Source organism: Neolamprologus brichardi, chromosome 12, assembly GCF_056152115.1.
Source record: "Neolamprologus brichardi isolate AB-2024 chromosome 12, ASM5615211v1, whole genome shotgun sequence".
Lineage (NCBI taxonomy): Eukaryota > Metazoa > Chordata > Actinopteri > Cichliformes > Cichlidae > Neolamprologus > Neolamprologus brichardi.
Window position 1 is genome coordinate 32,147,214 of NC_142115.1, and position 55,177 is coordinate 32,202,390.

Below are 55,177 nucleotides of genomic sequence, written 5' to 3' on the forward strand. Positions count from 1 at the left end.
TCAAACCAGAATTTAAAAAGCGACGCATATTAATGTTGGTTTAGTCACATTTCTCTCTGAAGCATAGAGACTGTCAGCGGTAGTCTGGTGGTGTATTCAACATCTATATCACAGACACAGCGCCATCTAGTGGGAATATAATAAAATAGCAAGTCCATTACTATCAGCTCCGCCCCTAAAAGAGTTAAACTCATTGTCGACCACGTTGGAGACGCCGTCACATTAAAACCTGCGCTTTGTACCGAAGAACACAATTTGGCGGCATTATCAAGCAAAGAGGTCGTATTTCGGTGAGTCATTGAAACCAAACCCTGGAAAATGGCGGAGAAAGTCGCACTTTTTGAAAACTATCTGAGCTGCCATGTGTGTTCAGAGACTTTCAGAGATCCTGTGTCTCTGAGCTGCAGCCACAACTTCTGTTCAAGCTGCCTGCAGAAATTCTGGGAACAAACTAAAAACAAAAACTGTCCCATTTGTAAAAGAAAATCTTCAAAGGATGAAACATCTATAAACGTTTCTCTCAAAGAACTTGCTGACTCCTTTGCTAAGAGACAGAGTGAGAGCTCACCTGAACAAAAGGAGGAAGAGAAGGAGGAAGAGAAGGAGGAGGAGGTGTGTGATAAACATCCAGACGTCCCTTACTGGTACTGTGAGGATGAAGACAGAGCTGTGTGTCCTGTGTGTGAGTTTTCTCTCCACCAGAGTCACAAAGTGGTTCCTGTAGAAGAAGCAGTCAGTGACCTGAAGGAGCAGCTGAAATCTGACTTAAAGTCTCTGCAGGACAAGAGGAACGAATACAAACAAGTGGAGGAAACATACAATGAAATGAGTGAACACATGAAGAAGCAGCTGTTGTCCACAGAGAGGCAGATCAGAGCAGAGTTCAAGAAGCTCCAGCAGTTCCTGAAAGAGGAAGAGGAGTCCAGACTGGCAGCTCTGAGGGAGGAAGAGGAGCAGAAGGGGAGGACTATCAGCAGAGAGATGAAGATGATTGAGGAGCAGATCTCCTCTCTGTCAGACAGCATCTCTGCTGTTGAAGAAGAGCTGCAGAAACACAGCGTGCCATTCCTCAGCAGTTATAAAGACACTCAGAGCAGAGCCAGAGCCCAGAGCTCAGTGTCAGATCCACAGCTGGTCTCAGGAGCACTGATAGATGTGGCCAAACACCTGGGCAACCTGTCCTTCAGAGTGTGGGAGAAGATGAAGGAGAAGGTCCACTTCAGTCCTGTCATTCTGGACCCAAACACTGCAAGTCGCCATCTCTATCTGTCTGATGATCTGACCAGTGTGAGGAATGGAGACACAGTGCAGCAGCTTCCTGATAATCCAGAGAGAAACACTTATGGTTCCACTGTTTTTGGCTCTGAGGGCTTCAGCTCAGGGAAACACAGCTGGGAGGTGGAAGTGGGAGACCATCCTGGCTGGGTTATAGGTTTAAGTAAAGAGTCAGTTGACAGGAAGGGAGAGTGTTTTGCTTCACCAAAACATGGACTCTGGTGTTTATTGCATCGCAGTGGAAAATACACTAAAGGTGGTGGTCAGACTGTGACAGTGAAGAAGAGTCTCCAGAGGATCAGAGTCCAGCTGGACTATGACAGGGGGGAGGTGTCCTTCTATGACCCTGAAGACATGACTCTGATCTACACTCACAGAGACACTTTCACTGAGAAACTCTTCCCATATTTCAATGTTGGAAAGGCAGGAGACGCCAAAACCTCTGATATCAAAATATGTCAGACTCAGATTTCTCTGAAAACTGCAACGAGGTCTCTGTGAACTTTTCTTCTCTTGTCTCATCCTTTTAGTTACAGCTTGTTTTGTGGTTGTTTGTTTTTCAATTTAGGCAACTCCTGTTTTTATTTTTTATGTGAGAAATTGCAGAAAGAAAGATTAGTATCTGAAGCATTTTATACAATGTGATAAAAATCATTTTCAAATCACAGTAAAATTAAATGATAAAAGTAATTTTTGCTTTGTATTCTTGCCATCTCTGTTTGAAGGTCCTTAAAACTTTATATTTATTTGTTCTTTTTTTGGTTGATTTTTTTCCTTTTTTGACAAATATATAGCAGTTTCAAGTCATTGGGTGTTCATGAAACAGTTTTTAAACATTTAAACAGTGCGAAGTTGAACATACTTCCATGTGTCAGACATTGATGAACAAGCACTGATAAATTTCACTTTCCTTTCCTTCATCAGTTATTTAGATCCATATCAGCTAATAACAGCATCGTGACAATTTGTGTTTTAATGGTTTCAAAATGATAAATAGACTTGACTCATAAATAATCCAAATGTCTGCTTTTAATACTTAACTGTCAGTGATTCATTTAAGTGATTTGCTTCTTTTAAATGTGTTTCTTATAGCATGTTCTCCATTACGTTGCAAAATAAGCCAAACTGTGTAGGTTGTCATAATAATTCAGCCATGTTTTTCTTTAAAATGTGTCATTGCAGAATAATGTTGACTGTCTGACATTTATTCAGTCGTATTCATACAAACTAAAGCTCATTCTTTGTTTTTAGATTGTTCCTAAGTTCTGTGTAAATTGCTTTGTCAGATACAGACACTGTTTTCTTTGCTACTGACTGACATTTATTTCATAATTGTTGAACATTTGTACAGTTGGAGCTGCTGTTTGTTCCAGTGTGTTTCTGTGAACTCTCACTTCATATTCCAGATCACATCAGCACATTCAGGATTTAATCTCGTTAACTGTGGATTTCCTGTTTTTCACCTCCAGAGCAAATATGATGAAAATGTCGGAAACATGAGTTCACTGATTTCCTGGATTATTTTCTGCCAATAAAAATATCAAAGTCTGGCTGCGTTTTGATTAGTGTATAAACATTGAAGGAAATTTGATCTCTTAATTTTTATTGTTTAATTCTTACTGTATTCAAACTGTCCTTTTATTGGTAACACATTAACACATCTTGTTGAAGTTAGAGAAACACGTGCATCACCTAAGAGAATAAAGCAAAAATCTGAAGAATCAGAGAATTTAAGGATTAATATTATTATACAGAAGAAATCTAAAGTGGCAATAAGAGACAAAGGGGAAAGTATAGGAGGAAACTTCATGTAGTTTATGTGTAGGGCTGCACAAAAAAACCTGATTATTATTTAATCGTTGATAATTCAAACAGAATGATGATTTATTAGAGGCATCAGTGACATTTTAGTCCCCACTGTGCAGCCCTGATGTTGTTGGTCAGACTGTGACAGTGAAGAAGAGTCTCCAGAGGATCAGAGTCCAGCTGGACTATGACAGGGGGGAGGTGTCCTTCTATGACCCTGAAGACATGACTCTGATCTGCACTCACAGAGACACTTTCACTGAGACACGTTTAATATTTGAAAAGCAGGAGATGCCAAAAGAGTCTAAGGGAGTTTTCATCATAGTTCAGTGAGATCTCAGTAATTTTCTGTTTTTTGGTTTATTTTTAATTTTTGTGTAAATGGGTATCATATTCTATCAACCTGTCCGTCAGAGTGTGGGAGAAGATGAAGGAGAAGGTCCACTTCAGTCCTGTCATTCTGGACCCAAACTCTGTTGTCTCTATCTGTCTGATGATCTGACCAGTGTGAGACTTGGATTTAAAAAACAGCAGATTTCTGACAATCCACAGAAAAACATGAAGTATCCCGACATTTTTGGCTCTGAGGGCTTCAGCTCAGGGAAACACAGCTGGGAGGTGGGAGACCATCCTGAGTGGAGTGTGGGTTTAATAAAAGTGTCAGCTGACAAGAATGAATCATTCATTTCACCAGAAACTGGAACCTGGTGTTTAAATTATGAGAGTGGAAAATACACTGATGTCGTTTATCAGACTCTGAGAGTGACGAAGAGTCTCCAGATAATCAATGACCGTCACCAAGAGACGCATTTATTAATGACAGCTCAGTGCAGCCTAAGTTCAAACCAGAATTTAAAAAGCGACGCATATTAATGTTGGTTTAGTCACATTTCTCTCTGAAGCATAGAGACTGTCAGCGGTAGTCTGGTGGTGTATTCAACATCTATATCACAGACACAGCGCCATCTAGTGGGAATATAATAAAATAGCAAGTCCATTACTATCAGCTCCGCCCCTAACAGAGTTAAACTCATTGTCGACCACGTTGGAGACGCCGTCACATTAAAACCTGCGCTTTGTACCGAAGAACACAATTTGGCGGCATTATCAAGCAAAGAGGTCGTATTTCGGTGAGTCATTGAAACCAAACCCTGGAAAATGGCGGAGAAAGTCGCACTTTTTGAAAACTATCTGAGCTGCCATGTGTGTTCAGAGACTTTCAGAGATCCTGTGTCTCTGAGCTGCAGCCACAACTTCTGTTCAAGCTGCCTGCAGAAATTCTGGGAACAAACTAAAAACAAAAACTGTCCCATTTGTAAAAGAAAATCTTCAAAGGATGAAACATCTATAAACGTTTCTCTCAAAGAACTTGCTGACTCCTTTGCTAAGAGACAGAGTGAGAGCTCACCTGAACAAAAGGAGGAAGAGAAGGAGGAAGAGAAGGAGGAGGAGGTGTGTGATAAACATCCAGACGTCCCTTACTGGTACTGTGAGGATGAAGACAGAGCTGTGTGTCCTGTGTGTGAGTTTTCTCTCCACCAGAGTCACAAAGTGGTTCCTGTAGAAGAAGCAGTCAGTGACCTGAAGGAGCAGCTGAAATCTGACTTAAAGTCTCTGCAGGACAAGAGGAACAAATACAAACAAGTGGAGGAAACATACAATGAAATGAGGGAACACATGAAGAAGCAGCTGTTGTCCACAGAGAGGCAGATCAGAACAGAGTTCAAGAAGCTCCAGCAGTTCCTGAAAGAGGAAGAGGAGTCCAGACTGGCAGCTCTGAGGGAGGAAGAGGAGCAGAAGGGGAGGACTATCAGCAGAGAGATGAAGATGATTGAGGAGCAGATCTCCTCTCTGTCAGACAGCATCTCTGCTGTTGAAGAAGAGCTGCAGAAACACAGCGTGCCATTCCTCAACAGTTATAAAGACACTCAGAGCAGAGCCAGAGCCCAGAGCTCAGTGTCAGATCCACAGCTGGTCTCAGGAGCACTGATAGATGTGGCCAAACACCTGGGCAACCTGTCCTTCAGAGTGTGGGAGAAGATGAAGGAGAAGGTCCACTTCAGTCCTATCATTCTGGACCCGAACACTGCAAACCACTGGCTCTATCTGTCTGATGATCTGACCAGTGTGAGACGTGAAGACACAGAGCAGCAGCTTCCTGATAATCCAGAGAGAAACACAAAGTATACCAATGTGTTTGGCTCTGAGGGCTTCAGCTCAGGGAAACACAGCTGGGAGGTGGAGGTGGGAGACCATCCTGACTGGAATGTGGGTTTAATTAAAGAGTCAGTTGACAAAAATGAGTCATCCGTTTCACCAACATGTGGATTCTGGTGTTTAACACATCGCAGTGGAGAATACATTAATGTTGGTGGTCAGACTGTGACAGTGAAGAAGAGTCTCCAGAGGATCAGAGTCCAGCTGGACTATGACAGGGAGGAGGTGTCCTTCTATGACCCCGAAGACATGACTCTGATCTGCACTCACAGAGACACTTTCACTGAGAAACTCTTCCCATTTTTTTACATTGGAGAAGCAGGAGACGCCAAAACCTCTGATATCAAAATCTGTGAGACTGAGATTTCTTTGAAAACTGCAACGACGTCTCTGTGAATTCTTTTTTCTTTTCTCTTGTTTCAAGCTTTCTCGTTGTTTGTTACAGCTTGTTTTTTGATTGTTTGTTTTTCAATTTCGGCTACTCCTGTTGTTATTTTTTATGTGAGAAATTTCAGAAAGAAAAATTTAGCACCTGAAGCTTTTTATACAATAAGATACAAATTATTTTCAAAACACAGAGTAAAACAAAATCATAAATGTTATATTTTTTGTTTTGTTGCAAATTCAGTTTGAAGATGTTTAAAGTCATTAAGTGTTCATGAAACTGTTTTTAAACATTTAATCAGTATAAAATAGATGTGATATTGATAAACAAGCTCTGATAAATGTCACTTTCTTTACCTTCATCAGTTATTTAGATCAATATCAGCTAATAACAGCATCGTGACAATTTGTGCTTCTAATGTCTGCTTTTAATACTTAACTGTCAGTGATTAATTTAAGTGATTTGCTTCATTTAAATGTGTTTCTTATAGCATGTTCTCCATTATGTTGCAAAATAAACCAAACTGTGTAGGTTGTCATAATAATTCAGCCATGTTTTTCTTTAAAATGTGTCATTGCAGAATAATGTTGACTGTCTGACATTTATTCAGTTGTATTCATACAAACTAAAGTTCATTCTTTGTTTTTAGATTGTTCCTAAGTTCTGTGTAAATTGCTTTGTCAGATACAGACACTGTTTTCTTTGCTACTGACTGACCCGAAACATTTATTTCATAATTGTTGAACATTTGTACAGTTGGAGCTGCTGTTTGTTCCAGTGTGTTTCTGTGAACTCTCACTTCATATTCCAGATCACATCAGCACATTCAGGATTTGGTCTCATTGTCTTTTTCACCTGCAGAGCAAATATGATGAAAATGTCAGAAACCTGATTTCATTGATCTCCTGGATTTTTTCTGTCAATAAAAAAAAGATCAAAGTCTGGCTGCATTTTGATTTGTCTATAAACATCAAAGGAAATTTTATCTCTTAACTCTTATTATTTAACTCTTACTGTATTCAAACTGTCATTTTATTGATAACACCTTAACATTTTCTTGAGGTTAGAGAAACACTTGCATCACCCAAGAGAATAAAGCAATAATGTGAAAAATCAGGGAACTAGAGGATTAATATTATTGTACAGAAGAAATCCAAAGTAGCATAAGAGACAAAAGGGAAAGTAGAAAAAGCCACCTGAAGAGAAATGCTGGAGTGAGTTTGGAAAGACACCCTGTGAAGACTGGAGATAGAAGACAGCAGAAGTTCAGAGTTTAATGATGCTTTAACTAAAAGACAGAAAGGCAGCAGAGTTCATGTTCAAATCAAGAGGACAACACTGCATGTAGTTTATGTGTATTACTGCAGTTAGTTAGTTTAGGGGTTTTTCATTAGTTTCAGTCTTTTTAATTATTATTGTATGGAACGCATATGTCAGAGGCACGATTTATAAAACTCACTGTAGACTTAACTGTAAGCTTATTCTTACTGTTATAACAAACAGAACTTTTAACAAATGTGTTTTTTTTTATTGCAGGGAATAGGTAAGGTTAAAGTTTAAAAACAAACACTGAGCCTCACTTTTGATATTTTTAGACAACATGGAAAAACGTGGATCCGAACACTGTCTCACAGCCTTTTTGATTAAAATACCTCATATAGCACTAAATCTGGTACCTGAACACATCTTCATTTTTAACATATTTATGGCTGTGATGAACCAGCATCTCTCTCATGTGTTTTAATACCTGTGACATCAGAATCAATCAGAATCAGAATATTTTATTGATCCTTAGGGAAATGATGTGGGTTACAGTTGCTCTCGTACAGTGACAATAAGAAAAACAGAAACAAAAAAAAAAAACATAAAAAAAAAACAGAATAGATGATTAGACATACAATATATCAAGATATAAGGAATAGCACAATATATACAAATCACCAAATAATAAATATCCTGGGTTGACAGATGCGATTATAAATAAATATCCAGAAAATAGCAACATTACCAAGCAGGAAGGAGCATGTGCAAAAGGATGTAACTATTGCAGTGTTTACAGTGTGTTAGATGGAGGAGTTGTACAGGGAGATGGCCACAGGCAGGAATGATTTCCTGTGTCGTTCAGTGGCGCTTTTTGGTAATCTCAGTCTCCCACTGAACGTGCTTCCGTGGCTAGCCAGCATGTCATGGAGTGGGTGGAAGGTATTGTCCAACATTGTCTTTATCTTGGACAACATTCACCTCTCTGACACCGCCTTAAGAGAGTCAAGCTCCATACCGACAACATTACTGGCCTTACGGATCAATTTATTGAGTCTGTTGGCATCAGCAATGCTCAGCCTGCTGCCCCAGCATGCAACAGCATAGAGGATAGCTCTGGCCACAACAGACTCATAGAAATTTCTGAGCATTGTCCGACAGATGTTGAAGGACCTCAGCCGCCTCAGAAAATAGAGACGACACTGGCCCTTCCTGTAAAGTGCAGTGATGTTTTTGACCCAGTCAAATTTATTGTTTATGTGTACTCCGAGATATTTATAGTCCTTCACAATGTCCACGTTGACCCCCTTGAGTGTCAAAGGGGTCAAGGGTTTCCCGGTATTCCTAAAATCCACAATTAATTCCTTGGTCATGAGTCTGCACACAGACGTCGTGTTGAACAGATGGCGCTATGGTGAGGTCAGAATAACTAAGAGCTGATTACACTCAAAACTGAAACTTTTTTATCTGCCTTGAAAGTTAAATGTTGCTACGAGGGGCTTCATAGTGGAGGCAAAAGTGATGCTCAGATAAAGACAAACAAGGAGCCAAAGGAAGGAGGCAGCTGCAGGTCTCTCTCTTAAGGATGCAACACAAGATAAGCTCATACAGTGGCAATTAAACGTTATTAAAACAGCAAATAACTTTTATTGGTGTGGTTGGTTTTAAGGTTGATTTAAAAATTTGCATTATTTTCTAAACACAAGAGAGTTCAGCTTATTTCAATATATAACAAAGAAAATGAAGATATAATTTTTTCATTGTTAAAAATCGCGCAGTTAGAAGTAAACTGTGTGTCGAAAACATTAATAGATCAGGTCACCTGCTGGTTTGAAATACTCTCCTTCCTACCTTATTATGAGTAAGCAACAGGGGCACAGGCAATAATCTCGGAGTGGGCAAAAAGACGTGATAGAGGTGGATGGAAGTGAATTGAGCGTGGAAAATAAAGGTTTTCTACCACAGAGAAGGGCTTTTGAGTAAGTGGTGAAAATGGTTTTCGGGTAAATGAAGAGGGATGAATCATAATAAATTTAAATGAATATATTTTTAAATAATTTCTATTTTATTATTTCTAAATATGAATTTAATTGTAAAACATCTGGCAGCCTGTTCTTTGTGGGCGGGATCTATTTTCAATGAGCCAATATGGAACGTTGTGGAGGGCGGGGCCTGTTTCAAACATGAAAGCCAAGAGAATGGGGCCATGACGTCAGAAAATCTGACAGCCCGTTCTTTATGGGCGGGACCTATCGTCAATTAACCAATAGGGAACGTTATTGTGGGCGGGGCCTGTTTCAAACATGAAAGGCAAGAGAATCAGGCCATGACGTCACAGTCAACTCAAGTCCTTAAACAGCCAGCTGAAACTGCACACTAGACAAGCACGTTTCTTACCTACAGTCAGGAGCGATTCACTAGATGAACTTTTGTTCTGCTACCCTCAGTCAAATCTGAATATCTGATTTATTGTAACACAGCTTTGTTTTAAATGTCAAAAATGAGCAACCAGAAAGGAAAACCACAATTTATGTGCACTCTGCCAAAAAGTACACTGGATGACCTCATTAAGGTTAGGAAAGCCTTCCAAAACACTCTGTCTGAAAATCAGCTTTTAAAAGAGGATACAAAGGAAGCTAGACAGCAAATCAAAGAGCTGATGGCCCAAATTTCACTGATGCGTGCCAAGCTGGACCAATATGAGATCCAAGCTGGAGAACTCACTGATGAGTCAGTGTCACGCAAAGTGCAAATGAGGAGCACCACTAACGAAAAAGGGGATCAGGCTTGTTCAGATCAGGAAAAGACCAGCATCTTTGACCTTGAGATGAACCGTCTGGAAGAGCAGCTTCAGCAGAGGGACAGCGAAATCCTGATCCTGAAACAGGACAAGGACAGTCTGTCTGCAGAGCTCGCACAGCTTCAGAAAGGCAAGGAAGAAAAAATTATGTGCACTCTGCCAAAAAGTGTTCTGGACAAACTTACTCAGGTTAGGAAAGCCTTTCGAAACACTCTGTCTGAAAATCAACTTTTAAAAGAGGATTCAAAGACAGCCAGACAGCAAGTCAAACAGCTGTTGGCCCAAATTTCATTGATGTGTACCAAGCTGGAACAATATGGGATCCAAGCTGGAGAAGAAAAAGAGGAACAGACTTGTTCAGATCAGGAAAAGACCAGCATCTTTGACCTTGAGATGAACCGTCTGAAAGAGCGGCTCAGGCAGAGGGACAGTGAAATCCTGATCCTGAAACAGGAGAAGGACGGTCTGTCTGCCGAGCTCACAAAGCTTCAGAAACACGAGGCCCCTCTGAAAGAAACTCAGTGGAATCAGAAAACACAGACAGAAAATCTGGAGGAAGAAAAAGAGAAAGTTCTGGAAGATCAGAAACTGGTGAAGGACACAAAAGAAATGCAGAACAAACTGGACACGCAGAGGAAAGAATTAGCGGAGGCTAAGACGGAGATAGAAGACACGGCAACCCCAGAGTCCTCCTCATTAGAAATGCAGGAGGTGAATCAGAGCGCCGAGAAGAGCGGAGTCAACACGAAAACACAGACAGAAAATCTGGAGGAAGAAAAAGAGAAAGTCCTGGAAGATCAGAAACTGGTGAAGGACACAAAAGAAATGCAGAACAAACTGGACATGCAGAGAAAAGACTTAGCGGAGGCTAAGACGGAGATAGAAGACACGGCAACCCCAGAGTCCTCCTCATTAGAAATGCAGGAGGTGAATCAGAGCGCTGAGAAGGGCGGAGTCAACACGAAAACACTGAACATGGGGGAAAAGTTGTGTGTCCACAGAGTTATTCAGTTGGTCGTTTCACAGGCCATAGAAAAAGTCTCTTCTAAATACAAGCTCTTCACAGAGCACCTGACTCCTGACTGCATCAGCGATCGCCTGATTGAGAGAATCTGGCCTGAAATTGAGCTGAAACATTTGGACCTATCCCCAAAAAGGCTGAAAAAGATACACAAGGCCATTCTCAAGGATCTGTGCCAAACACACAACTGCAAGGAAAAGTATCTGATTTTTAATCTGAGGGAACAACTTGATAATATCACTGTCCCAACCTTCACCAAACACCTGTTGGCTTTACCAAGACGAGTACTCAGTGTCTCTAAAAACAGGGAAGAGTACAAAGAAGTGGTGAAAAATTTCACTAAAGATCTGGTAATGCACGCTATGAGCCGAGAAAATGAGACAGCGACATGGCATCCAGGAACATCAGATTTCATTATGCAGAGGCTTTCCAATAAGATCTGGAACAAAATCTTGTCCAAATCCTACAAAATGTCCTTAGAGAACATTGAACAGCTCAGCCTGACGGTGTACAACGAACTCCATGACAGGTGGCCTTCTCCAGTCTTCTTAATGAAGTCAAACAACCCAGTGGTTGACGAAGTAATCGTCAAAACCTTCAAAACACATGCCAAACTGAAGAGCAAAAATGTCATCCTTAGGGCTTTCTCATGTGCACGCTAAAATTCAACTGAAACGTGCATGTGACAAAACTCTGAAACTGACTTAAAATATGCATTTACATTGGGCAATCTAAATTTAATTTTAAAACCAGAGCGGTTAAAAAATAACCACTCTTCTCTTCCCAACTTCCTTCCCTCATCACCAACTGGCCGAGGCAGATGGCCACCCCATCCCAGAGCCTTGTTCTGCCGGAGGTTTCTCTCTTTTAAAAGTGAGTTTTTCCTTCCCACTGTCGCCAAAGTGCTTGCTCTAGGGGGTTGGAGTTTTGGTGCATTATTGTAGGGTCTTGACCTTACAATATAAAGCCCCATGAGGGAAGTGTTGTTGGGGTTTGGTGCTGTTTCTTAACGCAAAATGTCCAATTACAACAGGACATTTTGAGTTGAGAAACAGCACCAAACCACTAAACAAAAGAAAATAAAAATTAATAATAAAAAAGATCAAATTTAATATATTTGTGCTTTGTTCTATTTGCTTTAAATTTGCTAAGAATGTCATATCAGATCAGAGTTGTGTGTCTAAAAATATCATGTATCATAGCATCATTGTGTAGGCCAATTTGAAGTGGATGTCATAGTAATGTCTTTCTGTACGTGTGTACAAACCAGTGGTGAAAAACACAGAAGATACGCAAAAAAATCGAAAATCAACAAAAAATGAACAAGTAAATAAAAAGATTTTAACACATTTAAAGTGAATATTAAACAAAAGAAAACAAAGATAAATGACATAGAGCTGAATAGAACTGAATAATCTTTTAGAATGTGTCACTGCAGATTATTCTAAAGTGTTCTAAAATCAGGGTTCAGTATCTTGCAGGAGGAGGAGACAGGATTGAACTGCTCACTCTCTAATTAGTAGATGACTCACTGACACAAAGACTCACCATCCCTTTGAGTAACTGCACCCTTGCTGAAGCTCATTCACTTGTTGAAGTGCCTCTGATAAAGTAGGTCTTACAGACGGTGACCATCTGAAGCTGAAAAAAAGAGTAGAAGAACTCAGGTTAGTGATGTGAGAGTGAATGAATAGTGGCATTGTAAAGCGCTTTGGGTGCCTTGAAAAGCGCTATATAAATCCAATCCAGTATTAAACAGGTGGTGAATGCTGTGATTTACTAGGATTCTATGATGCTCATGCATTTTTTTTTCTTACACCACCAGTTATGATTCATTCCTGGGTCAGATTCATGTAAACTAAAGAAACATCAAAATAATTAAAAGATACAGGTTACACGGGGGAAAAAAAAAAAAAGGTTTTCTAACATACGATTGTGGCTCAAGAGTTGGGAGTTTGCCTTGTAATCGGAAGGTTGCCGGTTCTTGGTCATTGTGTCCTTGAGCAAGACACTTCACCCGTTGCCTACTGGTGGTGGTCAGAGTGGCGCCAGTGTCCGGCAGCCTCGCCTCTGTCAGTGCGCCCCAGGGTGGCTGTGGCTACAATGTAGCTGCCATCACCAGTGTGTGAATGTGTGGATGACTGGTTGTGTAAAGTGCTTTGGGGTCCTTAAGGAGTAGTAAAGCGCTATACAAATACAGGCCATTTACCATTACATTACACGATTAAATTCAATGCTATATTTTAAATATATTTTTACAACAGAGACACATTATGCATAGAAAAGAAAATGTAATTCATAGGATTTTTGTTAGTTGGTTTTTTTTTCCGGCTTTACAAGCAGTTAACAGAAAAACAATGGACCTCTGAGAATAGGAGCTAAAAATGATTGAATATATATATCAGTTTAGCCAAAATCGTAGCATAATTTATATAGTCACACTTAAAATTTCACCTCAATTTCACACGGTTCTTCTTTAGCATGGAATTTTCCTTTGACATCTATAACACAGAAATGGCGACATCTAGTGGGGACTGAGTCAAATGATAGGTTCATTACTATCAGTTCCACCCATTACAGAGAAAATAAAACTTACTTCTTTATCACAACACAGATACGTTTGTATGCTGGGATCTGAACTGACGAACTGACAGTGAGTGGATTATAACTGAAAAGGACTTTGTTTTGGTGAGTTCACCTATAAACTAAACTAAAATATCTGAAAATCAGTGGAAATGACTGAGAAACTTGCAATCATTGAAAATTTCCTGAGCTGCCATGTGTGTTCAGAGACGTTCAGAGATCCTGTGTCTCTGAGCTGCAGCCACAGCTTCTGTTCAAGCTGCCTGCAGAAATTCTGGGAACAAATTACAAACAAAAACTGTCCCATTTGTAAAAGAAAATCTTTAAAGGATGAACAATCGATAAACGTTTCTCTCAAAGAACTTGCTGACTCCTTTGCTAAGAGACAGAGTGAGAGCCCACTTGAGTCACTAAAAGAAAAGGAGGAAGAGAAGGATTATTATTATTTCATGCTGTGTTTAAAATAATTACATGCACTTTACAACATTCAGTTCAGGTCATGTTTGTTTAGCATTAGCATGCAGAAATGCCTTCAGGTAACCTTTTACCTCGCAGTATTAGAACAGGCTGCTCACCCTGAAAAAAGTAACTGCCACCTTAATGAAGCGGATGACACAAAGTACATACTAAGAGCTATAAGGTAACAAATGTTCTTTTCTTATTAATGATTTCTAATGAAAAGGGAAACCAAACACACTATAAACTGAGAAAAAGCGTTTAGGCGGAATAAATTCTCTAAAAATGATCTGATCAGTTTCAGTCTTGGTTGTTTGGTATATTCTCAGAACAGAGAATAAGATATTAAACTGGTAACTGGTGCATCTTTCACCTTTGTTTGGATAAAATGCTGGTTTGGGAAAAAAAAATCATGCCACCTCACACTTTACCAGTTTACCTACCACTGCATGTTGTTTAGAACATTCTCAGATTAATCCTAGTGAACAGTGATGCAGTGGTGAGTCCTGTCACCTGTTTGTGATTTTTTATTTAAATTATTTGATAAAGCTGTTTTAATTATTCTATTTATACACAATGCAAACGTGCTCATGAATGAGTTGGCTCTCTGTGTTTTGAGGGCCATAAGCTTTGTCCGGCACTATGCCTGTGCTGAAATATTGAAGAGTGGACGTAGAGCGCTTGAGGGTCCTTTTTTTGCTGATAATGGTTACAATATGGTTACAATAAGTCTCTCTGGGTCAGGAAGTCCAAACAGTCCAAACAAGATGTCCTGAACTGGGTCTTACAATCAGCTTAAAATCAGCTGAGGGACAATATTAGACAATATTAGATAATCAAGGCTACGTAGGGTTGTTTTTCTTCTGTCTTTCTCTTTCTTCTCTGTCTTTCTGATTCCAGGAGGAGCAGATACAAGGCAAGGGTGGACTGAACGGAGTGGATTGGAAGGGAGCCATCAAGAGGGGTGCTGGGAGAAGATAATAATCGTTTGTTATTGTCAAAGTATAAAAGCTGCACAGCCTGTTTCAGGGATAACCTTAGTGTGAGGCAGACTGTTGTTTCACACAACGGTCCAGCGCGGTAACTTGTGATTTCAACTGCCAAAGAAAATGAAATCTTTTAAACGATTGATGTTTCTGACAATTCTGAACATGACACACCTCACAGCAAGATGGTCCTGGGTTTAAATTCAGGGTGGGGATTTTCTCTGCAGAGGTTAGATGTTCTTCCTGTGTCTCTGCGGGTTCAATCTGAGGAAGCTGGCTTCCTCCCACAGTTCAAACACAAGCAAGTTAGGTTAGCTGATTATCCTAAATTATCTAATTGTCTCTATATGTTAGCCCTGCCACAGCTTGTTGACCTGCTCAGTGTGTACCTGCCTTTAAAACAGCAGCGTAAATGACCAGTATTTCTGCACAAATTCACAGACACAGCATGTCTATGCAGTATTTCTTTAACACTGTGAATAACTGCACCACCTAGTGGTGACAGAGTGAAATTGCGGAGTCATTGATATCAGCTCCACCCATAAGAGATTAAATGAAACCTAAAGATTCACTTTGTCGATCTGACGGGGACGCCATTACACTAAAGCTTAGGATCTGTACTGAAGAATACAAATTAGCTCAAAAGTCAAAGGAACTGTATTTCGGTGAGTCTTGTTCTTTAAGTTATCTGATATTATCACGGATGGCTGAAAGAGCTCTTTTTGAAAATATCCTGAGCTGCCATGTGTGTTCAGAGACTTTCAGAGATCCTGTGTCTCTGAGCTGCAACCACAGCTTCTGTTCAAGCTGCCTGCAGAAATTCTGGGAACAAACTAAAAACAAAAACTGTCCCATTTGTAAAAGAAAATCTTCAAGGGAGGAACCATCTATAAACGTTTCTCTCAAAGAACTTGCTGACTCCTTTGCTAAGAGGCAGAGTGAGAGCTCACCTGAACAAAAGGAGGAAGAAAAGGAGGAGGTGGTGTGTGATAAACATCCAGACGTCCCTTACTGGTACTGTGTGGATGAAGACAGAGTTGTGTGTCCTGTGTGTGAGTTTTCTCTCCACCAGAGTCACAAAGTGGTTCCTGTAGAAGAAGCAGTCAGTGACCTGAAGGAGCAGCTGAAATCTGACTTAAAGTCTCTGCAGGACAAGAGGAACAAATACAAACAAGTGGAGGAAACATACAATGAAATGAGGGAACACACGAAGAAGCAGCTGTTGTCCACAGAGAGGCAGATCAGAGCAGAGTTCAAGAAGCTCCAGCAGGTCCTGAAAGAGGAAGAGGAGTCCAGACTGGCAGCTCTGAGGGAGGAAGAGGAGCAGAAGGGGAGGACTATCAGCAGAGAGATGAAGATGATTGAGGAGCAGATCTCCTCTCTGTCAGACAGCATCTCTGCTGTTGAAGAAGAGCTGCAGAAACACAGCGTGCCATTCCTCAGCAGTTATAAAGACACTCAGAGCAGAGCCAGAGCCCAGAGCTCAGTGTCAGATCCACAGCTGGTCTCAGGAGCACTGATAGATGTGGCCAAACACCTGGGCAACCTGTCCTTCAGAGTGTGGGAGAAGATGAAGGAGAAGGTCCACTTCAGTCCTGTCATTCTGGACCCAAACACTGCAAACCCCATTCTCTATCTGTCTGATGATCTGACCAGTGTGAGATTTGGAGACACATGGCAGCAGCTTCCTGATAATCCAGAGAGAAACACTGAGTATCCTAATGTTTTTGGCTCTGAGAGCTTCAGCTCAGGGAAACACAGCTGGGAGGTGGAGGTGGGAGACCATCCTGTCTGGGTTATAGGTTTAGTTAAAGAGTCAGTTGAGAGGAAGGGAGAGCGTTTTGCTTCATCAAAAAATGCAATCTGGTGTTTAACACATCACAGTGGAAAATACACTAAAGGTGCTGGTCAGACTGTTAAAGTGAAGAAGAGTCTCCAGAGGATCAGAGTCCAGCTGGACTATGACAGGGGGGAGGTGTCCTTCTATGACCCTGAAGACATGACTCACATCTACACTCACAGACACACTTTCACTGAGAAACTCTTCCCATATTTCACTGTTGGAAAGGCAGGAGACACCAAAACCTCTGATATCAAAATCTGTCAGACTGAGATTTGACTGTAAAGCGAGTCTTTATTTTCACCTGTGAGATTATAATATTATCTTATGCCATGTTATGCCCCTAATTAAGGATTGTGAAGCTATTATGTAGTTTTAGTTTGCATTATTCTCCTGAATTAGAAGAAGGTGATAACGATTACACTTGTTAAACTAATTTGTATTACATTGGACTGCTGATTTATTGTGAATGAATGATATTGTTTTATGATGCATTATACTGCTGAGTTATAAGAAATACTGTTTTCAGAGAGTCAGGACCTTGCTTTTTCTGATAGTAGAGCAGACAGAGCACATTCCACGGGAGCTTCACTCCCGCCGTTGTTAAAGGCAGACAAAATAGGGAGCCAAGGCCATAAGTCAGGCTCGCTAGGAGTTAGGAAAATGTGAATGTTTAGGCTTTTATGACTAGGTGGGGGTCAACAGTGGCTATAAGAGTTTGAGTAATGCTCCACCATTTGGAGATCGATGCTGTCTGTGTGCAGTGTTCATCTCCCCACGCGTGTGTTCATTAAAATCATTGTTTGACCGAAGCTCTTCTGGACCATTATTGTTTTTGTGCTCACCCTCAATATCTGAACCCGTAACACACCGTTTTGTTTTTTAGTTGTCGTTGTTTGTTTCTATGTTTGTTTTTTAAGTCCAGCAGCAGCTTAATTTTAATGAAATTATTAATCAAATTGTTTAACTTCATTATCAGGTTTTATTTTATTTTGTTGAATTAATGAAACTATTAGCAATTCATTGAAAACCAAAGAAACTTTTTCAAGTGAAAATCTTGTGAGCCACTCGAGTTTCTGAAAAAAAACCTTTTGCTTTTTATATTCTTGTTTCTTTTAAATTAATATTTTCAGACTATTTCTGATGTTGTTCATGTAAATATTTTGATAATTTTAAAATCTGAATGATGATTTCTTTGTTTTTCAAAGTTGTTGAGTGTGAACAGTAAACTGTGACACTTCTTAAAAGAAGGATTAATGATTAAACTTGTGTCACATCAGCAAGAGTCAACTTTAAAACTACAAGATCTTAATTTTCCTGATTGTCAGCATCTTGTTTTCAGTTAAATAACATTTTATAGTAACACGTCTACTTTAAAGTTTTCCAAATTCAAAGAAATGACTTCTAAGTTCTGAAACTGTCTCATCAGTGTAACTAAGATTGATTGGATTAAAAATCGTCTTTCTTGTGTTATTTTTAACTTTAATCAGCAGCAGACGTCTCTTAACGTTTGAATGATTTCTGGATCTTCTGATGATTTATAATCAGGTTTTAAATTTGATTTTGAAACTTCAATGTTATTTTTTAACTGGTTTCTTTGATTATTGAAAATCACAAAATGTGTCTGTGAAGTGAAATAAATCAAATTCAGTGATTCTGTTGTTGTTGTGTTTGACTGAAAATCAGCTTTTTAGACACATTCAGTCATTAGTTTAGTTTTATTTAACATGGAAACTCACTTTCATTGTTCTTTTTATATTTAACTGACTCCTTAGAATAAAAGATTATTTGCTTCTGTTGGTTTGTAAATATTCTTGTTGTGCTGGAGCTGTTTTCTTGAAATAATCAGAATCAGATTTTATAAAATTCAGTTTATTTTAAGCAACTACATTTAAAATTGTTATTTTTATTTTCAGACCTGCATTCACATTTAACCTCAACTCTATTAAAATGCATATCAGAGAAAACTTGTGCAGTTTGTTTTGATGGAGTCACTGATTCTCACTTTGGTCTGATCCTCAGTGTGAAACATTACCAGGCAGAAATCAAATGTAATCATGGATAAAGTTTACATTCTCACACCTGATCTGCATCTTTATAAACTCTAACTTATGTTGTTTAACTGTAAATTTAAAGCTGCAGAGATGTTTGATGAAGGTCCAACTTTATAATATTGGTATTTATTTGTATATTATATTTACTCACAAGACAAAGTTCATATTTTCTTCTCTGGTAAAAATGTTTTTCCAACATTTTATTTCCACTTTCTCACATTTTTATTATATATGACTCATTACATATTAGTTATGCCGTTACTCAATAAGTAAAGCAAAAACACTTTTCTCAGTTCATCTCTAAAAACTGCAAATACACAAATAAAACTTTTTTTTTCTTTAGTATTTCCATAAACTTTGGCTCTAAATACATCATTTGTTATGCGTTTGGAAATTTAAAGTCAGTAAGATTATTAAGAGAGCAAGAAGGTAGATTATTAATTAAAATCTAATAAAACTTTATTTCTCCTCTTTGCAGACTGAATCTTGTTTTTCAGTCCTGAGCACAGACCTGCTGACATGTTGGAGAAGCAAACAAAGTATTTGTTTAGTCAGTCTGCCCTGAGCCGTAGTCTTTGTGACACTTTTTATACTTTATTCATATTTTTTTAATTTGTTTATGTAACCAGATAAGGGGCAGAAAAGTGATGATGGTACTAAGGGTCTGAACCATAGCTTCTTCCTTTGACTATAAACATCACAGCAGTTATTCTAACATTTTGCTGAGGTATAACAAGGCACAGCACTAAAATGAATGTGCATCAATACAAACTCACCAGAGCAGTTTGGTTCATGCTAAATGTCTGAACTCACCTCTGCTTCAAAGTTAGTGAATTCTCCCTCTAACAACACATTAGACTCATCAGTTTCAATTATGTACATTTTTATAAACGTATCTAGCATGACTCATTTCATCACAGCAGCACACAGAGGACAAAAGACACCGGCCCTGGTTCCTGTCACAGCTGGCATTTCATCCTGCTTTCATCCTGACGGGCCGTCGTAGTCTAATCACAACATAGCATAGCTGAATTCTTATATAATAAATCATCTTCAGTTCCTTCTCCTTATTGAAATATCTGTTTGTGAAGCACAACCTGGAAACTGTCTGAATTACTGTGACAGCGCCCTCTAGCGAATACAAATATTATATGCACATTTCAGTTTGCTACGTCACTGTGATTCGTGAAAATGAAAGTAAATTTCGACACTTTCAAACAGAGCTGAGACGCCATTACAGGGAGTCAGATCTCTGCTAATAACACACGTTTGGAGGATTTGAATCAGAAAGTTCAAGAGACACTAATTTGGTGAGTTAAAAATACTTAAAGATCAAATGGCTGAGAAAGTCAGACTTTTGGAAAATTTCCTGAGCTGCCATGTGTGTTCAGAGACTTTCAGAGATCCTGTGTCTCTGAGCTGCAGCCACAGCTTCTGTTCAAGCTGCCTGCAGAAATTCTGGGAACAAACTAAAAACAAAAACTGTCCCATTTGTAAAAGAAAATCTTCAAAGGATCATCTAGATGTGAACTTTGCTCTGAAAGAACTTGCTGATTCATTTGCTGGGAGACAGAAATCTGGATCATCTGAGATGGAAAAGGGAGAGAAGAAATTAACAGTGGTGTGCAGTAAACATGAGGAAGAGCCTAAACTGTTCTGTGTGGACGAGCAGAGAGCTGTGTGTACTGTGTGTGACTTTTCTCTCCACCAGAGTCACAAAGTGGTTCCTGTAGAAGAAGCAGTCAGTGACCTGAAGGAGCAGCTGAAATTTGACTTAAAGTCTCTGCAGGACAAGAGGAACAAATACAAACAAGTGGAGGAAAAATACAATGAAATGATTCAACACTCCAAGAAGCAACTGATGTCCACAGAGAGGCAGATCAGAGCAGAGTTCAAGAAGCTCCAGCAGATCCTGAAAGAGGAAGAGGAGTCCAGACTGGCAGCTCTGAGGGAGGAAGAGGAGCAGAAGGGGAGGACTATCAGCAGAGAGATGAAGATGATTGAGGAACAGATCTCCTCTCTGTCAGACAGCATCTGTGCTGTTGAAGAAGAGCTGCAGAAACACAGCGTGCCATTCCTCAGCAGTTATAAAGACACTCAGAGCAGAGCCAGAGCCCAGAGCTCAGTGTCAGATCCACAGCTGGTCTCAGGAGCACTGATAGATGTGGCCAAACACCTGGGCAACCTGTCCTTCAGAGTGTGGGAGAAGATGAAGGAGAAGGTCCACTTCAGTCCTGTCATTCTGGACCCAAACACTGCACACCCCCGTCTCTATCTGTCTGATGATCTGACCAGTGTGAGGATTGGAGACACAAAGCAGCAGCTTCCTGATAATCCAGAGAGAAACATAAAGTATGGTGCTGTTTTTGGCTCTGAGAGCTTCAGCTCAGGGAAACACAGCTGGGAGGTGGAGGTGGGAGACCATCCTGACTGGACTGTGGGTTTAGTTAAAGAGTCAGTTGAGAGGAAGGGAGAGCTTCTTGCTTTACCAAAATATGGAATCTGGTGTTTATTGCACCGTAGTGGAAAATACACTAATTATGTTGGTCAGACTGTGAGAGTGAAGAAGAGTCTCCAGAGGATCCGAGTCCAGCTGGACTATGACAGGGGGGAGGTGTCCTTCTATGACCCTGAAGACATGACTCTGATCTGCACTCACAGAGACACTTTCACTGAGAAACTCTTCCCATATTTCAGTTTTGGAAAGACAGGAGATGCCAAAACCTCTGATATCAAAATCTGTCAGACTGAGATTTCTTTGAAAACTTCAGTGAGGTTTAAGGAGCTTGGAATGAAAAGCATCTGGACTTCTTTAGCGAGTTCTTTTCAGTGAGGTCTTGGTGAATTTTTTCCCTTCTCTCGTGTTTTCTTTCTTTTGTTACAACTTGTTTTGTGGTTATTTGTTTTTTTGTTCTCAAGGCTTTTTTATGTGAGAAATGCAGGAATAAAATTTTAGCACTTTCAAAATGAAATTACAAATGTAGCTCAGATCCTTTTATTTTTCAAATTAAGTTTAACAATGGGGTGTCTGGCCCATTGCTACGGGCCATTCGATCCCTATACAACCGTTGCAAGAGCTTGGTTCGCATTGCCGGCAATAAGTCGGACTCGTTCCCGGTGGGTGATGGGCTCCGCCAGGGCTGCCCTTTGTCACCGGTTCTGTTCATAATTTTTATGGACAGGATTTCTAGGCGCAGCCAAGTGGCGGAGGGCTTTCGCTTTGGTGGCCTCAGGATCTCATCTCTGATCTTTGCGGATGATGTGGTTCTGTTGGCTTCATCGGGTGAGGGCCTCCAGCTCGCACTGGAGCGGTTCGCAGCCGAGTGTGAAGCAGCGGGAATGAGGATCAGCACCTCCAAATCTGAGGCCATGGTTCTCAGCCGGAAAAGGGTGGAGTGCCCACTCCGGGTCGGGGATGAGGTCCTGCCCCAAGTGGAGGAGTTCAAGTATCTCGGGGTCTTGTTCGCGAGTGATGGGAGAAGGGAGCCGGAGATCGACAGACGGATTGGGGCTGCAGCTGCAGTAATGCAGACGCTGCACCGGTCCGTCGTGGTGAAGAGGGAGCTGAGTGTAAAAGCGAAGCTCTCAATTTACCGGTCGATCTACGTCCCTACCCTCACCTATGGCCACGAGCTGTGGGTAGTGACCGAAAGGACGAGATCGCGGATACAAGCGGCGGAAATGAGCTTCCTCCGAAGGGTGGCTGGCATCTCCCTTAGAGATAGGGTGAGAAGTTCGGCCATCCGGGAGGGGCTCAGAGTAGAGCCGCTGCTGCTCCACATCGAAAGGAGCCAGCTGAGGTGGTTTGGGCATCTGGTAAGGATGCCCCCTGGGCGCCTCCTGGGTGAGGTGTTCCAGGCATGTCCCACCGGGAGGAGGCCCCGGGGCAGACCCAGGACACGCTGGAGAGATTATATCTCTCGGCTGGCCTGGGAACGCCTTGGTGTTCCCCCGGATGAGCTGGAGGAGGTGGCTGGGGAGAGGGAGGTCTGGGCCTCTTTGCTTAGGCTGCTGCCCCCGCGACCCGGCCCCGGATAAAGCGGATGAAGATGGATGGAATCCAATTTCAGAATTAATGCATCAAATGTTGGATGATATAAAACTGACAAGAGCCATCTTTTCCATTTGTTCATTTTTCTTAGATTCCGTTTTTGCTAAATTTATAACAGTTTTAAAGTTGTTTAACTGATCATAAAACTGTTTTTAACATTGAAACAGTGCAAAATTGGTGCTAGAGAGATAAATAGATGCTGAGAACTGTAGCTTTGATTCCCTTTACAAGTTATTGAGATCCATATCAGCAAAATATGTGTGTTTTACTGGTTTCAGAATGTGCTAAAACTGACTAATAAATAAACCCAGTGTCTTCTTTTCTTTTGATACTTCACAATCAGTGATGAATTTAAGTAAAAGATTGTCCTTAAATGTGATTCTTATGGTATGTTCTTCATCACGACAAAATAAACCAAACTGTGTGCGATGACATAATAAGAATACTGTCACTTTAGAATAATCTGCAATGACACATTCTAAAAGATTATTCAGTTCTATTCAGCTCTATGTCATTTATCTTTGTTTTCTTTTGTTTAATATTCACTTTAAATGTGTTAAAATCTTTTTATTTACTTTTTTCATTTTTTGTTGATTTTCTGCCTTTTTTGCCAATATAGTGACTTTCCTTTCCTTCATCAATTATTTAGACCCATATCGGCTAATAACAGCATTGTGACAATTTCGTTTTTAATGGTTTCAAAATGATAAATAGACTTGACTCATAAATAATCCTAATGTCATCTTTTGATATTTAACTGTCAGTGAATCATTTAAGTGATTTGTTTCATTTAAATGTGTTTCTTATGGCATGTTCTCCATTACGTTGCAAAATAAGCCAAACTGTGTACGTTCAGCCATGTTTTCTTTAAAATGTGTCATTGCAGAATAATGTTGACTTTCTGACATTTATTCAGCTGGTCTCAGGAGCACTGATAGATGTGGCCAAACACCTGGGCAACCTGTCCTTCAGAGTGTGGGAGAAGATGAAGGAGAAGGTCCACTTCAGTCCTGTCAGTCTGGACCCAAACACTGCAAGTCGCCGTCTCTATCTGTCTGATGATCTGACTAGTGTGAGATTTGGAGACACATTTCAGCAGCTTCCTGATAATCCAGAGAGAAACACTGAGTATTACACTGTTTTTGGCTCTGAGGGCTTCAGCTCAGGGAAACACAGCTGGGAGGTGGAGGTGGGAGACCATCCTGACTGGGTTGTGGGTTTAGTTAAAGAGTCAGTTGACAAAAATGAGCCATCTGTTTCACCAAAATATGGAATCTGGTGTTTAATACATCGTAGTGGAAAATACACTAATGGTGTTGGTCAGACTGTGACAGTGAAGAAGAGTCTCCAGAGGATCAGAGTCCAGCTGGACTATGACAGGGGGGAGGTGTCCTTCTATCACCCTGAAGACATGACTCACATCTGCACTCACAGAGACACTTTCACTGAGAAACTCTTCCCATTTTTCAGTATTGGAAAGGCAGGAGACGCCAAAACCTCTGATATCAAAATCTGTCAGACTGAGATTTCTCTGAAAACTGCAACGACGTCTCTGTGAACTTTTCTTCTCTTGTCTCATCCTTTTAGTTACAGCTTGTTTTGTGGTTGTTTGTTTTTCAATTTTGGCAACTCCTGTTTTTACTTATGTGAGAAATTGCAGAAAGAAAGATTAGTATCTGAAGCATTTTATACAATGTGATAAAAATCATTTTCAAAACACAGTAAAATTTAATGATAAAAGTAATTTTTTCTTTGTTTTCTTGCAAATTCAGTTTGAAGGTCCTTAAAACTTTATATTTATTTGTTCTTTTTTTGGTTGATTTTTTCCTTTTTTGACAAATATATAGCAGTTTCAAGTCATTGGGTGTTCATGAAACAGTTTTTAAACATTTAAACAGTGCGAAGTTGAACATACTTCCATGTGTCAGACATTGATGAACAAGCTCTGATAAATGTCACTTTCCTTTCCTTCATCAGTTATTTAGATCCATATCAGCTAATAACAGCATCGTGACAATTTGTGCTTCTAATGTCTGCTTTTAATACTTAACTGTCAGTGATTCATTTAAGTGATTTGCTTCATTTAAATGTGTTTCTTATAGCATGTTCTCCATTATGTTGCAAAATAAAACAAACTGTGTAGGTTGTCATAATAATTCAGCCATGTTTTTCTTTCAAATGTGTCATTGCAGAATAATGTTGACTGTCTGACATTTATTCAGTTGTATTCATACAAACTAAAGCTCATTCTTTGTTTTTTAGATTGTTCCTAAGTTCTGTGTAAATTGCTTTGTCAGATACAGACACTGTTTTCTTTGCTACTGACTGACCCGAAACATTTATTTCATAATTGTTGAACATATTTGTACAGTTGGAGCTGCTGTTTGTTCCAGTGTGTTTCTGTGAACTCTCACTTCATATTCCAGATCACATCAGCACATTCAGGATTTGGTCTTGTTAACTGTGGATTTCCTGTTTTTCACCTGCAGAGCAAATATGATGAAAATGTTGGAAACACAAGTTCACTGATTTCCTGGATTATTTTCTGTCAATAAAAATATCAAAGTCTGGCTGCGTTTTGATTTGTGTATAAACATCAAAGGAAATTTGATCTCTTAATTTTTATTGTTTAATTCTTACTGTATTCAAACTGTCCTTTTATTGGTAACACATTAACACATCTTGTTGAAGTTAGAGAAACACGTGCATCACCTAAGAGAATAAAGCAAAAATCTGAAGAATCAGAGAATTTAAGGATTAATATTATTATACAGAAGAAATCCAAAGTGGCAATAAGAGACAAAGTAAGAGGAGGAAACTTCATGTAGTTTATTTGTATGTTTATTTCAGTGTTGGAAAGGCAGGAGACGCCAAAACCTCTGATATCAAAATCTGAGAGACTGAGATTTGACTGTAAAGCGAGTCTTTATTTTCACCGTTTTGTTCTTTTGTTGTTGTTTGTTTCTATGTTTGTTTTTTAAGTCCAGCAGCAGCTTAATTTTAGTTAAATTATTAATCAAATTGTTTAACTTCATTATCAGGTTTTATTTTATTTTGTTGAATTAATGAAACTATTAGCAATTCATTGAAAACCAAAGAAACGTTTTCAAGTGAAAATCTTGTGAGCCACTCGAGTTTCTGTAAAAAAATCTTTTGCTTTTTCTATTCTTGTTTCTTTTAAATTAATATTTTCAGACTATTTCTGATGTTGTTCATGTAAATGTTTTGATCATTTTAAAATCTGAATAATGATTTCTTTGCTTTTCAAAGTTGATGAGTGTGAACAGTAAACTGTGACACTTCTTAAAAGAAGGATTAATGATTAAACTTAATCCTTTAAGTTTAACTTAACCCTAACTTTAACTTTAACTTAATCCTTTAACTTTAAGTTTAAGTTTAACTTAAACTTAAACTTATGTTCACTGAACATGTGAACCAAACGATCTGCAAATCAAATATTCTGAACTGGTTAAGAACTACATGTTAACACTGGTGTGAAGGATGTGCCCAGCTGAACCTGCATGAGATACACAAGCACATCAAAACGTGACCAGAATTAAAACACATTTAAACGGCTTTTCCCCCCCAGCTGTGTCTGAGCACAGTTCACTGGTAACCAACTCTTGCTGACTCTTGCTTACTCACATCAGCAAGAGTCAACTTTAAAACTACAAGATCGTAATTTTCCTGAATGTCAGCATCTTGTTTTCAGTTAAATAACATTTTATAGTAACACATCTACTTTAAAGTTTTCCAAATTCAAAGAAATGACTTCTAAGTTCTGAAACTGTCTCATCAGTGTAACTAAGATTGATTGGATTAAAAATCGTCTTTCTTGTGTTATTTTTAACTTTAATCAGCAGCAGACGTCTCTTAACTTTTGAATGATTTCTGGATCTTCTGATGATTTATAATCAGGTTTTAAATTTGATTTTGAAACTTCAATGTTATTCTTTAACTGGTTTCTTTGATTATTGAAAATCACAAAATGTTTCTGTGAAGTGAAATAAATCAAATTCAGTGATTCTGTTGTTGTTGTGTTTGACTGAAAATCAGCTTTTTAGACACATTCAGTCATTAGTTTAGTTTTATTTAACATGGAAACTCACTTTCATTGTTCTTTTTATATTTAACTGACTCCTTAGAATAAAAGATTATTTGCTTCTGTTGGTTTGTAAATATTCTTGTTGTGCTGAAGCTGTTTTCTTGAAATAATCATAATCAGATTTTATAAAATTCAGTTTATTTTAAGCAACTACATTTAAAATTGTTATTTTCAGACCTGCATTCACATTTAACCTCAACTCTCTTAAACTGCATATCAGAGAAGACTTGTGCAGTTTGTTTTGATGGAGTCACTGATTCTCACTTTGGTCTGATCCTCAGTGTGTCATGGTCCGTGGGGGTACCTGGAGGGTGTTTCCTTCTGTGGCTGCTGTACCATCCCTTTGGGGCGGGGACTTCCGTGCTTCAACTGAGCCTCAGCTGCAAGCAACCGGCTCCTCCGTGCCAGTTTGTTCTACCCTTCTCGGTGGTAAATGACGTTTCCCTTTGTGGTTTTCCTTGTGTGACTTAGCGCTCAGAGTAATTTCTTTCTTCCCTTCGTACAGCGGAGTTCCTATCCTGGCTTTCACCTTACGGGGACAGTCCCCGCCTCCCAGCCTACTCGTCCGCCTGCCCTCCAACCCCCACGCTTCAGCTTGGGACCCTCCAGACGCTTTCCACGGACCTCTCCCCTCCCCTCAGTGATTCTAACCCGGACTGGCACAGTAAGGCGAACAATTCTTCAGTTTCTAGTTATCTATGCTCCAGTTTTCCCTTTCGATTATTGTAAATGCCGGCAAAGCCACTTTACTTTGCGCTATTATTTTGAAGAGTACCTTAGCACTTCCTCTTTTATTGTGTCAGACTTCCTGTTCTGTTCTCAGTGAAACGACACAAACACGTTGCTTCAGAGTGAGTAAAAACGTTTATTTTTTGAAAATACTCGTGCAAACTATGTATTTTATTCATCTGTCACATGCTATAACTTTGAAAGTTTACTCAATGTGGTTGAATTCGTTTTTTATTGTATATTTATGTCATTTGTTTGTGGTGTGGAAAGACTGGCTAAGAGATGTGCATGGAGGAAGTTGGCTAGCTGGTTCAGCATGATAAGCACCCTTGGAAGCAGAAAGAGGTTGGTTTAATGATGCAAATGATTGTTTATGTATTTAAGAAACAGAAAGGTTGTTGTTAATTCATTTTATTAAATGCTGTAACATAAATAGTTTAAAAACTATTGATTTATGTCAATGTCACTATTTGAGTTTATCAAAATAATTTTCTATGGTAAAATGTGAACATTTCTGCACTTTCTACTTAAATGTTCAATGGTATTTGTTTGTGCATCTTTATAGTTTTCACGGTGCCATATTGTCGGTGGTTTAAAGAGGAGAGAATAAAGTTGCATCAGTCGAAGCTCTTTGTGTCACGAGTGGTAATTCCAAGTGGGCAGCTACAATTATAACTACCTCTTCCTCTGTTACAGAATATTCCCACGGCTCACTGACCTGCTCCCCGTCTCTGCAACTAGCCTGATTGGCCCCTCTTGTCACGTTAGGTAACTTATTCGATTAAAATTCACTGTAAGCATTCCTCGCCCGTGTTTGACTGCATTTTTGGGTCCACTTTCCTGATCGAACCCGTTGGTTCATGACACAGTGTGAAACATTACCAGGCAGAAATCAAATGTAATCATGGATAAAGTTTACATTCTCACACCTGATCTGCATCTTTATAAACTCTAACTTATGTTGTTTAACAGTAAATTTAAAGCTGCAGAGATGTTTGATGAAGGTCCAACTTTATAATATTGGTATTTATTTGTATATTATATTTACTCACAAGACAAAGTTCATATTTTCTTCTCTGGTAAAAATATTTTTCCAACATTTTATTTCCACTGTTACGAACTTGCATGTTCATGTGTTTGTTTTGTGCAGGTGTTATGTCTTTTTGTTAATTTAGCTGTGCCAGGGCCCTGCTCCGATTGGTGCATGGATACACTGCACCGACATGACTGGTTCCAGCTGGAGGACCCGCCCATTAAAAGGAGGCTGGAGCGCTACAACCAGAGAGGTCTTCGCGGTTCTCCTCACGATCCGGCAGTATTCCTGTGGCAGCCGCTGGCTGCAGTGCGCTTGAGAGTTGTGGAAGTGGAGTGGGTAGGGGTGAGCTGCTGTTTCTTTTGATCACCCGTTTTCTCTTGTTTTGAGTTAGTTAAGGAGGTTAGACTCTGTCTTTATTTTTGACTTTGTTTTGGTAAGGTCAGGGGTGCGGGATTTGTGTAGATTTGTTTTGTTTATTGTTTTGGCCTTGGCTCACCCTGAAGTGTTGACACTCCCGTTTTGGTTCCTTTTTTTTCACATTGTAAATAAATCACATTGAAACTAAAGGATTTGTTTCCTGTGGCTGCTTGGGTCTTGGGGGGGAAGCGAGTGCCTCACTCATGTTATTGCCTGGCCCTAGACGGGTTGTAACATGAATTGGGGGCTCGTCCTCTGCCTTGTTCTGTGGTTTTGGTCTGTTTGGCAGTTTTCTTGGTGTGGTGATAGTAGGTGTGTGGGATTATGGAGTTTTCTTTGGATGAGTTTGTTACCTCGCCTTCATGGAATAAAATAGTGAAGTGCAGGAAAGCTGATTTGCTCATTATTGCTAGTTTTTATGATGTTCAAGTGTCCTATAGTGCCCGTAAAGCGGAGGTTAAGGACGCTTTGTGTGCAGGGCTGGTGGAGCGAGGCATCCTTCCTGCCCCGAAGGCAGCTGTAGAGCAGCCTGGCGGCGGGGGTTTGAAGGTGGCTCCGGAGGCTGAGCCGGAGCCGGATGCCAAAGGGCCTGTTAACGTGCTCCCGGCTGAGGCGGAGTCTGAAGCAGCTGAGTCTGGTACGGCCGGGGAACCCCTGGCGGGGCGGTCTACGGAGGATCTCCGTTTGACCCTCCGTATAAGGGAGGTGGAAACCCGTGCTAAAGAGCTTGAAGTACAAGCAATGCACCTCCGTGTCAGAGCTTTGGAGCTGGAGCCTCTAGTCATCCTAGTACATCCACCGCTGTCTCAACAGGTTTTGACATCACTAACCACGTTAAACTGGTTCCCCCATTTCGTGAGGCCGAAGTGGACTCCTATTTTAACTTTTGAGCGTATAGCGGCCGCGTTAAGCTGGCCGAAGGAGTTTTGGCCACTGCTGTTGCAATGCAAACTGGTCGGCAAAGCCCAGGAGGTGTGTACCAGTTTATCAATTGAAGATAGCCTGGATTATGACATCATGAAGAAGACTGTGTTGCAGGCATATGAGCTTGTCCCAGAAGCCTACTGTCAAAAATTTAGGAAGTGTGAAAAAACTGCCAATCAGACATTTGTGGAGTTTGCCCGTGAAAAGAGTCGGTTGTTTGAACGATGGTTGCAGGCCAGTAAAGTAAAGGATCTTGAGGGGCTGAAAGAGCTTCTTTTGTTAGAGGAATTCAAAAAATGTTTGCCGGACCAAGTAGTCATTTATCTGAATGAGCAAAAGGTGACGTCACTTGCTAAAGCGGCAGTGATGGCTGATGAGTTTACTCTCACTCACAAAACTATATTTTCAGCCGCTGTCGCACACAATATCAGGGTGGGACAGGAGAGGAAGATAAGATCACCAAAGGTAGGACTGAAGGATAGACAGGAGGATGGTGGTAATCGCGACTGTTTTTATTGTCGCGAACCCGGACATCTGATGCTGTCTGTCCCGCGTTCTGGAGGAAGGAGCAGCGCAAAGGCTCTAAAAATCCAGCCGGCGTAGGTCTTATTAAGGTTGTCCCTTCGCCTTAAATGCATTCCACCCGTGATTTGCACCATGCGGATGCTGAAATAGAGCCACGTTTTAAACCATTTATCACCAAAGGCTTTGTTTCTGTGACGGGAGAAGAGAGGGATAAAGTGCCTGTTACTGTTCTTCGGGACACAGGTGCGCGTCAGTCATTTATGTTGGACAGTGTACTGCCATTGTCAGATAAAACTGCTTGTGATTCAGATGTGTTAGTTTGGGGAATTAAGATGAGCGTTCTTCGGGCGCCGCTACACAAGGTGCATTTGCATTCGCCCGTAATAACGGGGCATGTTAAAGTTGCCGTGAGTTCCCAGTTGCGTATTAAAGGGGTTTCATTTATTCTGGGAAATGACTTGGCTGGTGGGACAGTTTTTCCCCCGCCTGAAGTGGTGGAAACGCCTGTTGCCTCTGTTACTAATGCTGCCACCCCTATATCAAGTGTTTCCTATTTGTGCTATTACTCGTGCGCAATCGCGCAAATTTGACGATGTTGTGGATGTCGCTGACACATTTATGGCGACGCTAGATGAAAGAGTCTCCCAGCTGTGAGAGTGGCAGAATGGGAAGCGGCAATGATGTGACAAAACTGATGCCAGAGTTGGATGAAAAGTTGAATAGGGATGCATTGATAACCGCTCAGCAGAAGGACTCATCACTGGCTCCCTGTTTTATATCCGCAGCCGCGAGTGCAGAAAGTAAATCCCCCCCACTTCTTTTTTTGTGCAAGACGGAGTTCTTATGAGAAGGTGGTCCCCTGACCGTAGTGGTTTGCCTGGTGCTACGCAGGTGGTGGTGCCGAAGCCACATCGAGGGCAGGTGCTTAGCTTAGCGCATGATGCCAGCATGGCTGGACATCTCGGGGTGAACAAGTTATCATCGGGTGTTGCGCAACTTCTTTTGGCCGGGGCTGAAAGCCGACGTGGTGGCATATTGCCATACCTGTACCACATGTCAGATGGCGGGGAAACCTAATAGACCAATCCCACCTGCCTCACTAATGTTATTGCCTGGCCCTAGACGGGTCGTAACACCACTTTCTCACATTTTTATTATATATGACTCATTACATGTTAGTTATGCCGTTACTCAATAAGTAAAGCAAAAACACTTTTCTCAGTTCATCTCTAAAAACTGCAAATACACAAATAAAACATTTTTTTCTTTAGTATTTCCATAAACTTTGGCTCTAAATACATCATTTGTTATGCGTTTGGAAATTTAAAGTCAGTAAGATTATTAAGAGAGCAAGAAGGTAGATTATTAATTAAAAACTAATAAAACTTTATTTATCCTCTTTGCAGACTGAATCTTGTTTTTCAGTCCTGAGCACAGACCTGCTGACATGTTGGAGAAGCAAACAAAGTATTTGTTTAGTCAGTCTGCCCTGAGCCATAGTCTTTGTGACACTTTTTATACTTTATTCATATTTTTAAATTTGTTTATGTAACCAGATAAGGGGCAGAAAAGTGATGATGGTACTAAGGGTCTGTACCATAGCTTCTTCCTTTGACTATAAACATCACAGCAGTTATTCTAACATTTTGCTGAGGTATAACAAGACACAGCACTAAAATGAATGTGCATCAATACAAACTCACCAGAGCAGTTTGGTTCATGCTAAATGTCTGAACTCAGCTCTGCTTCAAAGTTAGTGAATTCTCCCTCTAACAACACATTAGACTCATCAGTTTCAATTATGTACATTTTTATAAACGTATCTAGCACGACTCATTTCATCACAGCAGCACACAGAGGACAAAAGACACCGGCCCTGGTTCCTGTCACAGCTGGGATTTCATCCTGCTTTCATCCTGACGGGCCGTCGTAGTCTAATCACTACATAGCATAGCTGAATTCTTATATAATAAATCATCTTCAGTTCCTTCTCCTTATTGAAATATCTGTTTGTGAAGAACAACCTGGAAACTATCTGAATTACTGTGACAGCGCCCTCTAGCGAATACAAATATTATATGCACATTTCAGTTTACCACGTGACTGTGATTTGTGAAAATGAAAGTAAATTTCGACACTTTTAAACAGAGCTGAGACGCCATTACAGGGAGTCAGATCTCTGCTAAGAACACACGTTTGGAGGATTTTAATCAGAAAGTTCAAGAGACACTAATTTGGTGAGTTAATAATACTTAAAGATCAAATGGCTGAGAAAGTCAGACTTTTGGAAAATTTCCTGAGCTGCCATGTGTGTTCAGAGACTTTCAGAGATCCTGTGTCTCTGAGCTGCAACCACAGCTTCTGTTCAAGCTGCCTGCAGAAATTCTGGGAACAAACTACAAACAAAAACTGTCCCATTTGTAAAAGAAAATCTTCAAAGGATAATCCTCTTGTGAACTTTACACTGAAAGAACTTTCTGATTCATTTGCTGGGAGACAGAAATCTGGATCATCTGAGACAGAAAAGGGAGAGAAGAAATTAACAGTGGTGTGCAGTAAACACGAGGAAGAGCCTAAACTGTTCTGTGTGGACGAGCAGAGAGCTGTGTGTCCTGTGTGTGAGTTTTCTCTCCACCAGAGTCACAAAGTGGTTCCTGTAGAAGAAGCAGTCAGTGACCTGAAGGAGCAGCTGAAATCTGACTTAAAGTCTCTGCAGGACAAGAGGAACAAATACAAACAAGTGGAGGAAACATACAATGAAATGAGGGAACACATGAAGAAGCAGCTGTTGTCCACAGAGAGGCAGATCAGAGCAGAGTTCAAGAAGCTCCAGCAGTTCCTGAAAGAGGAAGAGGAGTCCAGACTGGCAGCTCTGAGGGAGGAAGAGGAGCAGAAGGGGAGGACTATCAGCAGAGAGATGAAGATAATTGAGGAGCAGATCTCCTCTCTGTCAGACAGCATCTGTGCTGTTGAAGAAGAGCTGCAGAAACACAGCGTGCCATTCCTCAGCAGTTATAAAGACACTCAGAGCAGAGCCAGAGCCCAGAGCTCAGTGTCAGATCCACAGCTGGTCTCAGGAGCACTGATAGATGTGGCCAAACACCTGGGCAACCTGTCCTTCAGAGTGTGGGAGAAGATGAAGGAGAAGGTCCACTTCAGTCCTGTCATTCTGGACCCAAACACTGCAGACTGCTGTCTCTATCTGTCTGATGGTCTGACCAGTGTGAGACGTGGAGACACAGACCAGCAGCTTCCTGATAATCCAGAGAGAAACACTAAGTATACCACTGTTTTTGGCTCTGAGGGCTTCAGCTCAGGGAAACACAGCTGGGAGGTGGAGGTGGGAGACCATCCTGACTGGAATCTGGGTTTAGTTAAAGAGTCAGTTGAGAGGAAGGGAGAGCGTTTTGCATCACCAAAAGATGGAATCTGGTGTGTATTGCACCGTAGTGGAAAATACACTAATGGTGCTGGTCAGACTGTGACAGTGAAGAAGAGTCTCCAGAGGATCAGAGTCCAGCTGGACTATGACAGGGGGGAGGTGTCCTTCTATGACCCTGAAGACATGACTCACATCTACACTCACAGAGACACTTTCACTGAGAAACTCTTCCCATATTTAGGTATTGGAAATACAGGAGACGCCAAAACCTCTGATATCAAAATCTGTCAGACTGAGATTTCTTTGAAAACTTCAGTGAGGTCTACAGAGCTTGGAAAGAAAAGCGTCTGGACTTCTTTAGCGAGTTCTTTTCAGTGAGGTCTTGGTGAATTTTTTCCCTTCTCTTGTGTTTCTTTCTTTTGTTACAACTTTTGTTTTCAACGCATTTTTATGTGAGAAATGCAGGAATAAAATTTTAGCACTTTCAAAATGAAATTACAAATGTAGCTCAGATCCTTTTATTTTTCAAATTAAGTTTAACAATCCAATTTCAGAAATAATGCATCAAATGTTGGATGATATAAAACTGACAAGAGCCATCTTTTCCATTTGTTCATTTTTCTTGGATTCCCTTCCGTTTTTGCTAAATTTATAACAGTTTTAAAGTTGTTTAACTGATCATAAAACTGTTTTTAACATTGAAACAGTGCAAAATTGATGCTAGAGAGATAAATAGATGCTGAGAACTGTAGCTTTGATTCCCTTTACAAGTTATTGAGATCCATATCAGCAAAAAACTGTCTGGCCAATATGTGTCTTTTACTGGTTTCAGAATGTGCTCAAACTGACTAATAAATAAACCTAGTGTCTTATTTTCTTTTGATACTTCACAATCAATGATGAATTTAAGTAAAGGATTGTCCTTAAATGTGATTCTTATGCTATGTTCTACATCACAACAAAACAAACCAAGCTGTGTACGATGACATAATCATTTCTTTAGAATAATCAGGAATGACACATTCTAAAAGATTATTCAGTTGTATTCATACAAACTAAAGCTCACTCTTTGTTTCTTAGACTATTCCTAAGTTCTGTGTAAATTGCTTTGTCAGGGACAATTCATAATACACCTTAGATTTTCAACTCAACCCAATAAAACAGATAAGTAAAACAGTAAAAATCATATTACGGTTTAAAACTGCAATGAGGTCTCTGTGATTCTTTTAGTTTTGTTTTCTCTTCTCTGAAGCGTTCTTGCTTTTGTTACAGCTTGTTTTGTGGTTATTTTCAATTTAGGCAACTCCTGTTGTTCTTTCTTATGTGAGAAATTGCAGAAAGAAAGATTTAGAACCTGCATGAATTTATACAATGAGATAGAAATGATTTTCAAAACACAGACAGCAAAACTGAATCATAAATGTCATTTATCTTTGTTTTGTTTTGTTTAATATTCACTTTGAATGTGTTAAAATCTTTTTATTTACTTGTTCATTTTTTGTTGATTTTCTGCCTTTTTTGCCAATATGTAGCAGGTGTAAAGTCACTGGGTGTTCATGAAACAGTTTTTTAAATATATAAACAGTGTAAAATTGATGTGGCATTGATGAACAAGCACTGATAAATGTCACTTTCCTTTCCTTCATCAATTATTTAGATCCATATCGGCTAATAACAGCATTGTGACAATTTCTCTTTTAATGGTTTCAAAATGATAAATAGACTTGACTCATAAATAATCCTAATGTCATCTTTTGATATTTAACTGTCTATGAATCATTTAAGTGATTTGTTTCATTTAAATGTGTTTCTTATGGCATGTTCTCCATTACGTTGCAAAATAAGCCAAACTGTGTACGTTCAGCCATGTTTACTTTAGAACGTGTCATTGCAGAATAATGTTGACTTTCTGACATTTATTCAGTTGTATTCATACAAACTAAAGCTCATTCTTTGTTTTTCAGATTGTTTCTAAGTCCTGTGTAATTTGCTTTGTCAGATACTATTCATATTATTCCTCAGATTTCAGTTCCTGAGTCTGTCTCTGAAGCAGCGTTTGATAAGAAATCAATATGTGAGGCAGTTACATATTCACAGTGCTGATAAGACGAAGGGAGACGCAATATGTGCAAGTGCCCTGCATTGGTTTGAGAACTGTGATTAATCTGAGCGAATAAAAAAATATATAAAAAAATACCCCAGAGTTAACATGATATATCCACAAGGCCAAAACAGGCCTGCAACAAACATTGTATAATGGTCCATGTTAAGCCTAGAGTTCATTTTAAAGCCTCCTTGGTTTACATCATGGAACCTTGTTTCAAGTTTTACAGACCATTAAGTAACACCTCTTTAGTTCCAGTATGCCCCATCCTTATTAAAAGCCAGGCTGTGCATACCTTTGACCTGAGCGAGGCCCTCTGAGACCTAGGGGGCACTTCATCAACCAATCAAATAGCCGATACTGCACGTTAGATAAAGTGTATCTATAGAAACCAGGGCAGGAGGCCAAAGTGGAAAGCTATTATGTTTTTGAAATATTTATGGCCCAACAGTGTACCATTGTGTCTTAAAAAAAAAGTCTTATTGGAGCAATTCCCCATTGACGTCCCTTAATAACATGTGAGCTGAAAAACAGTTAAATGTCTGTGGCATTGACAGAATCGTGGTTTTCTTTGCTTCTGACTGACCAGAAACATTTATTTCATAATTGTTGAACATTTGTACAGTTGGAGCTGCTGTTTGTTCCAGTGTGTTTCTGTGAACTCTCACTTCATATTCCAGATCACATCAGCACAATCAGGATTTAGTCCTGTTAACTGTGGATTTCCTCTTTTTACCTGCAGAACAAATATGATGAAAATGTCAGATTCCTGATTTCAGTGATCTCCTGGATTATTTCTGTCAATAAAAAATATAAAAGTCTGGCTGCATTTTGATGTGTCTATAAACATTGAAGGAAATTTTATCTTAACTCTTATGGTTTAACAAACACTGCAAGCCCCTATCTCTATCTGTCTGATGATCTGACCAGTGTGAGGATTGGAGTAACAAAGCAGCAGCTTCCTGATAATCCAGAGAGAAACACTAAGTATCGTACTTTTCTTGGCTCTAAGGGCTTCAGTTCAGGAAAACATAGCTGTGAGGTGGAGGTGGGAGACCATCCTGACTGGTATGTGGCTTTAATTAAAGAGTCTGTGTTTGGATTATGAAAGTGGAGAATACACAGTTGTTGCTGGTCAGACTGTGACAGTGAAGAAGAGTCTCCACAGGATCAGAGTCCAGCTGAACTATGACAGGGGGGAGGTGTCCTTCTATGACCCTGAAGACATGACTCACATCTACACTCACAGAGACACTTTGACTGAGAAACATTTTGCATATTATTTTATTGAAGAGACAGAATATGTCAAATCATCTGATTTCAAAATCTGTCACGTTTATATTTCATTGAAAACATCAATGAGGACAAAGTGATTTTTTAACCATCTGTGTTTTTTTCTCTTTTTCCTAGTCTTTAAGGAATTATTTAACATTTTGTTTAGATAATTTTTAAATACAGTATATCCCCTAAGAATAAATGTACAGTTTATATTATACATATAAAACCAAAGAAGAGTCTTATTTGAACTTTTGGTTTGCTTGTTTTTTAACGGTTATCATGCTGCAACATTCTGTCGTTACTTAATAATCTCAAACATGATTTATATTACTCCTCAGGGTTGTTTACATGACGACTGATTTTTTGTGAGAGATCTGTTTTAATTGTTGCAAAGTTATTTTACTTCATTGATTTTAGTTTCAGTTAGTTTCCAGTCTGTGTTTGCTCATATCAGTTTAGTTTTTATTGTTTAAAACTGTTTCAGTTTGTTTAGTTTTTTTATTAGTTTCAGTTTTTTTTTTATTATTATTGTATGGAGCGCATATGTTAGAGGCACGATTTACAAAACACACTGTAGGTGTAACTAGGTGAGCATAAGGAATAGCACAATATATACAAATCACCAAATAATAAATATCCAGGGTTGACATATGCGATTATAAATAAATATCCAGAAAATAGACAGCAACATTACCAAGCAGGAAGGAGCATGTGCAAAAGGATGTAACTATTGCAGTGTTTACAGTGTGTTAGATGGAGGAGTTGTACAGGGAGATGGCCACAGGCAGGAATGATTTCCTGTGTCGTTCAGTGGCGCTTTTTGGTAATCTCAGTCTCTCACTGAACGTGCTCCTGTGGCTAGCCAGCATGTCATGGAGTGGGTGGAAGGTATTGTCCAACATTGTCTTTATCTTGGACAACATTCACCTCTCTGACACCGCCTTAAGAGAGTCAAGCTCCATACCCACAACATTACTGGCCTTGTGGATCAGTTTATTGAGTCTGTTGGCATCAGCAATGCTCAACCTGCTGCCCCAGCATGCAACAGCATAGAGGATAGCTCTGGCCACAACAGACTCATAGAAATTTCTGAGCATTGTCCGACAGATGTTGAAGGACCTCAGCCGCCTCAGAAAATAGAGACGACACTGGCCCTTCCTGTAAAGTGCAGTGGTATTTTTGACCGAGTCAAATTTATTGTTTATGTGTACTCTGAGATATTTATAGTGCTCCACAATGTCCACGTTGACCCCCTTGAGTGTCAAAGGGGGCAAGGGTTTCCTAAACTCCACAATTAATTCCTTGGTCATGAGTCTGCACACAGACGTCGTGTTGAACAGATGGCGCTATGGTGAGGTCAGAATAACTAAGAGCTGATTACACTCAAAATGGAGACTTTTTTTTTTATCTGCCTTGAAAGTTAAATGTTGCTACGAGGGGCTTCATAGTGGAGGCAAAAGTGATGCTCAGATAAAGACAAACAAGGAGCCAAAGGAAGGAGGCAGCTGCAGGTCTCTCTCTTAAGAATCTAACACAAGATAAGCTCATACAGTGGCAATTAAACGTTATTAAAACAGCAAATAGCTTTTATCAGTGTGGTTGGTTTTAAGGTTGATTTAAAAATTTGCATTCTTTTCTAAACACAAGAGAGTTCAGCTTATTTCAATATATAACAAAGAAAATGAAGATATCATTTTTTCATTGTTAAAAATCGCGCAGTTAGAAGTAAACTGTGTGTCGAAAACATTAATAGATCAGGTCACCTGCTGGTTTGAAATACTCTCCTTCCTACTTTATTATGAGTAAGCAACAGGGGCACAGGCAATAATCTCGGAGTGGGCAAAAAGACGTGATAGAGGCGGATGGAAGTGAAGAGAGCGTGGAAAATAAAGGTTTTCTACCACAGAGAAGGGCTTTTGAGTAAGTGGTGAAAATGGTTTTTGGGTAAATGAAGAGGGATGAATCATAATAAATTTAAATGAATATACTTTTAAATAATTTCTATTTTATTATTTCTAAATATGAATTTAATTGTAAAACTCTGGCAGCCTGTTCTTTGTGGGCGGGATCTATTTTCAATGAGCCAATATGGAACGTTGTGGAGGGCGGGGCCTGTTTCAAACATGAAAGCCAAGAGAATGGGGCCATGACGTCACAGTCAACTCAAGTCCTTAAACAGCCAGCTGAAACTGCACACTAGACAAGCACGTTTCTTACCTACAGTCACGAGCGATTCACTAGATGAACTTTTGTTCTGCTACCCTCAGTCAAATCTGAATATCTGATTTATTGTAACACTGCAGCTTTGTTTTAAATGTCAAAAATGAGCAACCAGAAAGGAAAACCACAATTTATGTGCACTCTGCCAAAAAGTACACTGGATGACCTCATTAAGGTTAGGAAAGCCTTCCAAAACACTCTGTCTGAAAATCAGCTTTTAAAAGAGGATACAAAGGAAGCTAGACAGCAAATCAAACAGCTGATGGGCCAAATTTCACTGATGCGTGCCAAGCTGGACCAATATGAGATCCAAGCTGGAGAACTCACTGATGAGTCAGTGTCACGCAAAGTGCAAATGAGGAGCACCACTAACGAAAAAGGGGATCAGGCTTGTTCAGATCAGGAAAAGACCAGCATCTTTGACCTTGAGATGAACCGTCTGGAAGAGAAGCTTCAGCAGAGGGACAGCGAAATCCTGATCCTCAAACAGGACAAGGACAGTCTGTCTGCAGAACTTGCACAGCTTCAGAAAGGCAAGGAAGAAAAAATTATGTGCACTCTGCCAAAAAGTGTTCTGGACAAACTTACTCAGGTTAGGAAAGCCTTTCAAAACACTCTGTCGGAAAATCAACTTTTCAAAGAGGATTCAAAGACAGCCAGACAGCAAGTCAAACAGCTGTTGGCCCAAATTTCACTGATGCGTACCAAGCTGGAACAATATGGGATCCAAGCTGGAGAAGAAAAAGAGGAACAGACTTGTTCAGATCAGGAAAAGACCAGCATCTTTGACCTTGAGATGAACCGTCTGAAAGAGCAGCTCAGGCAGAGGGACAGTGAAATCCTGATCCTGAAACAGGAGAAGGACGGTCTGTCTGCCGAGCTCGCAAAGCTTCAGAAACACGAGGCCCCTCTGAAAGAAACTCAGTGGAATCAGAAAACACAGACAGAAAATCTGGAGGAAGAAAAAGAGAAAGTTCTGGAAGATCAGAAACTGATGAAGGACACAAAAGAAATGCAGAACAAACTGGACACGCAGAGAAAAGAATTAGCGGAGGCTAATACGGAGATAGAAGACACGGCAACCCCAGAGTCCTCCTCATTAGAAATGCAGGAGGTGAATCGGAGCGCTGAGAAGGGCGGAGTCAACACGAAAACACTGAACATGGGGGAAAAGTTGTGTGTCCACAGAGTTATTCAGTTGGTGGTTTCACAGGCCATAGAAAAAGTCTCTTCTAAATACAAGCTCTTTACAGAGCGCCTGACTCCTGACTGCATCAGCGATCGCCTGATTGAGAGAATCTGGCCTGAAATTGAGCTGAAACATTTGGACCTATCCCCAAAAAGGCTGAAAAAGATACACAAGACCATTCTCAAGGATCTGTGCCAAACACACAACTGCAAGGAAAAGTATCTGATTTTTAATCTGAGGGAACAACTTGATAATATCACTGTCCCAACCTTCACCAAACACCTGTTGGCTTTACCAAGACGAGTACTCAGTGTCTCTAAAAACAGGGAAGAGTACAAAGAAGTGGTGAAAAATTTCACTAAAGATCTGGTAATGCACGCTATGAGCCGAGAAAATGAGACAGCGACATGGCATCCAGGAACATCAGATTTCATTATACAGAGGCTTTCCAATAAGATCTGGAACAAAATCTTGTCCAAATCCTACAAAATGTCCTTAGAGAACATTGAACAGCTCAGCCTGACGGTGTACAACGAACTCCATGACAGGTGGCCTTCTCCAGTCTTCTTAATGAAGTCAAACAACCCAGTGGTTGACGAAGTAATCGTCAAAACCTTCAAAACACATGCCAAACTGAGGAGCCAAAATGTCATCCTTAGGGCTTTCTCATGTGCACGCTAAAATTGAACTGAAACGTGCATGTGATTATGTGACAAAACTCTGAAACTGACTTAAAATATGCATTTACATTGGGCAATCTAAATTTAATTTTAAAACCAGAGTGGTTAAAAAATAACCACTCTTCTCTTCCCAACTTCCTTCCCTCATCACCAACTGGCCGAGGCAGATGGCCACCCCATCCCAGAGCCTGGTTCTGCCGCAGGTTTCTCTCTTTTAAAAGTGAGTTTTTCCTTCCCACTGTCGCCAAAGTGCTTGCTCTAGGGGGTTGGAGTTTTGGTGCATTATTGTAGGGTCTTGACCTTACAATATAAAGCCCCATGAGGGAAGTGTTGTTGGGGTTTGGTGCTGTTTCTTAACTCAAAATGTCCAATTACAACAGGACATTTTGAGTTGAGAAACAGCACCAAACCACTAAACAAAAGAAAATAAAAATTAATAATAAAAAAGATCAAATTGAATATATTTGTGCTTTGTTCTATTTGCTTTAAATTTGCTAAGAATGTCATATCAGATCAGAATTGTGTGTCTCAATATCATGTATCATAGCATCATTGTGTAGGCCAATTTGAAGTGGATGTTATAGTAATGTCTTTCTGTACGTGTGTACAAACCAGTGGTGAAAAACACAGGAGATACGCAAAGAATAACCGGTGTTTGAGGTTCCAGATCCCCAGAATTGATATTTTCACCGAATGGTCTTTTCTGTCTGCCAGTGTGTCATGCAGTTTTCAAGATTATAGACCTTGGCAAAGAAAAAAGGTTCCCCACTCCAGCTCTTGGGAATCCATATACCCTTCATATCAATATAACTTTTCAGACAACAATTAATTATTTTAAATTTTAGTAAAAAGCCTTCAACCTGGTTTTATTTAGATTTATTTAGATTGTGTTCACTGACACATCTGAATTCAAACTGATAAACAGGATTTAAAAGGAGGGAGCGATGGACACTGAGCAGCAGATCAGTCAGTGTAGAAACAGGACATAAGTTTAAGGGACGGGGGGATAATTTGATTGTGATCATTTTTGATCTGACTCAGTAGTGCTGGCTTCTCTCCCGGACACATCTTTCCCTTACATGCAGGTCACTGATGTAGAATAGAATAGAATAGAATAGAATAGAATAGAATAAAATAGAATAGAATTTTATTAATCTCTATGGGAAGGTCCATTTATTGTATATTCTTCAGGATGTGGTTTCTGTGTCTGTTCCTTTTATCCTCACATGCAGCTCAACTTTAAAAAGCAGTGCAGCTGCATGGTTGCACATGATTATTTCCTATTGTGATGGCTGCAGTTTGTTAGGAAAAATGAGCCAATCAATCATGTAGATTCCTGATTTATTATTTTAAATGACATCAGTGCCATTTCAGTCCTAACTGTGCAGCCCTGATCAATAATCTGAATGGAAACTGGTTCTTCTTTACACTGATGAACTGCTGATGTCTCTGACTGGATTGTCTGTTTGATTTGACACTTAAGTTATTGTGTAGTTACATTACAACCATCAATCTGCCACCAGTGTATGATTGTGCTTTATTTTGTAAATGGACTGGTACTTACATGGTACTTTTGTATTATATTTGCCTGTGCACTTTTATCCTAACATGCACACACACTCACACAGTCATCAGGGTAAAATCAGGGTTCAGAGTCTTGCAGGAGGTGGAGACGGGATTGAACTGCTGACTCTCTAATTAGTAGATGACTCACTGACACAAAGACTCACCATCCCTTTGAGTAACTGCACCCTTGCTGAAGCTCATTCACTCATTGAAGTGCCTCTGATGAAGTAGGTCTTACAGACGGTGACCATCTGAAGCTGAAAAAAAAGAATAGAAAAACTCAGGTTAGTGATGTGAGAGTGAATGAATAGTGGCATTGTAAAGCGCTTTGGGTGCCTTGAAAAGCGCTATATAAATCCAATCCATTATTAAACAGGTGGTGAATGCTGTGATTTACTAGGATTTTATGATGCTCATGTTTTTTTTTTCTTACACCACCAGTTATGATTCATTCCTAGGTCAGATTCATGTAAACTAAAGAAACATCAAAATAATTTAAAGATACATGTTACACGGAAAAAAAAAAAAAAAAAAAGGTTTTCTAACACACACACGGGCCGATTGTGGCTCAAGAGTTGGGAGTTCACCTTGTAATCGGAAGGTTGCCGGTTCTTGGTCGTTGTGTCCTTGGGCAAGACACTTCACCCGTTGCTTACTGGTGGTGGTCAGAGGGCCCGGTGACGCCAGTGTCCGGCAGCCTCGCCTCTGTCAGTGCGCCCCAGGGTGGCTGTGGCTACAATGTAGCTTGCCATCACCAGTGTGTGAATGTGTGGATGACAGGTTGTGTAAAGTGCTTTGGGGTCCTTAGGGACTAGTAAAGCGCTATACAAATACAGGCCATTTACCATTACATTACACGATTAAATTCAATGCTATATTTTAAATATATTTTTACAACAGAGACACATTATGCATAGAAAAGAAAATGTAATTCATAGGATTTTTGTTAGTTGTTTTTTTTCCGGGTTTACAAGAAATTAACAGAAAAACAATGGACCTCTGAGAATAGGAGCTAAAAATGATTGAATATATATATCAGTTTAGCCAAAATCGTAGCATAATTTATATAGTCACACTTAAAATTTAACCTCAATTTCACATGGTTCTTATTTAGCATGGAATTTTCCTTTGACATCTATAACAAAGAAATTGCGACATCTAGTGGGGACTGAGTCAAATGATAGGTTCATTACTATCAGTTCCACCCATTGCAGAGAAAATAAAGCAGACGTCTCTTAACTTTTGAATGATTTCTGGATCTTCTGATGATTTATAATTAGGTTTTAAATTTGATTTTGAAACTTCAATGTTATTCTTTAACTGGTTTCTTTGATTATTGAAAATGACAAAATGTGTCTGTGAAGTGAAATAAATCAAATTCAGTGATTCTGTTGTTGATGTGTTTGACTGAAAATCAGCTTTTTAGACACATTCAGTCATTAGTTTAGTTTTATTTAACATGGACACTCACTTTCATTGTTCTTTTTAGATTTAACTGACTCCTTAGAATAAAAGATTATTTGCTTCTGTTGGTTTGTAAATATTCTTGTTGTGCTGAAGCTGTTTTCTTGAAATAATCATAATCAGATTTTATAAAATTCAGTTTATTTTAAGCAACTACATTTAAAATTGTTATTTTTATTTTCAGACCTGCATTCACATTTAACCTCAACTCTCTTAAACTGCATATCAGAGAAGACTTGTGCAGTTTGTTTTGATGGAGTCACTGATTCTCACTTTGGTCTGATCCCAGTGTGCCATGGTCCGTGGGGGTACCTGGAGGGTGTTTCCTTCTGTTGCTGCTTTACCATCCCTTTGGGGCGGGGACTTCGGTGCTTCAACTGAGCCTCAGCTTCAAGCAATCAGCTGGAGACCTACTTCAGCTGTCTCAACCGGCTCCTCCGTGCCAGTTTGTTCCACCCTTCTCGGTGGTAAATGACGTTTCCCTTTGTGGTTTTCCTTGTGTGACTTAGCTCTCAGAGTAATTTCTGTCTTCCCTTCGTACAGCAGAGTTCCTATCCTGGCTTTCACCTTACGGGGACAGTCCCCGCCTCCCAGCCTACTCGTCCGCCTGCCCTCCAACCCCCACGCTTCAGCTTGGGACCCTTCAGACGCTTTCCACGGACCTCTCCCCTCCCTTCAGTGATTCTAACCCGGACTGGCACAGTAAGGCGAACAATTCTTCAGTTTCTAGTTATCTATGCTCCAGTTTTCCCTTCCGATTATAACTACCTCTTCCTCTGTTACAGAATATTCCCACGGCTCACTGACCTCCTCCCCGTCTCTGCAACTAGCCTGATTGGCCCCCCTTGTCACGTTAGGTCACTTTTTCGATTAAAATTCACTGTAAGCATTCCTCGCCCGTGTTTGTCTGCATTTTTGGGTCCACTTTCCTGATCGAACCCGTTGGTTCATGACACAGTGTGAAACATTACCAGGCAGAAATCAAATGTAATCATGGATAAAGTTTACATTCTCACAGCTGATCTGCATCTTTATAAACTCTAACTTATGTTTTTAACAGTAAATTTAAAGCTGCAGAGATGTTTGATGAAGGTCCAACTTTATAATATTGGTATTTATTTGTATATTATATTTACTCACAAGACAAAGTTCATATTTTCTTCTCTGGTAAAAATATTTTTCCAACATTTTATTTCCACGTTCTCACATTTTATTATATATGACTCATTACATGTTAGTTGTGACGTTACTCAATAAGTAAAGCAAAAACACTTTTCTCATTTCATCTCTAAAAACTGCAAATACACAAATAAAACATTTTTTTCTTTAGTATTTCCATAAACTTTAGCTCTAAATACATCATTTGTTATGCGTTTGGAGATTTAAAGTCAGTAAGATTATTAAGAGAGCAAGAAGGTAGATTATTAATTAAAAACTAATAAAACTTTATTTCTCCTCTTTGCAGACTGAATCTTGTTTTTCAGTCCTGAGCACAGACCTGCTGACATGTTGGAGAAGCAAACAAAGTATTTGTTTAGTCAGTCTGCCCTGAGCCATAGTCTTTGTGACACTTTTTATACTTTATTCATATTTTTTAAATTTGTTTATGTAACCAGATAAGGGGCAGAAAAGTGATGATGGTACTAAGGGTCTGTACCATAGCTTCTTCCTTTGACTATAAACATCACAGCAGTTATTCTAACACTTTGCTGAGGTATAACAAGGCACAGCACTAAAATGAATGTGCATCAATACAAACTCACCAGAGCAGTTTGGTTCATGCTAAATGTCTGAACTCAGCTCTGCTTCAAAGTTAGTGAATTCTCCCTCTAACAACACATTAGACTCATCAGTTTCAATCATGTACATTTTTATAAACGTATCTAGCATGACTCATTTCATCACAGCAGCACACAGAGGACAAAAGACACCGGCCCTGGTTCCTGTCACAGCTGGGATTTCATCCTGCTTTCATCCTGACGGGCCGTCGTAGTCTAATCACAACATAGCATAGCTGAATTCTTATATAATAAATCATCTTCAGTTCCTTCTCCTTATTGAAATATCTGTTTAGTTTAAAAAAAAAACACTTAGAGAAGTCGAAAATTTTTCAATTTTCACTCTTGTGTTTTTTGTGAAGAACAACCTGGAAACTGTCTGAATTACTGTGACAGCGCCCTCTAGCGAATACAAATATTATATGCACATTTCAGTTTACCACGTGACTGTGATTCGTGAAAATGAAAGTAAATTTCGACTTTTTTTAAACTGAGCTGAGACGCCATTACAGGGAGTCAGATCTCTGCTAAGAACACACGTTTGGAGGATTTTTATCAGAAAGTTCAAGAGACACTAATTTGGTGAGTTAAAAATACTTAAAGATCAAATGGCTGAGAAACTCGGACTTGTTGAAAATTTCCTGAGCTGCCATGTGTGTTCAGAGACTTTCAGAGATCCTGTGTCTCTGAGCTGCAACCACAGCTTCTGTTCAAGCTGCCTGCAGAAATTCTGGGAACAAACTAAAAACAAAAACTGTCCCATTTGTAAAAGAAGATTTTCGAAGGATCATCCAGATGTGAACTTTGCTCTGAAAGAACTTGCTGATTCATTTGCTGGGAGACAAAAATCTGGATCATCTGAGACAGAAAAGAGAGAGAAGAAATTAACAGTGGTGTGCAGTAAACATGAGGAAGTGCCTAAACTGTTCTGTGTGGACGAGCAGAGAGCTGTGTGTCCTGTGTCTGACTTTTCTCTCCACCAGAGTCACAAAGTGGTTCCTGTAGAAGAAGCAGTCAGTGACCTGAAGGAGCAGCTGAAATCTGACTTAAAGTCTCTGCAGGACAAGAGGAACAAATACAAACAAGTGGAGGAAACATACAATGAAATGAGGGAACACATGAAGAAGCAGCTGTTGTCCACAGAGAGGCAGATCAGAACAGAGTTCAAGAAGCTCCAGCAGTTCCTGAAAGAGGAAGAGGAGTCCAGACTGGCAGCTCTGAGGGAGGAAGAGGAGCAGAAGGGGAGGACTATCAGCAGAGAGATGAAGATGATTGAGGAGCAGATCTCCTCTCTGTCAGACAGCATCTCTGCTGTTGAAGAAGAGCTGCAGAAACACAGCGTGCCATTCCTCAGCAGTTATAAAGACACTCAGAGCAGAGCCAGAGCCCAGAGCTCAGTGTCAGATCCACAGCTGGTCTCAGGAGCACTGATAGATGTGGCCAAACACCTGGGCAACCTGTCCTTCAGAGTGTGGGAGAAGATGAAGGAGAAGGTCCACTTCAGTACTGTCATTCTGGACCCAAACACTGCACACCCCCGTCTCTATCTGTCTGATGATCTGACCAGTGTGAAATATGGAGACACAAAACAGCAGCTTCCTGATAATCCAGAGAGAAACACTAATTATGCCAATGTTTTTGGCTCTGAGGGCTTCAGCTCATGGAAACACAGCTGGGAGGTGGAGGTGGGAGACCATCCTGTCTGGGTTATAGGTTTAAGTAAAGAGTCTGTTGACAGGAAGGGAGAGATTTTAGCTTCACCAAAATATGGAATCTGGTGTTTACATCATCAGAGTGGAAAATACACTAATGGTGTTGGTCAGACTGTGACAGTGAAGAAGAGTCTCCAGAGGATCAGAGTCCAGCTGGACTATGACAGGGGGGAGGTGTCCTTCTATAACCCTGAAGACATGACTCACATCTGCACTCACAGAGACACTTTCACTGAGAAACTCTTCCCATTTTTCAGTGTTGGAGAGGCAGGAGACGCCAAAACCTCTGATATCAAAATCTGTGAGACTGAGATTTCTCTGAAAACTGCAACGAGGTCTCTGTGAACTTTTCTTCTCTTGTCTCATCCTTTTAGTTACAGCTTGTTTTGTGGTTGTTTGTTTTTTAATTTAGGCAACTCCTGTTTTTATTTTTTATGAGAGAAATTGCAGAAAGAAAGATTAGTATCTGAAGCATTTTATACAATGTGATAAAAATCATTTTCAAAACACAGTAAAATTAAATGATAAAAGTAATTTTTTTTTGTTTTCTTGCAAATTCAGTTTGAAGGTCCTTAAAACTTTATATTTATTTGTTCTTTTTATGGTTGATTTTTTTTCCTTTTTTGACAAATATATAGCAGTTTCAAGTCATTGGGTGTTCATGAAACAGTTTTTAAACATTTAAACAGTGCGAAGTTGAACATACTTCCATGTGTCAGACATTGATGAACAAGCACTGATAAATGTCACTTTCCTTTCCTTCATCAGTTATTTAGATCCAAATCAGCTAATAACAGCATCGTGAAAATTTGTGTTTTAATGGTTTCAAAATGATAAATAGACTTGACTCATAAATAATCCTAATGTCTGCTTTTAATACTTAACTGTCAGTGATTCATTTAAGTGATTTGCTTCATTTAAATGTGTTTCTTATAGCATGTTCTCCATTACGTTGCAAAATAAACCAAACTGTGTAGGTTGTCATAATAATTCAGCCATGTTTTTCTTTAAAATGTGTCATTGCAGAATAATGTTGACTGTCTGACATTTATTCAGTTGTATTCATACAAACTAAAGTTCATTCTTTGTTTTTTAGATTGTTCCTAAGTTCTGTGTAAATTGCTTTGTCAGATACAGACACTGTTTTCTTTGCTACTGACTGACCCGAAACATTTATTTCATATTTGTTGAACATTTGTACAGTTGGAGCTGCTGTTTGTTCCAGTGTGTTTCTGTGAACTCTCACTTCATATTCCAGATCACATCAGCACATTCAGGATTTGGTCTTGTTAACTGTGGATTTCCTGTTTTTCACCTGCAGAGCAAATATGATGAAAATGTCGGAAACATGAGTTCACTGATTTCCTGGATTATTTTCTGTCAATAAAAATATCAAAGTCTGGCTGCGTTTTGATTTGTGTATAAACATCAAAGGAAATTTTATCTCTTAATTTTTATTGTTTAATTCTTACTGTATTCAAACTGTCCTTTTATTGGTAACACATTAACACATCTTGTTCAAGTTAGAGAAACACGTGCATCACCTAAGAGAATAAAATAAAAATCTGAAGAATCAGAGAATTTAAGGATTAATATTATTATTCAGAAGAAATCCAAAGTAGCAATAAGAGACAAAGTAAGAGGAGGAAACTTCATGTAGTTTATGTGTAGGGCTGCACAAAAAAACCTGTTTATTATTTAATTGTTGATAATTCAAACAGAATGATGATTTATTAGAGGCATCAGTGACATTTTAGTCCCCACTGTGCAGCCCTGATGTTGTTGGTCAGACTGTGACAGTGAAGAAGAGTCTCCAGAGGATCAGAGTCCAGCTGGACTGTGACGGGGGGGAGGTGTCCTTCTATGACCCTGAAGACATGACTCACATCTACACTCACAGACACACTTTCACTGAGATATGTGTAATATTGGAAAAGCAGGAGATGCCAAAACAACTGATAATAACATGTTTTAGACTTTTAGATCTTTAATCAACTCCATCAACTTCTTTCTATGTGAGAAAACACTAAAATATTTCTTGGAGTAAATGAAATGTACAACATGAACTGCTGATGACTGAAACACAGAACAGTCATGTGTTCATTTCTTGTCATTTAAGGTCAAGAGCCGTCACTACAGGCCTGCAGGCAGAAATCTGAGAAGCCTGAAACTTTTCTGTTAGTCACTGTGATTTGGAGCGACTAAAACTGATCAAAAACCATTTAAATAACAATTTGACGAGTTCATCTTTTGGTTGTTTCAGTGGCTGAAACACTAAAAATAATGTTTTTTTCTCCTTTTTTTGGACACCTGCTGTATTTGAAAGCAATTTGAGTCTTTTTAATTATTATTGTTGCATGGAGGATTTACAAAACTCACTGAAGATGTTATAATGAAAACACTGAACATTTTGAGTCTCAATGAAAACCTCATCAGGCAAGTCTTGATACAAATACTGAAGCTGAGAACATTTCATCTGTATTTTTATTTGATACTAATTAGTCTTATTAACTGTGGAGTTCAAGTTTTTCTCCTGATGAACAAAATTGTGAAAATATCAGAAAAACAAGTTCATTAATCTCCTGTTTTTTTCTGTCAGTTAAATATATCGAAGCCTGTCTGCAGTCTGATGTGTCTGTAAACACAGAAGGACGCTGAACTTTCTATTTAAACTGTCATTTTATTGATAACACCTTAACACATTTTATTGAAGTTAGAGAAACACGTGAAGCACGTAAGAGAACAGAGCAATAATCAGAAGAATCAGAGAACTAGAGGATTAATATTATTATACAGAAGAAACCCAAAGTGACAAAAAGAGACAAAGGGAAAGTAGAAAGAGCCAACTGCAGAGAAATGATGGAACAAGGTTGGAAACAGAGAGAGTGGGGAAAGAGTGAAAGACACCCTATGAAGAGAAGCCGGCTCAGTGTTGTCAGTGCAGCTCAGTCAGTGACTGTAAAAAGAAGATGGCAGAAGTTCAGAGTGGCTCCAGCTCATCTCAGTGATGCTTCATCTGACTAAATAACAGGAAGGCAGCAGAGCTCACAGTGGCCTCAAGAGGAGGACACTTCATGTAGTTTATATGTAGGGCTGCACAATGAATCACTGTTCCTTATTTCACCTTTGATAATTCATGCAGATGATGATTTATTATAGAGGCATCAGTGTCATTTTAGTCTTAACTGTGCAGCTCTGATCAATAATCTGAATGGAAGCTGGTTCTTCTTCTACACTGATGAACTGCTGATGTCTCTGACTGGATTGTCTGTTTGATCTAAAGTTACTGCAGCTACATTAGAAGCATCAAGCTGCCGTCAGTGTGTTTGTGCTTTATTTTGTGTGACAGCGCCCCCTGCTGGAGCATCTTTACTCTTTGAAGCAGCAGTGACTCTTGGTGCTGACGGTCACTCAGCTATGTACAAAAGGCAGCCAGTCTGCACTGGCAACACAGAGCCCCATAGAGAAGCATGCCAAATAATCATCATTACATCATCATCATAGCTGTCAACTTCCTCATAGTCATCCTCAGTGCTATAATCTATATATAATATTCCTTATCATTATAATCATCTTCATTATATCATCTGGAGACAAAAATAGTTATATGCACTTAAAAAGCTGAGAAAATATATAGAGAAAAAGGTGGAGTATACCAGCATTCAGTAGAAAATGAACCCAAATAAAAAAGAAAAATACAAGTAAAAGCATTGACTGTTTTTTTAGAGCAGGGTGAAACTGGTTTATGGGACGAGACATGAGTGCAGTACAACATGTCAGCTGCTCACAGTGAAAAAAACTAAAAACCTTTACTTAACAAAATTTTCACCATCCCAACAAAATGCGATCACTTTAAAAGTTACAAGGTGATAAATGTTCTGCCTTATTATTTCTAAATAAAAGTTAAATAAAGTACACTGTAAACTGTACATGATTCTTATTTAGGTCACAGCAAATTTAAAAAACAGCTTTAAAAAAAAATAAAGTCTCTTTATAATTATGTGATTAGGTTCCACAAAAAAAAAGTTTTCAAACACAGACACATTATGCCTAGAAAAGAAAATATAATTCATAGGATTTGGTGTTTAGATCATTGAATTGGAAAATACACAGTTGTTGTTGGTCAGACTGTGACAGTGAATAAGAGTCTCCAGAGGATCAGAGTCCAGCTGAACTATGACAGGGTGTCCTTCTATGACCCTGAAGACATGACTCTGATCTGCACTCACAGAGACACTTTCACTGAGAAACATTTTGTATATTATTTTATTGAAGAGACAGAATATGTCAAATCATCTGATTTCAAAATCTGTCACACTTATATTTCATTGAAAACATCAATGAGGACAAAGTGATTTTTTAACCATCTGTGTTTTTTTCTCTTTTTCCTAGTCTTTAAGGAATTATTTAACATTTTGTTTAGATAATTTTTAAATACAGTATATCCCCTAAGAATAAATGTACAGTTTATATTATACATATAAAACCAAAGAAGAGACTTATTTGAACTTTTGGTTTGTTTGTGTTTTTTTAACAGTTATCATGCTGCAACATTCTGTCGTTACTTAATAATCTCAGACACGATTTATATTACTCCTCAGGGTTGTTTACATGCCGACTGATTTGTGAGAAACCTGTTTTAATTGTTGCAAAGTTATTTTACTTCATTGATTTTAGTTTCAGTTAGTTTCCCGTCTGTGTTTGCTCATATCAGTTTAGTTTTTAATGTTTAAAACTGTTTCAGTTTGTTTAGTTTTTTTTATTAGTTTCAGTTTTTTTAATTATTATTGTATGGAGCGCATATGTCAGAGGCACGATTTACAAAACTCACTGTAGGCTTAACTAGGTAAGCTTATTCTTACTGTTATAACAAACAGAACTTTTAACAAATGTGTTTTTTATTGCAGGGAATAGGTAAGGTTAAAGTTTAACAACAAACACTGAGCCTCACTTTTGATATTCGCAGACAACATGGAAAAACGTGGATCCAAACACTGTCTCGCAGCCTCTTCTATTAAAATACCTCATATAGCACTAAATCTGGTACCTGAACACATCTTCATTTTTAACATGTTTATGGCTGTGATGAACCAGCATCTCTCTCATGTGTTTTAATACCTGTGACATCAGAATCAATCAGAATCAGAATATTTTATTGATCCCTAGGGAAATGATGTGGGTTACAGTTGCTCTCGTACAGTGACAATAAGAAAAACAGAAACAAAAAAAACCCCAAAACAAAAACAAAATAGATGATTAGAAATACAATATGTCAAGATATAAGGAATAGCACAATATGTACAAATCACCAAATAATAAATATCCAGGGTTGACAGATGCAATTATAAATAAATATCCAGAAAATAGACAGCAACATTACCAAGCAGGAAGGAGCATGTGCACAAGGATGTAACTATTGCAGTGTTTACAGTGTGTTAGATGGAGGAGTTGTACAGGGAGATGGCCACAGGCAGGAATGATTTCCTGTGTCGTTCAGTGGTGCTTTTTGGTAATCTCAGTCTCTCACTGAACGTGCTCCTGTGGCTAACCAGTAGGGGTGGGTTTTTATAATCTATTTATCGATTAAAATCGATTCTGGCTTGGATAACGTAAAATCGATTCATTAAAATCCTGAATCAATTTTTTAATATAAATTTATTTTGCCCGAAATGCCAGAATCTCAGGTGAAAGATCACAAAATTTCAACAACCACCAAACAGCTAAGACAGTAAATGAGAGCAGGAACATGGATTCTGCACAAAGACGTAAACACACAGCGCAACCCGCGGATCAGAATCAGTGAGATGTTGCCTTTCTCACGGTCGGGGCTGAAAGCCGACAGCTCGCTGATTCTGATCTGTCGGCGGGTCGGTGCTTTGTGTTCACGCCCTTTATGCGCTGATTCTAAAGCTGTTAGTTTGATCTCTCTCCAAACAATATTGACCGAACCAGCAGCAAAAGAAGATCCAAACTACTTCACATAAACATCGTCATGAATTCACTCTGACGTTTACTGTTTTGCTTCCACCACGATGCACAGCTCTCTCGCGCTTGCTCGTGCTCTCTCTCACTCTCTCTCTCCCTCTCTCTCTCTGTACTGTTTTCTGCATTATTCGCTTGCTTGTTAAGCACAAGTCTACCGTTGTTTACAGCGCTGTCGGCCGACGTTTTTTTTTCTTTTCGTTTTATATACTTCTGAAAAGAAAACCTAATTTCTGCCGTTCAATACTGAACAAATTTAAACTTTTTAAAATTATGCAAAATGCAAAACGCTTAGCCGTGTCTCTAATAAAACCACGTCAGAGGTAATGTTCATGTGTTGATTAATAGTTTTCTTTCATTTTTGATGTACTGCAGAATATTTTTATAAAATCCCTGGCCAGGAAAATCGCCTTCATGTTTTTCTGTGTTTTATCCTCAGCTACTTTGACACAAATGCGTGTGTCAGCTTCTTTTTTATAGATACAAAAATATCTAAATGTACTAATTCAAATCGAAGTGAATCGAATCAAATTAAATCGAATCATGGATCGAATTGATTCGGTACCTTGTGAATCGGAATTGAATCGATTCTAGAAATCAGTGACGATACCCAGCCCTACTAGCCAGCATGTCATGGAGTGGGTGGAAGGTATTGTCCAACATTGTCTTTATCTTGGACAACATTCACCTCTCTGACACCGCCTTAAGAGAGTCAAGCTCCATACCCACAACATTACTGTCCTTACGGATCAATTTATTGAGTCTGTTGGCATCAGCAATGCTCAACCTGCTGCAACAGCATAGAGGATAGCTCTGGCCACAACAGACTCATAGAAAGTTCTGAGCATTGTCCGACAGATGTTGAAGGACCTCAGCCGCCTCAGAAAATAGAGACGACACTGGCCCTTCCTGTAAAGGGCAGTGATGTTTTTGACCGGGTCAAATTTATTGTTTATGTGTACTCTGAGATATTTATAGTCCTCCACAATGTCCACGTTGACCCCCTTGGGTGTCAAAGGGGTCAAGGGTTTCCCGGTATTCCTAAACTCCACAATTAATTCCTTGGTCATGAGTTTGCACACAGACGTCGTGTTGAACAGATGGCGCTATGGTGAAGTCAGAAGAACTAAGAGCTGATTACGCTCAAAACTGAGACTTTTTTTTATCTGCCTTGAAAGTTAAATGTTACTACGAGGGGCTTCATAGTGGAGGCAAAAGTGATGCTCAGATAAAGACAAACAAGGAGCCAAAGGAAGGAGGCAGCTGCAGGTCTCTCTCTTAAGAATCTAACACAAGATAAGCTCATACAGTGGCAATTAAACGTTATTAAAACAGCAAATAGCTTTTATCAG

At 39.4% G+C, this 55,177-nt stretch overlaps 8 protein-coding genes across 19 annotated transcripts; all 8 read left to right on the top strand.

Moving 5' to 3' along the window:
- The first annotated feature begins 209 nt into the window (after positions 1-209).
- On the top strand, positions 210-2,223 carry LOC148100288 (nuclear factor 7, brain-like). The gene has a single exon (XM_087848770.1). The coding sequence runs from the start codon at positions 319-321 to the stop codon at positions 1,774-1,776; it is 1,458 nt and encodes a 485-aa protein (XP_087704896.1). The 5' UTR covers positions 210-318; the 3' UTR covers positions 1,777-2,223.
- A 1,907-nt stretch (positions 2,224-4,130) lies between these two features.
- LOC148100289 (E3 ubiquitin-protein ligase TRIM35-like) lies at positions 4,131-6,500 on the top strand. The gene has a single exon (XM_087848771.1). It carries the CDS (start codon positions 4,240-4,242, stop codon positions 5,692-5,694), a length of 1,455 nt encoding a protein of 484 aa, XP_087704897.1. The 5' UTR covers positions 4,131-4,239; the 3' UTR covers positions 5,695-6,500.
- Positions 6,501-9,263: 2,763 nt separating this feature from the next.
- LOC148100290 (uncharacterized) lies at positions 9,264-11,589 on the top strand. Its single transcript, XM_087849353.1, has one exon. The coding sequence runs from the start codon at positions 9,435-9,437 to the stop codon at positions 11,424-11,426; it is 1,992 nt and encodes a 663-aa protein (XP_087705479.1). The 5' UTR covers positions 9,264-9,434; the 3' UTR covers positions 11,427-11,589.
- Positions 11,590-13,499: 1,910 nt separating this feature from the next.
- On the top strand, positions 13,500-16,908 carry LOC148100291 (nuclear factor 7, brain-like). 3 transcript variants are annotated; one of them, XM_087849379.1, is made up of 3 exons: positions 13,500-13,737; positions 15,017-15,018; positions 15,727-16,908. In XM_087849379.1, exons 1-3 carry the CDS (start codon positions 13,500-13,502, stop codon positions 16,906-16,908), a joined length of 1,422 nt encoding a protein of 473 aa, XP_087705505.1. The 3 variants fall into 3 exon arrangements, with proteins under 3 accessions (XP_087705505.1, XP_087705504.1, XP_087705503.1); XM_087849378.1 differs by lacking the exon at positions 15,017-15,018 and having other exon boundaries at positions 13,500-13,753; positions 15,735-16,908; XM_087849377.1 differs by lacking the exon at positions 15,017-15,018 and having other exon boundaries at positions 15,698-16,908.
- A 3,111-nt stretch (positions 16,909-20,019) lies between these two features.
- On the top strand, positions 20,020-24,292 carry LOC148100292 (nuclear factor 7, brain-like). Of its 10 annotated transcripts, none has more exons than XM_087849362.1 (2): positions 20,020-21,297; positions 24,122-24,292. In XM_087849362.1, exons 1-2 carry the CDS (start codon positions 20,020-20,022, stop codon positions 24,290-24,292), a joined length of 1,449 nt encoding a protein of 482 aa, XP_087705488.1. The 10 variants fall into 10 exon arrangements, with proteins under 10 accessions (XP_087705488.1, XP_087705490.1, XP_087705487.1 ...); XM_087849364.1 differs by having other exon boundaries at positions 20,020-21,167; positions 23,992-24,292; XM_087849361.1 differs by having other exon boundaries at positions 20,020-21,165; positions 23,984-24,292.
- Positions 24,293-32,733: 8,441 nt separating this feature from the next.
- Positions 32,734-34,230, top strand: LOC148100293 (nuclear factor 7, brain-like). The gene has a single exon (XM_087849370.1). It carries the CDS (start codon positions 32,734-32,736, stop codon positions 34,228-34,230), a length of 1,497 nt encoding a protein of 498 aa, XP_087705496.1.
- Positions 34,231-39,382: 5,152 nt separating this feature from the next.
- LOC148100294 (uncharacterized) lies at positions 39,383-41,770 on the top strand. The gene has a single exon (XM_087849355.1). It carries the CDS (start codon positions 39,549-39,551, stop codon positions 41,322-41,324), a length of 1,776 nt encoding a protein of 591 aa, XP_087705481.1. The 5' UTR covers positions 39,383-39,548; the 3' UTR covers positions 41,325-41,770.
- Positions 41,771-46,631: 4,861 nt separating this feature from the next.
- LOC148100295 (nuclear factor 7, brain-like) lies at positions 46,632-48,188 on the top strand. The gene has a single exon (XM_087849372.1). It carries the CDS (start codon positions 46,740-46,742, stop codon positions 48,186-48,188), a length of 1,449 nt encoding a protein of 482 aa, XP_087705498.1. The 5' UTR covers positions 46,632-46,739.
- Positions 48,189-55,177: the final 6,989 nt, after the last annotated feature.

What these genes read in the sequence shown, in the direction of transcription:
- LOC148100288 (XM_087848770.1), top strand. Translation starts at nt 319, where the DNA reads ATGGCGGAGAAAGTCGCACTTTTTGAAAACTATCTGAGCTGCCATGTG.
- LOC148100289 (XM_087848771.1), top strand. Translation starts at nt 4,240, where the DNA reads ATGGCGGAGAAAGTCGCACTTTTTGAAAACTATCTGAGCTGCCATGTG.
- LOC148100290 (XM_087849353.1), top strand. Translation starts at nt 9,435, where the DNA reads ATGTCAAAAATGAGCAACCAGAAAGGAAAACCACAATTTATGTGCACT.
- LOC148100291 (XM_087849377.1), top strand. Translation starts at nt 13,500, where the DNA reads ATGACTGAGAAACTTGCAATCATTGAAAATTTCCTGAGCTGCCATGTG. An exon ending in CTCCTTTGCTAAGAGACAGA is followed by an intron (nt 13,738 to 15,697) that starts GTGAGAGCCCAC and finishes TTTCTCTCAAAG; the next exon opens with AACTTGCTGACTCCTTTGCT.
- LOC148100292 (XM_087849361.1), top strand. Translation starts at nt 20,020, where the DNA reads ATGGCTGAGAAAGTCAGACTTTTGGAAAATTTCCTGAGCTGCCATGTG. An exon ending in AGAGGAAGGGAGAGCTTCTT is followed by an intron (nt 21,166 to 23,983) that starts GCTTTACCAAAA and finishes GACAAAAATGAG; the next exon opens with CCATCTGTTTCACCAAAATA.
- LOC148100293 (XM_087849370.1), top strand. Translation starts at nt 32,734, where the DNA reads ATGGCTGAGAAAGTCAGACTTTTGGAAAATTTCCTGAGCTGCCATGTG.
- LOC148100294 (XM_087849355.1), top strand. Translation starts at nt 39,549, where the DNA reads ATGTCAAAAATGAGCAACCAGAAAGGAAAACCACAATTTATGTGCACT.
- LOC148100295 (XM_087849372.1), top strand. Translation starts at nt 46,740, where the DNA reads ATGGCTGAGAAACTCGGACTTGTTGAAAATTTCCTGAGCTGCCATGTG.